Genomic DNA, 62,174 nt, shown 5'->3' on the forward strand with positions numbered 1-62,174 from the left:
ATAATAATCCCCTCTGAGTCCTTTTGAGAATTTATTTACCATATAGTGTGAAAAGGCATTTAGGTTTAAAGGGGAACTCCACACAACACACAACTTAAGCTTTGCAATATACATCAATTAAAAAATATGCAGCCTTTTCATGATTTTAATGTAATAATATGGTTTGGAACAATTACCTAAGCCTGGCCCCCTGTTCTCCTGCTGATCTGGCTGAATACTTTGAGACTCAAATAAAATGTAACAGAAGTCAACTGTTCTCAGGCTACCTTGAAGGTGGCCACACACCTGGCGATTTTCGATCTTTCGTGCCATCGTTCCCACCCTTCACAGACATTCAGGGCTGAATCCTCAGATATGGAGGTAGAAACAATATGATTTCTACCTCCTTGTGCCGATTCAGCCCTGAAGGTAGATTTTGCTCAGGTGCCTTTCAATGGTGTCCGATCAAAATCTTTTAACCCACCCAATCGGCGAGTCCACAGCCTTCTGTGATATCGGTCGCCTTGCTGAGTCGCCATACACGCACCGAATATCGTACGATATCATTGGTGCGTGTATGGCCATCATTCCCGGGCTCTTGAACATTGCAGTGCAATGTATTGTGGGTTATATTGTCTATTAGCTGTGGAGAAGTTGTTACAATTTGTAATATTAATGTTTTAGTCCCTCCTCCTCTGTAAGGATTTCAAATGATGCAGAAAAAGAAAAATGGGTTTACTGCTTGGTAAATGGTATTAATTCATACTTTTTGAAGGAACAAATTGCAGTGATAGGCATAAGGGGTTCTATGTGGGGCTCTTTAAAGTGGAACTCCAGCCACATTTGTTAATGAAATCCAGGACAGGCACATTATCTTCTTTGTGACATGGGGTTGGTTGACATCTCTGAACATCCATTCCATTAATAAGTTCTTAGTTCAGAGTATGGATTAGTGATAGTAATAATGGTGCTGTGCTTTTTCCTACACAGACCCCTCAGTTCCCCCAAGTGTGCCTGTAGCACATTTCACATTGCACTACAGCAGAAGTTGAACCCTACTAGAGTAACCTCACTGCAACACATCAGTCACAATCCTGTTAGCTTTGGGACATGGTGTAGTCTATCCAAAGTCCAGACAGTGATAGAAAATACATTTACCAAAATGCCAGTCTGGCATCCCAGATGCACCAACATCTTCCCAATACAGTAACTCCAGCTGTTGTACAACTACAGTTCTCACTACACCTCTCAGAATCTCCCCATCCATTCAGCCACAGCTGGAAGTCTGCAGGTTGCAAACCCTCAATGTATATGTGAAAATATCTGAAAATCATTAGTTACATATTTTTCCTTACCCCCTAACCTAGGTCAAACGCCAGGCGTGCCCACGGTAGTTTCTACGGGTTAATAGACCTTTGGCCATGAAAAGAAGCCGTGCCTCCCGGCTATGCTGCCAGTATATGTAAGTGCTGACATTTCCATGGGAGAATACATGTAAGTGAAACGGGCGAGTCTTTGGCAATGGGATGAGCCACACGCCCTGCCTCTGGCGGTACCGCTCAGCAACACTAGGAAGCCCATTGCTGTTACAAGAGTAAGGAGGAAGCATGTCATGTGTAATCCCGCCCCATTCCCAGCAATAACAAGCAGTGTGGGAGTGAGGGAGCCACTGGGCGCTATGAGGTAACCCTGCAGCCCGCTCGCCCATTCATAGTAGCGTACGGGCCGCAATGGCCACTGCCGCCAGCAGCAGCAGCAATGGGCTAATGATTGCAGGAGCCATTAAGTCACCGGGTGGCCAAAGTCTGGAACATGGCAGAAGGTATCAGTCTTCGGACCCTCGCAGGAGGCAGGCTGCCCTCTCATTCCTCAATAATATTTCTCTGGACGGACGCCCCCTACAGGAGAATACGTGTGTAGCAGGCAGGACTCTGCAGGGTCAGCAGCAGCCACTTGAGAAGGGGGTAACGCATAGTCCTGCACTTCATGCGGTATCGCCTGCGACTCCTCTGCATCAGCAGCATGTGGCTTCTCCGCACAGCAGGACCAGCCGGGCCTCTCCCCCGCATGCAGTGGCAATGGGCGCTGAGGGCTGCACGTTGGAAGAGCTGCAGCTGGAAGAAGAAGAACTCGGAGTGAGCATTCCTATCGCTATCCCCGCTGTGTGCGCCGTGTCTTTCCCTCCTCTGTGCTCGGGCACCCGGGGCAGGCTCAACTCATTCACCTATGGCAGCATTATACCAGCTGCTTTCTGTAGGAGCGGCTTCTGCAGCCCTGAGCAAGGTGCTTCTGACAATCCCAGGTCACGGTAAGGGACTAGCAAAGCCTAGAGCCGGCATCCCTCTCTGCCTGGCTTGGCACAGGTTCCCCCTCCTTGGGCAACTTTAATTCCATGTCATGCCCACATGCCCCACTGCATTGAAATGTCTATTGTGCGTGGCCCTCCCACTGGGGCTGTTCACATGTTGTTGGGCAAAAGGCTCAGTCCTATTGGTGTAGAAGTGCAGGGTCACGCTTTGGGGTAATGGGACAGAAGTGAACAGTGATCCTCAAATTCCTAGGTTCTGAGCCCTCACAATATGCTACTATGTGTTAAATGAACAGGTAATATAATTGTAGGCTAATAGCACATATGGCATAAATACACTGGTGGAGAAAACACCACTACACTACCATTCGCCTTTCATTGCTTAGGCTGGCTGGATGTCTTTCTGTAAACCGGAAAATATGTATTTTTTCACCGAAATCCACCTCTTCTGATTTGTAAGATTTTGGGGACATCCCTAGCAGTCACAGCCCTTGATTCTTTGTAATGCCCAAAACTGATGCACTTAAAAATGAAATAAATGACCTTGTCTGGTAAGAAAACTAACAAGAAACCCTTACTGTAGTCCTGCACCCATAATACCCTTATGATGCAGCCACAGTCCCTAGTCCTATGTATATCAGGTTGGTGCATAGAGTAGGTAATGCAGCAGGTGAGACATTTTATGGATTGCACACTGGGCAAAATTTAGAATAATGGAGGGCACGCTGAGCTAAGATTACTTGCCCTTTAAATCAATTTAAAAAAATTGAAAATAAATTTAGGTGCTAAGGTTTCCAGGATCCCCCCAATAGAGGAGTATATATACCATAGAAACCCACATATACACCATGCACACTACCAGGGTGGTACTGCTATTAAAGAGTTTTTCTTTTAATATCAGATTATTGTGTAACAACAGTCTTACATTTATATAATATACCCACAATACCCATCAATAAACAAACCAATACATACTACCCAGCAAAAGGCAGGTACTCTGGATGAGAGAATACCCCAACATTCCGGCTCAAACGCCTTTGTCAAGGGAACTCTTGCCGTACCACCCTGGTATGTCTTTTTCTAGTGTGCAGGGTTTATATGTGGGTTTCTATTGTAGACTGGGCAACACAGAGATGGGCCTGCCTCACTCAACCACAAGTCGAGGTACCTGGGACAAACTAGATGACAGGAGAGTTCAGGACAGCTGCAGAATGGTTTAACATGGAAGAATGGCCAGTGGACCCCACAGAGACATGATGGGGTGGGAAGAAGGGTCCCCAGTTAAAGGGTGCCAAAATGTTAGGCACCCCCAAGTGACTTAAATTCCTCCTTCCTGTCTCGCTGCGCGCGCATGCGCAGTAGAGTGAAAAAGCTGAACTTTAACAGAGAAGTCGGCTTTTCACTGTACTCCGCATGCGTCGGTCCCGGGAATTTGCCGGCAAAACGAAGCAGGAAGTGCTCGCTACAGGTACCCCGGGCTGGTGCTGTTTTCTCCTAACAGGGGCACCAGCCCGGGGTACAAGGTAATCGATTAAAGTCACTTGGGGGTGCCTAACATTTTGGCACCTCCAAGTGACTTAGCCTTTCCTTGTCCTTTAAATGCATACTTCTCTAGTCATCATGTTTTTATTGAATATTACTGTGACAGGTCACAGGAGCATCACTGGAGCATTAGGGTGCTGAAAGATGGCCCTGCATTTATGCCAGTGTATAATGAGAGTCAGAGCTTTGGCTTTATTGATGTTATATGACTTTGGATGCTGTAACCGCAGGACAGTAATGCTTATGTACAGACATGGTGATATTAGCATTCATATGCTGGCCACTATAGAATGTCACAGAGAGTGCAACTCCTATAGGACAACCATTTATACTAACTCTTTAGCATATATTCAGTTTAATTGAAAATTATTTAATAACCAGCACTTATTGGCCCAGATTCAAGTCAAATATTGCCACATTTGTAAGCTGTAAATTCTACCATTTCTTTAAAATGTATAGATGATTATGTGTACATCAAATATACAAATATTAAATCAATATAATGATGGCTTTTTATTAGAGCTTAAAATCCCAAGAGGGGGAGTATGAAAGTCAAGGTGTGGGGCTGACCAAGATCAGGAGCCAGCAAAGTGAGAGAGTTGTGACAGTCTCTGGAGCAAAAGGCCAATCATTATCACATCACGGATAGTCAATACATGACATGATGAGAGAGTGAGTTAGCATTTCGTTGGCATCTTGGGTGATGGATGTGTGTGTTGTGTTTTAGAAAAGTTTATTTGGAGGAAGTGACATAATTTAGATATTAATTGTTATTGATTATATATGAGGAGTGAAGGAGAAGACAGAAGCAAAAATAACCTCAAGGGACCAGGTCTAGGTGAATGAGTGATAGTGGAGTTAAAGTGATACTGACACTAAAAAATGACTCCTCAAAATATGAATGTACATAAAAAGTTGCCTATAGGTCATGTGGATTGATTTTCGCTGAGAGATTTGCTTTTGTAAATAATTGTAACTTGAATTTCCCAAACCTGACTGTTTTGCCAACCTGACTGTCCCTTCTCAGCCTGTCAGTTATAGCTTCTAATGCTAACGGCCTCCTGCTGGACAAATATGGCAGCCCCCTTATAGGGGAACATGGGGGATCAGACAGGTAATATAAAAGCATTGGGCAAATACTTTTATGGCAAAAATGAAGGTCATGCAAAGACAATGACAAGACAATGTTATGATAGATGTAAAAAAAGGTTTCATTTCTGGTGTCAGTATCTCTTTAAGGAGCGTTTCTGGGTTGTTGAATGGGCCAAAGATAACCATTTCTTGGATATCCAAGTGGCAGGGACTGATAAACAAGAAAATGTTTGTGTTAAGAGATCTGGGTTGATATTGGGAAACAAGAGATTTTGCATATTTTCACCATAGAGGTGGTATTTGTAACCATATCATTAGATTAGTTGGCCAAAGGTGGAACAACAGAGAGAGAGAGGTGAGAGAGAAAAGGATACTTTATTGTAAAAAAAAACACAAAAAAAACTAATAAGGTAATTTGATAGATATGATAAAAACCTTTGTAAGCTTTAGGGTAAGGCCCCACAAGGTGGATTGTCAGTCTGCATATAAGTGCATATAAGTGCAGGATGACAATTCGCTCATACGCTTAAAAATCCTTTTTGTGCCTGCACCCGGAAGCATTGAATCTGCTCGGGTGCAGGCCCACATAGCTGATATTTGCCAACAAACGCCAAGACTTACTTTAGTTGTCAGATATTGGCTGAGTGTGCCTGCACCTGCAGGCTGAAAATTCGCTTTGTGGGGCCTTACCCTTACTGTTTTAGCTGCTAATTCTTACTGTTAAGAGTTTGCAGTACCACAGTGGTGTAAACATTGCATTTCAAATAAAAGGACTTGTGTATGTCCGCAAGTACAGTTGTGGTCCCTGCAATTTCCCTGTAGTCAGTTGCACATAAAAGCAATTTAATTAAAGGTACTTGCGTCAAAATGCACTCATGTACATCACCTCTCCTTCCTTCCTTTTGTTCGGAATTGGTCGCTGCTGCGCCTATTGATCACTGTTCTTGCGGACGAACATGTGCCCTAATTTCTGCGGCCTCTTTTGTAAAGATGCTCAATTCTGCAGAGCATCACTCTGTTTTGATCAGAGGGTCTTTTTATAGGGCTAGCAATGTAAAGTGGGGCAATTTTTGTGTGGGACCTTGATAGCAATATACATGTGGTAAGCCAGGAGCCTTTTTTTTATTATTTTGGTTTCCCTTATTTCTTTTTTTCTGTCTGGGGAGAAGAAGTGTTTGATATTGTTTCATAGCTTGCAGCTTGTTTATTAGACACTAGAATGCTATTGCTCTTACAAGGAATGTCCTGCAGGGGGCAAAAGTGATCTATGAAGTGGCTGCAGTCACTGTTTGGGGAGAGCCAGCCCATTACTGCACACGTGCTCTAGGCATAAACAGGGGAGGGGAAGAGAGGAAGCATGTCATATATGATCCCTCCCAAGTCCTAGCAATAACAAGCAGTACCTTGCTGCTGCTGTGTGAGACGTGGGCTGCTGTGCACCCGTGTGCCATGAGGTAGTCCTGCAGCCTGCACTCATCTCACCATTCATACACAAACTATGGCCACTGCTACCAGCAGTAAAATCAACAGTAATGGGATCATTCTAGTGGGATCTGTGCAGTCACCAGGCACCCACAGCCTGGATCATGTTAGGAGGCAACAGCGCAGGAGGCAGGCTGCCCTCTTGTTTCTCAACAACATCTCTCTGGATGGGCGACCCCTGCAGGATAAGGGGGCATTGGGACAGGGTGCTGCTTGTGCAACAGGCAGAAGTCGTCCGTGCCAGCAGTCTGCAGAGAAAGGAGCAATTCATAGCCCACCACCTAATGCAGTTATTCATGCAACACCTCTGCATCTGGTGAATGCACAGAACAACAGGACAGCTTGGGCCTCTCCTCCAGAACCACTGCCTTGTGCACTGGCATGCAGACAGGAAAGCATGGACCAAGAGATGCAAATAAAAAAACAGCAATTGAGACAGAATAGTGAGGAAGAGGAGGAGGATGCATTTTTAAGCAGTGTTCCAGTGATGGCACCACCTTTATGTCCAGGGAGCAGGGGACGTCTGAACTCCCTTACATCTGCCATTTTACCTGTTGCTTTTTGTAGGACACCTGTTACTCAAACCTTCTGCTGCCCTGACCAAGTGCAGGGTGGGTCCAGCAGTGCCTTCGATATGCAGAGGTCACGGTAAGCATCAAACAAAGGGGTTACTTTATAGGGCACCCTAGCTGAGGTATATACATTTAGGGCAACTCGATAAAGTAGTGCTCATGTGGCATAAAACTAATGTGTTTGCAAAAGGTACATAATAGCTAAGCCACAAAGGCAAATAAATAATATCAGTGGCAAAAAGAAGCACATGGGGACAAGCACTCCCATGTAAAATGTATAGCCGTGGGTTTTATTAGCTTTACTACAGATGTATAAAGCTTTGTCCTTATTCATGAATGTTACATATTGCACCCCTTTGTACTAGGCACTAGGCAGTTGCTAGGAAACTTTTAACTGCACATTAGGTTAGGAATCGGATTATAGTCTGATTTGTGGGCTGTTTTACAACAGAATATGAAGATATGAATGAAGTCTGTTTTTTATGATGCTTTGGCATATGGGTCTTGTGAGAGAGACAAATATACCCTTAAACATATCGACTTATAGAGCCATGTTCCTTAAAATATATTGGCTTGCACAAAACCTGTGTACTATTGCAATGTAGTACACTGACTTTCAAATAAAGGGATGAAATTGAATGTACAATCCCTTACATTGGCCTGGTTTATCTCCTTTGCCAGTCTATAACTAATAAGGCATTTATTGTGTTAAATGAAAGGATTAGGGTTGTTGACCTTTACATAGAAATCCGTTCACAGCATAGAGGTCCATTCATAAAAATGATTTGGTTTGGTGGGGTTAAGCCCTCTGGAACAGGTACTGATATCTTCAACAAGCCTCCTGTCATTATATCATACAGAGTTATGTCAAGGAGTCAGCTTCATTAATTGTAGTTGTATCTAGGATGTTAGGTTATGTGGGATTTTAATAAAAGCGATAACTTGAGTTGGCTGCTAGCAGGCCTGGAAAAATGTGCTTGTGCAGTACATCCTTCACTTACCTAAATACTACATTAGACTACATGTTGGCTACATCTTGCCCCAAGTTCCTCTACACTACCACCAAAAAATCTGAATGTAAAGGACTCACTGAAGTGGTGCAAAGTGCTCTGGTCACCTGAACAAGGCAACGGATAGAGTCTCTCTTCAACCTAATAACAGTATAAATATCAAACTCTTAATAATATTCTAGGTCATCTCTCAAGACAGTTATATGCCATCTCAGACTAAAAGTGGCAAACTAATTGGGGCTGTTACAGTTCTACCTGATTTACAGGGACAGTTAAATGCTTAAAAGATTTTTCAGTAGGCTTAAGGTATTTATTTTATGTAATTTATATTAACAAAAAACAAAAAGTAGCGCAAAAGTTCTTTTTTTAAAATGTTGGCAGATATATTGTTCATAAAGACAACAGATAAATGAGTAGTTTGCAGGCAGCCATGGGCTCCTTGGTTGTTGTGGAAGTACAGTTGGTTGGAGGAAGTGGTTTGTTTAAGTAAAATGATATTACCGAGTTTGGGCTAAGTAGTATTAAACAACATGCCTGATTACAAGTGTGCATGGCTGTTGGATAAATGGAAATTATTTCATGTTTCCCTTCTTTGTACATTGGATATAGCTGCCTGTAGTCAATTGCTTAAGCTCAAATGACAGGATACTGACCTTGCGTTCACTCAGTGTTGATAACAGCAGCTTCCTCCCAGTTACAGGAGTTCAGATCTGCTGAGGCAAGCGGCTGCCTGTCTGCGTGAATGGCAACAACAAAGAGTAGAGATGTACCTGTAGGCTACAGCTCGGCGTCACCTGTGGAGCCAAAGATCAGTGTTTTCTGCACAAAACTGCACAAAATGTCTGTGCTAGAATTTGTGTATATATATAAGGTTGTATATTAAGAGGTTTACTTGGGGACACACACTTAATAGTGTGTGGTTTGGTGGGGACAGTTGAAGGTTAGAGGATCAAAACGTAGACACCTCAAATTAGACAATGATTCTGAAGATGTACTGACATTAGAGGCCGGCATTTTTGGCAGAACACTCCCCCTTTTAAAAACTGACTTCTGTATTTCTATTTCAAGGTAACATCAAATTTATGTAAATTGGGTGTTTATTGGCAAATGATGAATTTGCACTACTAGCTGACTGATTGGTCCAGTTTTTGTGGTGCCAGCCTGTTTTCCTCAGGCTTTAGAGGTAATTTTGTTTTGTTTGGAGTTTTCCTATGAGCTGAAGGAGTTGGCTTGGGCACCTGGGCCTCTTATACTAAGGATTAAATATACCCTTAAATTAGTTCATCCAGATTTTTTCTTTATTAATTTGTTTATTGGCAAGTGTCAGAATTTTTTTTTTTTATGTAACTTCTTTTTATTAAACATAATCAGTAATGGCAGTTTACATAGTTTCAGTCAAAAAACATGTGTGTCAGAATTTTTTTGATGAGAATATTACTCTTTTTTTTCTGCAGACATAAAAAAGCCAGTTTTTACCAAATTTCCCAGGGCAGGCATTAAGTGCAGGGCACCTTTATGCTTTGTGCGAGGGGTGCAATAACACCAGAAAAGTACGTGTATTTGCTGGAACCCATAGTGCTCAGGCACTTTCATCCCTGTCCACAATAAATGTTGCATATCAACAGGTGCAATCTTTTTTTCACTGACCATGAGTCTATATCAGTAGTTACAATTAGATTTCCACATTGTTCCTAAGGGTAACCATGAACCCCTATCATATGGAGAAATCTCCTTCCTTGCAAGCAGAATAGTGTCTCTAATACTAAGTGCTCCATTCCATGGTGTAAAAGTAACTTGCAGCACAAGCACTGCTGGCTGCTCTTAGATGCCGTAATGATAATTCATATTTATAATGTCAGTTTGAGAGTAGGTCAAAGTATGGGGCTGTTTAAGGTTTTAAAGCTTTTTTCCTTTCTCAAAATATATCTCTAGTTTTCTCTTAGTCTAGCAGGTAACTACTGATTTTTCTTTTTTGCCTTTTACGTGCAGACATTGCCCTTCCCATTTGTGAGCACTTGCACTGCTTATTTATGGCAACTGGAGAAACCTGTTTGCACAGTCACATGAACTGTCAGCAGAAATGGGTGCTGATACAATGCTAGGTACATATAGAATAATGGCACACGTGGCGCTTTTTGTCACTGTCACCTCCTTTAGTTGCCACAACATAATGGTAAATGGCTGACAGGGCCAGTACTGTTGCTGACAGGGCCAGTACTGTTACTGAGCCGCATTTGCCTTAGCCCTTACATAGAATGAAGGTACAGTTTATAATTTAATTATATGGTGCCGACAGATTTAAAGGGGCAACACGCTTAAAATATAATTTTTAAGGACTTCATTGCCTTTTAATAATGTGGAAGTTGTCTTTTTATATAGTGAATAAGGTACCCCCTATTGTAAAATATAGGGATATTATAAGTCACCAAGGAGTGCTTCTATTCGGTTCATGGAACTTTCCGGTGACTTCTAATATCCTCATATTATACAAAAGCGGGTACTTTACTTCATTTCTGTCATGTGACAGAAATTCCATCAATAAGCTCCGATTGTTACTTATGACATCACTAAACACTGTTTATAAGGATATAATTTACCGTTTTGTCCCATAACGAAATGACCAAACTGTATATTCTAACTTTATTATTTCATTATCGAAAATAAATATTCAAAATCCTATCACGTTTTGGATTGTGAGTGTACATGGCACCTACTGCACTTTTTCTTTACCTAATCTCCCTTGCCTTAATTTATACCTATTCATTCTTCCCTTTTTTCCTGAGATATAGAAAAAAACAGCAGAAATGAACTATTCGGCCCATTATATATGCACATCTTGATCCCTGTCTTCTACCAACTGTTTCTTCTTTCCTGCTTTTCTTATTTTTTTACCCCACTTCCCTCCCTCCCTTTCACAAATGATCTGCATTTAGACACGACACAGGGATCTATTTTATAGCTTCTATAGATCTATTAATCTTGCCCCAGTCCTCCCCAAATTCTCTCTGTCTGTCCCTCTTATTCTAAATCCCTGCACAGGATTCCCACTTTTCACTCTGCATTCCCACATACTGTAGCACTGCTGTCCCTCCTTCCGGCATTCCCACATAGCACTGCTGTCCCTCCATCCTGAATCCCACATAGCACTGCTGTCCCTCCTTCCAACATTCCCACATAGCACTGCTGCCCTTCCTTTTTGCATTCCCACATAGCACTGCTGTCCCTCCATCCTGCATTCCCACATAGCACTGCTGTCCCTCTTTCCAGCATTCCCACATAGCACTGATGCCCTTCCTTTCTGCATTCCCACGACACTGCTTGTCGTCCTTTATGCTTTCCTTCATTGCACAGCTTTCCATTCTTCCTGCATTTCCACATGGCACAGCTTTCCATTCTTCCTGCATTTCCACATGGCACAGCTTTCCATCCTTCCTGCATTCCCACATGGCACAGCTTTCCATCCTTCCTGCATTGCCACATGGCACTGCTTTCTATCCTTCCTGTATTCCTAAATGGTACTGCTTTCCATCCTTCCTGCATTCCCACATGGCACAGCTTTCCATCCTTTCTGCATTCCCACATGGCACTGCTTTCTATCCTTCCTGAATTCCTAAATGGCACTGCTTTTCATCCTTCCTGCATTCCCACATGGCACTGCTTTCCATCCTTCCTGCATTCCCACATGGCACTGCTTGCCAACCTTCTTGCAGTACCACATAGCACTGCATTCTAGGGCTATTCCCCCTGTTTCCTGGGCTTAATGTGCTTCCGGTCCTACTTCCACATTCTAGCAGTCTGTCTTTGAATCAAAAATAAATATTGTTCTCCCCTAAAGCAAATCATAAAGATTTCAGAAGTCACCTTGGATTTCTGAGATATATGTAAACTATAATAACCCCTGGCTAACTAACATATTTCACTACGTAGTTGCAAGTCTCTCCTGATCAAGTACAGGTATGGATCTGTTTTATTTAGATCAGTGGTTCTCAAACTGTGGGGCTGGCCCCCCTATGGTGGCCCAGAGAAATGGAAAAAGGGAATTATGGAGAGACTGCCTAATTGCTTTTCTACATACAAAGGAAAGCCCAGCTTGAAGGTCAAATAGTTTGAGATTTCAGTTGAACATTTTTTTGCTGCCCTAGATATTCTTGTTTGCCTACAGTATATCTGTAACATTGTTATGAACTAAAAGGGGCCCTAAACAAAGTTTATACCTCCAAGGGGGGCTTAAGCCACAGAAGTCCAACAAACACTGTGACGTGTTATGTGATTTTAAGGATTCAGATTCGGTTCGGCCAGAGGCATGGATTTGGCCAAATCCCAAACCAAATCCTGGATTCAGTGCATCCCTACTTTAAATCAGGGTTTCTTAACCTATGGGTCTCTATGCTTTTTAGATTAGGTATCCCTAAACCCCTTTCATATAAGTAGCATTTCTTCATTAAGTAGATTTGTTTTTTAATTTTTTTAACAAATGCAGTTCTTGGGTCTCAGGCAGCTTTTCAGACTTAATATGGGTCCCATGATGAAATGAAACCCTAGTTTAAATAAACAATTCTTTTTTTATTGTGTGATTTGCTTTTTCTCTGTAACTAATGCCCTTTATGGAGCAGTTCTTCAGCTTTCAAATAAACTTATATTGATGGTATAAATATGAATAAAGGTGACCATATACGGGCAGATTTCAGCTGCCAATACTTGTCCTTTGGCAGCTTATCTGCCTGAGTATGGGGACCCCCGACAGACCAGGGCAGTTGCACACGGGGATAGGTAAAGGCATTCTGCTAAATTTTTCCCTTGGCCTTCTTTGTTGCAACTGGTGTTGTGTGTAGTTTAGTGAATGTAAACTTTATATGAGTACCCCCTGAAGTAAAAGACATGGGTATCCCATTCACATTTTCATGTTCTAACCCAGACTGGCATGTGAATGGCATTAGTGCTGCCACTGGAACCTTCAGAGTTTTTCGTCCTTTGTGCTTGGAGTCTGTGCTATTTAGCCTTGGCTGTGCTTCATGGAACATGGATGAGCAGTAGTCATTTCGTAAATACATGGCTTTGTATAAATTTAGAGATGAGAATGGAAAGATGAATAGGGAGCAGTGTGGCCAGGAAATAATTCTACAGAGTTCCATGGATTCATTTTACATGTGATTCTTATCTTTCATAATCCTTGTCATAATTAAACCAAACTAAATATGTATTGGAGGAAAATTAGTTCCTGCAGCCATAGATAGGCCAAACATGGTGGCTGCAGTGTGTTAGGCTGGTGCCACACGTGGCGTTTTTACGCTGCGTATTTTCTCAGCCTAAAAACGCCGCACAAGCCACACAGCCCCTAACTATGGCGTTTTTCAGCCTAGTACTGGTGACGTAGCAAATCCCGTTTCCATGGTGCTAATAGTGCGAAAAAGTAAAAAACGCAGTGTATTTCCGCTAGGTCTGGCAGCTGCCTTTGTGTATACATAGGAATAGGTTGCTGTGCAAATAACGGCATATTTCGGCAAACGCTTGAAAAATCCGTGGTAAGGCGTTTTCTAGCGTATTTACGCATTGTGTGGTTTCCTTCGAGTCTTTTTAAGTTATTTCTATGGATGATGATATCGTGCGTTTTTCAGCCGCCGAGAGAATTAGAAAATACGCAGCGTAAAAACGCAACGTGTGGCATCAGCCTTAATCTACATTCCCTAATATAACCTAAATAAACTAAATATCAATTTGGAAAGTGGCATGGGTTAAAATTCATTGGTACACATTGGTGCCCTTTTTTCTCCCATACCCTATTGTTTAACAAAGTAATAATGAGTAGCAGGTAAGTCAAAGTTTGGGTAAATTGTCACTTTCTGGCACACTGCCATTGGTACCCTTATGCCTATTTCATACAGTAAGAATCAATTTTCAGACCAGTGAACATTTCATTAAAACAGGATACTTGCTAAAGTTAAGTGCTTGCTGGTACCCCTGAACAGTATGATGCCAGCATTAGTTTGGCTTTTCAGGAGTCCATCACAGAACCCGACATTAAGGGGCCATTGTTGAATTTTCTTGTGTTAGTCTTACATTGTACATGATAGAAAGCTGTCATGCTTGTGCATTTTAGGGGATGGCCTTAGGGGAACTGGCACCCCTCTATCATTATAAAACCAGCATATAACCTTAATATAGCAACACATTATCTCTTTAATGCTTTCTAACTGCCTTATATTAAGTAATATCCAATTTACCATCACTGGTGCCCTGCTTGTTAAGCGATTTGTGGAGCAGAAATTTCTATTTCAGGCGATATATCGGCAAGGTGAGCTTTTTTGGTTGAGGTCCTCATTCATATGCGAAGCAGATGGAATTCTGGGAACTCATGATCACTCTTAAATTTGAATTATCACTCCCTTCCTGGACTTCTATTCATCCATGATTTTGCAGATTATGTTGTCATAACATTTATACAGATGTGCACAACATATTGTAAAATTTCTTGAGTGTAGGAAGTGCTTCTGCAATCTGCTCGGTGTACAAAGTGATTTGCACTGCACATGAGAAATATAAAAAATAGCTCCTTTAGAACCTTTGGAAAATAGCTTTACTCTAGTTGAGCTAGTCTGTGTTCCATCGTGCTTTTTGGTGGCTAAGCCTCAATGTTAATATAAGGGCATTACGTCAGATTCAGTCATGGATTCTGTCAAAAACCCATTGTTTACATCACTGCATCTTATAGGCTTCTTTTATGTCATACTAAGGGAATTGCCAGCATTCCAGGGAGGAGCAGCAGCAGGCCTAGACTGGCAATCTGCCTGTTTGATCCAATGCCCAGTGGGCCGTATTTAACCCTTTAAAGGAATGCTGTCATGGGAATTTTTTTTTTCAAAACACATCAGTTAATAAGCTTCTCCAGCATAATTAATCAATGAAATCCATTTTTAAAAAAAAAAACAAACAGATTTTTTTTTATATTTAATTTTGAAATTTCACATGGGGCTAGCCATATTCTTAATTTCCCAGGGTGCCACAACCATGTGACCTGTGGTCTGATAAACTTCAGTCACACTTTACTGCTGCGCTGCAAGTTGGAGTGATATCACCCCCCTCCCAGCAGCTGATCAGCAGAACTATGGGAAAGTAGCAAGATAGCAGCTCCCAGTAGATATCAGAATAGCACTCAATATTAAGAAATCCAAGTCCGGCTTGGGACTCCTCCATTTACACTGGAGTAGGAGAAACAATAGGTTACCTGAAAGCAGTTCTAATGTGCAGTGCTGGCTCCTTCTGAAAGCTCAGACTCAGGCACATGGCACTCAGATGGCTGCCTACACACCAATATTACAACTAAACCAAAAAGAATAAAAAATAAAATTTGATATTGTAGAGTGAATTATTTGCTATGGAAACAGTGTAATTAAATCATGACAGTATCCCTTTAAAAGTGGCCATACACGTTACCATTGGTCATAGGAAAGATCACTCGTGCCCTCCACCAAAGTTCAGAGCTGAATCATCAGATATGGAAGTAGAAACAATAGAAATTCTATCCCTATCTGACGATTCAACCCTAAACACTTGCTTTTGTTTGGGAGCCTTCAACGGCACCCAGTCAGAATTTTCTGTCCCACCGATCGACGAGACAACCGTTATGGCCCCTAGGCAGCCCATAGGCTGCAGCAGACACGTGGAAACTACATGTCTGCTGCTGTCTGCACTTTCTCCTCTGCCCAGTGACTCCCCCCCGACCTGAATCACCCAGATGACTGCTTCCTCCAGCGCCTCCAGTCCTCCAGCATTTTTGAAGATGGATCTGCAGTCTGTTTACTTGGGTTAGTGTAGCACACACAAAAAACATAGTCGCTTACTTTTTACACTTAATATTTACACACACACAAATATTTGGAGGATTGGGGGTTTCACACATTCACAGAACTCACACATACTTGCTTACACACACACACACACACACTTGCATGCAACACGCATTTTGCAGAGTGTACACGTGCTCTTACACACACAAAATTTTGTGGCTTTTTTATCGTATAATGGGGATTTTTTTTCCTGAAAAAAATGTTTTCTTACCATTGCAAATTGTGTAATTGCTAAGTGCACTGCACAATACCTTTTGTATGTTATTTCATTTTATTACAGTTTCAGTTTTGCATAGGTGTTTGCTTGTTTCTGTTCATAAAACTTATTTGGCAAAGGCAAAATATTATAACTGTGATTCTGACTGCTGATTACACGAGGCAAAAAAAAAAAAGCATTGATTTCAGTCATTTTATTGGATTTTAGTGATTAATAGCCTTCTGCATTGTTCTTTGTTACTTGTTTTTGGTCATGAAAACTTTGTCTGCTGTATATCCATTTGGGTGCCTCTGTACGCCACATCATTTGGTAAATCTGCATATTGGCCATCAAACTGCTCAGCCATGCAAAGACATATTTGCGATAATGTCATTTTTGGCGATATATACAAGAGTAGGCAACTGTTGTGCATTTGTATATGGACTGCTTTGAGTTTTTTGCCAGTTGCTTGGAGTGCATCAGCGCAGGCTGCCCTAGCACGGTAGAGTTAGGCACAAGTTGTAAAGAGCATCTATAGGCACCTTGGTAATGGCTTTTAAAGGGGATATTCACCTAGACAGCCCATGAAATGAAAACCCTTAAAATGCATGGAAACAGCATGTGGTTCTGCATTTGTGAATTGATCATTTAGGGCCACTTGTTGCTATACTGAGAGCCACATTGGATCAACCTCTGTACTTTTCCTCATATGGAGCTTTTTGTTAAATTTTCTATGTATTTTAATATGCAGGTAATGATTCTTCATTTTTGCAAGTGCTTTTTAACGCAGAAGAAATACCAGTAGTTTGTCTACATTTCATATGGGTAACTGAGGATAAATATTAGTGGGGCAGACAAACCCCATGCATTAAACATTTGTTTCCTGGCTTAGTATTTAATCCAGGACTGTATATGTGATGGGATTTCTTGCTTGTACAATGTTACACCTAGTTAGTTTAATATTTGCACCTTCTTTGTAGGCTACAGTACTTATTGATAGCAAATATATCTCTGTGCATTGCATATATTCAAGCAGGTTGTAGCAGCAACTCTAGGGGCTGCAAAGAAAACCATTCACCTGGCATACTACAGATTCAATTCTATTCTACTCTATTCTATTTGTCTATGGAAACTTTTGCTAATGTATTCGTTTAGGAGCCATGTTCTTCTTTACATGAGACTGTGTGCCATAGCTGTCAAATATTGTTACTTACCAGACTTCACTTATTAAAGGAACAGTACAAATGTATATAGCTCACTGACTTACTGTGTATGTAAAGCTGTCTATAGCATGAGAAAAATCTGATACATCAAATTGACTTATGTTTAAAGCAACTTCAGTATAAGGCAATTTAGCTTCATTTGTTGAAATGAGCAAAATCTGAAAAGCAATATTCTATTAGAGAAAATGTTATAATGTACCAAGGATAAAGGGCTGTGAGTGGATCAGTGCATAATAGTGTGCAGTGAGACTTTTTTTTTTTTCATTGAGGCCCCATTTTACTAGTTAGCAGGATCCATCGCCAGGGATTGACTTGTGGGCTAATAAATGGGGACCCAGAATAGGGAACCTGATGCCTAAGTTCTAGCACTAGCTTTTTGGATGTTGTAATAAAAATGGGTTTCATGTTTACTCTGAAAAGTAAACCGCTTTATATATCTGGATGACAGGTCCCCTTTATATTAAGCTCTGACTAAACTGAAGACATTTCTTATCATAGTTTGTCCCACTATACTGCGGTTTGAGATTCGGCGCTATCCCACATATATTGTGAAGCCTGGGGTTATGTTACATTTCAATTTTACTTCTTATCTCCTGGGGTTCTCTGATCTGAGGTTTTGCAAATGATTCTAGACAGTACATTCTCATTTTAAAGATAAACCAATTTTCACCTGCTTACCAATTTTCTTTCGTTTGTATAGTGATAGAAAATGTCATCCTAAGAAACAATCCAATATACATTCATTACACATTTTCGGTGGTTTTGAAGTTATTTGTAAATGTATTTGCCGATAAAAGAAGCATTTGTTAATTCCATTCTGTTGTCTGGCTCTAAAACTCTGAAACAAAGCAGTAGTAGTCAGGTCTCCTTCAGGGTTAATCAGATGCCTTCTGCCTTGTTTAGTAGTGTAGGGAATAGAAACAGCCGAACGAGTATTGATTAAATACCAGTAACACTTAGAAACATTGTTCAAACCATAGACTTTTTTTTTGTAACTTATATTTTTATTAATTTTGCAATAAAGTACTTGCATACCAGCATATGTTTCTTCACATTGTTTGTATAATATTATCATTTGTGATAAACATATATGGGAAAAAAAGGAATTAAAAGAACAAAGACAAATACTTTTTTTAATTACTTATATTATTAGTAATAAAAAACATAGTATGATGTTATCACCGGGCCTGCCCAAAGGGTGTCCCTTTCCCATCGGGGGGTGTAAAGATAAGGGGTTCCCTGCTTGGATTTATTGGGTGGCTTTCCAGGGTGGCCTGTCTTTCAGGTGGTTCGAATGTTGTTGGTTTTAGTAATCTGAAAGTAATCCCAACTATCCCAGATATTTTTATGTTGCTATAATGTGTTAGATATTTGTGCTGTCATTTCCTCTAATTTTTTGTTGTTTTCAAGTCTGGATATTACTTCTTGGATAGTAGGGATTTATTGCTAGTCTGGCTGCAGTGGCATTTGGTTGACCAAGTTTTGGGTCAGGTTGTTAATTTTTCTATATATATAATTTTCTATATTTAGTGATATTTTTAGAACTATCCTTATTAAGCTGCCCACTTCCAACCAGAAGTTGGAGATTTTAGGGCATGCCCATAGGATATGGTGTAATGTACCTCTATGTTGGCAGCCCCTCCAGCACATGGGACTGCTCTGGGGATACATTTTGGAGAGGCTGTTCGGGGTAAGGTACTTCATTAAAACCTTGTATGCGCTCTTTCTGTTGCGTACACACTACCATTTTGCGCATGTTTTCCCAAATTGCCACCCATTTAGGTAGGGTTAGTTTTGTTTCCATAACAGATTCCCAGTATTGCATATAAGAATGTTTTGGGAAGGGGTCTTCGGGTATAGTGTTCATTAAATAGTATAGCTGGGAGATGAGGCCCCTGTAAGGGGGGGGGGGGGGATTTTCTCAAATGGTGTGAGTTTGATCCGGGTTTATTGCCCAAATAGTGTCTTAATATAATGATTGATTTGGAGGTACTACATTTTTTTTGTCAGAACTCCATATACATTTTCTGAGGAGTTCTTCACATGTATAAAATTTTTGTTTCAGTGGGTTTACAAAGTCTATGACTCTTGTTAGATCATGTGCTGCCCAGTTTGTATGGAATATTCTTTGTTCACCTGGTTGGAAGTCAGGCTTCGCTAAGAGCGAGGTTAAGTGGGAAGGGGATTTACAAATCTGCTATTTCCTGTTGCATTGCTTCCATATATTCAAGGTGAACCTTATGGGTTTTGGGACTAGGTGTAATAATTGTATCTTGGCGTTGTTCGATAGGACCAAATTGCTAATGTGGTGGGGGGGGGGAGTCCAGTAGGCCTCTAATCTGGCTCATTTAGAGGGGTTGTAACCAAGCTAATGTTTGGCGTAGGACCAAAAACCATAAAAAGTTGCTTAGAATTGCTTTCTTTCTTTATGCAAATACAGTCTCTGGGTGGGGATCGCTTTTAAATGTTAAGTTATGTAGGTAAACATGCAGGCCTCATTCCATTCATTTGCTTTGATAATTAGGTATAACATTTTATGCAATGTCTATTTTTAACCATCACTGTTGACATTTTTTGTAGTGATGGGTGTCTGGAGTGGAGGAGTCTTTGGCAATGTAACGAGTGGCTCTGGAAAATAATAATAATAGTTCTTTGTGCCTGTATAATGCAGTCTGAGATGCTGGTTTAACCTTGACTCCCACTTGTAAGTCCTTCAGCAGTTATTCAGTCTGCATTCCAACAACTGGGAAGGTTTTCACAACAGCAAGTAAGAAAAATAAATCTGGTAATTTATTTTTAAAGGGTGATTGGTAAAAAAGGGCAAAGAAAGGGCCTTATATAAAGCATTCTGAATAATATAATCATCATAAATAATTTATATTATTATATATTTATAATAGCAGGCAAGATTTACCTGCAGCCGTGTCTCCGCGTGTGACACTGCTCTAAAAATTAAACTACAAGGGAGGTTTGGTAGGATGGTATTGGTTAAAAAATTGGATCGATTAAATCTCAGCTACTGCAGGCAACTAATCTTCCCGAAATGCCTTCCCACTGGCAAAGTGAACCGCCGGTGTGAAGGCACACATTCATTTCCAATATATCCTGAAGTTTTTTATGCCTTCCCACTGGCACTTCACTTTATTACCAATGGGAAGGCATTTTGGGGAGCTCAGTCGTAGCCTAGATTTAACCACGGGCGACTAATCTCCCTGTGTGACACTGCCCTTAGGGTTCCATTGATATCAGTGGTCACATTTGTTACTGAAATCTCATGACAGCTGTGATTAATACCTTTAACTACTTACCTGCCGTCGATCTAAGAATCTGTGGCACTGGTAGTCACATACCATACCACATACCTTAGCTTCTGAGGAAGTGGCATGTAGCCACAAAACGCATTAAGTCGTGCTCTCTGCTATGATTTTAAAGATTCCAATAAAGAAGATTTTCAACCTGGTGCTTCGCTCCTACTTCTAATTCTGCTTATTGATTTTGCCTGGATCGGGGGTGTAAGGTGGCGTGACAGCACAGTTGCAATATACACTTGCTGCTATCCTGGTGAGTGCTCCCCTGTATTCGTTTTCACATACCATACTGCCAAGAGTCTACTTTATTTTTTTGACATTATTATTTAATACAAAGGAAAGAGGCTCTCAAACTTAAAGATTACAAAGGGTGTTTTTTTTTACCCTGACATATCGTATATACTCGAGTGTAAGCCGATCCAAATATAAGCCGATCCAAATATAAGCCGAGGTACCTAATTTTACCTAAGAAAACTGGAAAAACTTATTGACTCGACTATAAGCCTAGGGACTGCTGGGCCCCCCGCCTCCCTTCCCTACTGGACTGCTGGATCCCCCTGCCTCCCTCTCCACCGGCTGCTGGATCCCCCTGCCGCCCTCCCCACCGGACTTCTGGGCCCCCCGCCTGCCTCCCCACCGGACTGCTGGATCCCCCTGCCGCCCTCCCCACAGGACTGCTGGGCCCCCGCCTCCCTCCCCACTGGACTGCTGGACCCCCCTGCCTCCCTCCCCACAGGGCTGCTGGGCCCCCCGCCTCCCTCCCCACAGGGCTGCTGGGCCCCCCGCCTTCCTCCCCACAGGGCTGCTGGGCCCCCCCGCCTTCCTCCCCACAAGGCTGCTGGGCCCCCCACCACCCTCTCCACAGGGCTACTGGGCCCCCCGCCTCCCTCCCCACCGGACTGCTGGATCCCCCGCATCCCTCCCCACCAGACTGCTGGATCCCCTGATGCCCTCTCTACCATTGTTAGAATCGGTTAACATGTGCTTACACAGTGAAAATAGCTTCTTGCAGCCCCAGGTGCACGCTGTACCCACTGCCCGGGCAGATAAATTCAAGAATGAAGAAAACAGCAGCACTCCGGTTGTTTTGAAAACCATTGTTAAGTACCTGGAAGACGAGTCCATGATTAACTGAAGGGGCTCGTGATGTCACTTCCGCCACAGAAGAGCTCAGCCTCAGCGCTTCCTATCACAGCACCAAGCTGCTGTGGGGGAGAGAGCGGGACTGAAGGAACTTATTGCGAGCACCGGTATGTAGGACTGCAGGAGTTTTTCACTGTCGATGCTGTGCGTGCGGGGCTTTAGCGATGGTTGCTGGTGCAGGAATCACTAGCAGGGGGGTGACTTATTTGAGTACTCGAGTATAAGCCGAGGGTGAATTTTTTAGCACATTTTTTGTGCTGAAAAACTCTGCTTATACTCGAGTATATATGGTAGATTTGCTTGGGTCAAAGAAAAAGGATGTGAGTTGGCCAAAAAATGTAAATAAAATTTATTTTTTTTAGGACAAGGAAAAGCCTACTGTGTCTGTTGTGGCACTTATTTAGAATTGCCTGGATTACTTACCAAATTTTGAATGGAAAAGGGGATTTTGAACTCAAAATGTTTAAAAACCTCTAAAATTGAGCAGAGACTTTAATGTATTAAATATCTGAGTAGGTTAAGTCCCAGTTATCTCAATACTGTTTGCCTTCAGTTGGGTTTTCCTATCCAGTTCTGGGACCTATAAAGTCTGGGAGCTTTGTAATACATTATCTTGTGCTTACGAAGGGTTAAGCCTTAGTAATAAAGATCTGCCTTACTTGGTATAATAACTTAATAACTGGTATGCTAGTAATCCATTTATGTGTTTTCATCTGTTGATAGTATATAATTAAGGTGAAAGGAGGCCATAGGGACTCAGTCTCTAGTGACTAACCATATTTTTTCTATGTTCCTGAATATTATGTTATTGTTTTACTTGGTTGCAGACTGTTGCACTGCCAGATGCTATCACATATGACTTCCAGCCTATGTTTATCTGTTCTGCTGCTGTAACAACTAGCTTGCATTGTAGCATTTTATCCTAAAATGCCATACCAGTTTAACAGAGTATCCATCTTTTGAGGATGTTAAGCTGCTGAGATAAAGCACTATATGGACATTTTGAAAATAATTTTAAGCTTCTAATTAAGGAAGGCCATCTTCCATAGACTCCATTTTAATCCTATAATTTAGATTTTTAAAAATTATTCCCCTTTTTCCCCTTTGTAATAATAAAACAGTACCTAGTAATTGATCCCAACTAAGATATAAGTAATCATTATTGGAGGCAAAACAATCCTATTGGGGTTATTTATTAAAGTAAATTATTTTTTAGTAGATTTAAGGTATGGTGATCCATATTACAGAAAGATCAGTAATGCAGAACACCCCAGGTCCTGAGCATTCTGTATTACATTCCTTCTGGAAAATACACACCATTTTTCTCTTTCTAAAGAAACTATACATTTTTATTTGTATACTATTTACTAAAACAGTGCAAAATTATTTATATAGGTTTTCCTAAATTTTTCTGGCTTTGATGTCTGGTTTCACTTGTTCTGCCCTAAGAAGCCATCATTATCCAGAGTGTGTACGCAAAACTTTTATGTTCCTTTTATGGAGAATCGGGAAAGTTGTTTAAAAGAAAAACATTTGTTACTATAATAAACACATATTTCTAAAACACCAACATCGTTGTACAATAAATGGGTGCAAAGAGGGCCCTGCCCAAAAGAGGTTATAATCTAAATAAGTTAGAGTATATTAGGCGAAAGTAAGGTTCAGCACTGGGGAAAGGAGATGGACTAACAGACTGTACCACTATAAAAAGCAATATGTACAGTATTTGTTAGAAGTGGCAGGAGTATAAATAATATCCCTTAGTGTAATTGATATCCAACATGTGGCCCTAGAGCTGCAAATATCATCCCTGGGCAGCCTGGGCTAGAGGGCTTCAGAGGTGCCATAGCGGGATACTGAGACCACAGGCAATCTACAAACAGGTGATCAATACCAGTGCACATCCAGAGATGCAATCACTGTAGCCTGGGCCTTTATAGGGGTGGTTCACCTTTTTTTTATAATTTTTGAATTATTTGCTTTCCTCTTCTGACTCTTTCCACTATACATTTGGCAGCCATAAAATGATTGCTCTTCGAGGCTATTTATTGTTACTTTTTATTACTTATCTTTCTATTCAGACCGTCTCCTATTCATATTTCAGTTTCCAATTCAAACGACTGCCTGGTTGCTAGGGTAATTTGATCCCTAGCAGCCAGATAGCTGCTAAAATTTCAAACTGGAGAGCTGCCAAACAAAAATAAATTATTTGAAAACCATAAATAATATAAAAAGAAGACCAAATGCTAGTAGTCTCAGAATAGCACTCTCTACAACATACCAAAAGTTTAAAGGGAAACAACCCCTTTAATAATCTCTATGATTATATTCCCTTAGGATATATGTAGAGAAGGACTGGACTCTGATTCAGACACTAAAACTGATCAAGATGTTGTTTTTCTCTGTAATTATGCTGCTGCAAATTTGTGTTATTCCCTGTGTATCTGTACTGGGTCAGGGTTTCTTTTGATATTCACATAAATGCTAAGGGATTGCATCACATGGATTTATTCCTTGTGCGCTGTAGCAAATATTGGGCGTTCCTTCTCTAAGCTCCTAGGCAACTCCACCTTTTAGCAGGTGGTAAGCACTGATAAAACACTTATTCCATTGATCACTGCTGCTTTGCTTTACAGGCTGCGCCAGATTAGACAGTTGTTAAGTGACAGAAGTGTTGCGATATGTAACAATTTAGTAGCACTTTCCCTTACATCCCTTTCAACTTTTATTTACATGTCTTCAATTTTTCCTCTAATTATTTAATTGGTTTTGTTTATTACTTTGCTGGTATAAATGTTATATCTCTGGGTGCAATGGTGTTTGCCCCTGGCAGAAATGTCATTAGCTTTAGACCCTTTTGTATGCATTGGGTTTCCCATTAAAAAGAAAGGGAAGCAGTCGCTATTGGAGACTTTTTAATTATGTTGGTTCTCTGAAAAAGAACTGTAGCAAAGACAGACATCTATGTGTCATTGGGTTAGGGTAGATTCCAAAGCTGTAGGGCTAGCACTCTCAGTGGCAGCTGGGGCTTAACCTGAATGCAAAATATGGTTACAATTTGAGAGAATGGCCATTTTCTCTCTTAAAAATCGGTTTGGGTGATATTTGAGATGAATATGCATTTGCTGCCCTAGATATTCTGATATCTGTATCCTTTTACAAATATAAAGTAGACCCTGATCAAAGGTAGGACCTTTTGAGGGAGGTCTTGGCAAAACGTTGAGACAATATGACAACTACTGACTAAGGACTTAGGTTAATAAATCATTGGCCTGAATAATCTGTGGGCCGTTTCCCATTGACAGTAATGAGAAGCTGTCTGATTGGCACTTTTTAGGTGATGATCTTTGATTTGGTTTTTAGCTGTGCTACTTGACAACTAGTAATAAAGCTAACAATCACCTAATTGCTAAGCAGGGTAGATGCAGGTGAGAATGATAACTTTGCAAATTATATATACTCATTATATGGCCTCTGGCTTCCCAGAGGGTGCTGCATTCTTCCCAGGGCTACCAGTTTCCATGTGGGTGCTATATTGTTCCCATGGTTAGTGGCATCCCAGTGGGTTCTATATTCTCTACCCATAGGTGACACAAAAGAAAACCTGATTTGTATTCTCTTTTTTCATAGCATATGAGTAGAAAGTAGCATATCCACTGTGTTCGCACCTAATGAATCTACAAAAAGTAGTATATACATGTGGTTTTAGTAAAAGCAAAGTATGGTTGAAATTCAATTCTGTATGCAACCAAATCTTTTGCTAAAGGATTTTATATTCAGCCAAATTAAATTGTAGATTCTATTCACCCCTAATTGCTTTTTTCATGTTGATGAAAAGTACTTTGCACATTTTTAACATAATTTAACACATTTTCCATAACCGATTTATCTCTTGTTTAAAAGTGAAGGGACACTCAAAGGGCTAGTGTTTTTTGTTTAGAGCTTCTCACGGCACTTCTAAACTCAAAGTTTGCCAGAACAGAAACAATGACTGTGCAGCAACTTTTGCCAACCTACAGCAAATGCTCTCTGAGCTCATTAATGATTACATTTGATTCTTGTTTTTGGTTGGAGCTTAACTTGTGCTGGTTAGGAAGTCTAGAAAATTGCTTGAGCTTAATCCAGCATTTTGTCTAATCCAAAACTCAGTCACGGTATGGCGTAGTGTTTAATCGTTAGGCAAGTACGTAGCTGTTTTTATTGCATGTGTTGAAAGGACAATGCAAGGGAGAACAAAATAAATAGACATGATGGAAGAACTGGCTGTTAATCAAGTTTTATTCAATTGGATGTGTCATACGCTTCCCATGTGGGGCACATTGCACGCAAACAGCTTTGTTTAACAAGTGCATTGTCTAGAAAGGAAAGAAAACGCTGACAATTGTTGTGTGGGATACTAACAGCGGTAACATGGCTCCAGTTGCTGTTGAATTTCATGTGGGAATAAGGCATGAATAATCGTTGCCTTATTTGGTCACCCATGTGCTGGGCCAAATCAGGCTGATCTCATGATTGGGCCAGGAACCAATGCTCAGATCATACAGAGACCCATAAGAAAAGGACCACATCATTACACCAATGTGGAAATCATCCATAGTTACATAGGGTTGAAAAAGAGTCCATCAAGTTCATCCCGTTCAAGTGAACCCAGCACACACAAACCTATACTGACCTATCTATACACTCACATACATATACCAACATTAATACTTACTGTAGATATTAGTATCACAATAGCCTTAGATATTATGTTTGTTCAAGAAATCACCCAAGCCCCTCTTATAGGCATTAACAGACTCTGCCATTACAACATCACTAGGAAGGGCATTCCCCAACCTCACTGCCCTCACCGTGAAAATCCAGTGATCCCCCAACTAGTGGCTTGCGAGCAACATGTTGTTCACCAACCCCTTTGATGTTGCTCCCAGTGGCAAGTTTCGGAAGCAAAAAGACCACATGTACTGCCAAACAGGGCCTTCTGTATTCTGCCAGTTCAAACGGGGCAAACAAAAAAAATAAATCACAGCTCTTATTGGTCACTTCCTAAGAACTTTTTTCATACTTGTGTTGCTCCCCAACTGTTTATATATTTAAATGTTGCTCATGGTTAAGAAAAGGTTGGGGACCCCTGCTCTAATCTAAAGGGGTGGTCTCTGGTGTGCTGATCTTTTTTATGGGAAAAAAGAACACCCCCTATCTGCCTATAATCCCCTCTAATGTACTTGTACAGAGTAATCATGTCCCCTCGCAAGCGCCTTTTTTTCCAGGGAAAACAACCCCAACCATGACAGTCTAACCTCATATCTTAAATCTTCCATCCCTTTAATCTGATGGGATTCTTAGACCTGCCTGATAGATATCTGATATAAATATAGGTTGGGCACACCCTCCTGAGGGCCTCATACACTAAGTTCTTTACTTAGTATAAAGGGGCCAGGTTGGCTTTATTGAGCTATGTGTAACCATCTTAATGGTCTTATTACAGGGATATACTACTAATAAGGACAGAACAAATATCTTAAACCTGTGGTGGCCCACCATGGGTTTTACCTTTAGAACAGGAGAGATTCCTGCAAGGGCAAGAAAAAGTTATGATTCTGTTTGGATAGAGACAGGTTATAATGATTCATGAATGGGTTTCAGAGATTAGAATTATTCAAGACCGCATTAGAAATTGAACCAGGGATTTATTATGGGGTCAGAGAAGAAATTATTTTTTTCTACTCCAAGGTTAAATTGGAGGCTGGCATGCTGCGGAACGGGATGGAGAGTGTAATGGAAAAACAGATTGATGCGTATTTGTTTGGGCAGTTCCACATAGTTATGCATTTGTGTTTAGTGGGTATATCTCATAGTTGCTTATGAAAGAAAAGCTAAAAAGCGTCTATCAAGTCTTTTACTATTTCAACACACATGCAGTCTTGTAGCTTGTAACTACATATGTGACATGTCTGAAATATAGGACTTAGGATATTTTTCTTGTTACTTTTTAAGCACAAGAAGGGTAATTTACAAACCCAGTGCTGTGTGCAAAGTGCACCGGACACAACTCGCTGCATTGTGGGTAAAATAATAGCAAAATGAAGAACAATGCACCATGTTATTTGTTTGCAAATGTGTTTCACAGTGAGCCAAACCTATTCTATGCCCTTATACTCATTTGGCTCTGGACAACTGAACGTAGCAATTTTGTGTTAACAGATGATGCAGATTTTTCATTTTCTAAAAGTTAAGTATGCTAATAATAGTGAAAATTCCTTTCCATGATCACAGAACACCTGATATTTGGTTGGATCCATAAATTATAGATTCTGTGCATCCCATTTAAATAATACATATTGTTCCATTACAAAGCAAGTAATGGTTTCACAATGACATACTGTAGCCAATGTGAACATAATTCTTTTTTGCTTATTAATATTTAATAAGCAGGGCTGCCGTCTTGCTTCCTTTGGCTGAGCATAACCCGTAGGTCATTTATAGATGATAGTTATTAACATTATTATTAACATGCATTTATAAAGTGCCAACATATTCCACAGCCTGGCCATTTTGTCTAGAGAATTTTCTGTAATTCTCAGCTGTAAATACTGTATTCCATATGGCAACTAATCTAAATTGTCCTTTTTGTTCTTTAAGGCGCCGCCTGATCTCCCAGCGATCTTCTCTCGAAACACTTGAAGACATAGAAGAAAATGCTCCATTACGGAGGTAAATATTTTGCTCTTGTGTTCCTTTTGCTTGGTGTTTGAATTATGTAAATACCTCTTAGTCATGGTTAGAAATAAATGTTTGTTTCCTTCTGATTTCAAGTACGTTTAAAATAAGCATTATGGCAATTATAATGTCATTGGGCCATGGAAAGTCTGTCAACTCTCTGCTCCAACTACTACACTCCATCTACTACACTGCTGGCTTATTATATGTGGTAAAAACCCCTAACAGTTAGTTGACCCAGAAAACCAGATATATTTCTGCACAAAAACTGCAAAGCTTTACCAAACTAAGTGCTTTTATGAAATTTCCTTCTACAAGGATTTATGTTGAGTTAGATAATATCAATCACATGACATGGTCTTATAGCAGAGGAACAGAGAATTCAAAGAACTGGATATTAGATCCTGAATTTTGTATGCCTGGGTGCTGATAATAATACTAATAAACAAAAAAACAGTATTGCACTCAAACAAAACAATTCCCTTGAGAAAGGTCACAAATAGTGACCAAAACGTTGTGAGTTTAATGAAAGCCTTTTATGATTTTTCTAAGCCCTGTTGAGTGCAATACTGTTTTTTGTTTGTTTATATATTTATCAATATACATATATATATAATATACAACTATTACTGCCACTCACCAAGTCAAAGGGCTCTGGCACACGGGGAGATTAGTCGCCCGCGACAAAACTCCCTGTTCGCGGGCGACTAATCTCCCCGAGTTGCCGCCAGTTGCCATCCCACCGTCGACAATGTAAGTCGCCGGTGGGATGGCACACGCGGCGGCGCGATTTCGGCAAATCGCAGAAAAAGCCTCGCGAGGCAAGGGAGTTTCGTCGCGGGCGACTAATCTCCCCGTTTGCCAGAGCCCAAAGGCAAATTCCGGGTGCTTCCAGTTTAATTCTCATAGTCCCACAATCTGGAAGCACTCACGGACAAGGGATGAAAAATTTATTAGGAAACTCACACACACACATATATATGTTTATTTATTTATATTGCTTAGTAGTATTGTTCGCATCACAGTTTTAAAAAGTAGATATTTGTGTAGATGTTACAAACAATGGGAAAAAAATAAATGAACCCTCTGAGTTCCAGACTGGATTTTTCTCTGTAGCCCTGTCGCCTATGACACAGAGGTAGCCAAGGTATTTGTCTTTCCTTCCTGCAATTGTGCTAGGATCTCATGAAAAGTCTCATTCAAATATGTGTGTGTTACTTGCTTTTGTTTTAGATGTCGGACTCTGTCCGGTTCACCCAGACCAAAGAACTTCAAGAAGGTTCATTTTATAAAGAGTATAAGGCAGCATGACACCAAGAATGGCAGGTAATGTGCTCAGATACTGCTGAGATGATTCCACTTGAGGGCTGAGGCTTTAGGGCAATAGGCAAGCTTATTAATATTATATATATATATTTTTTTTATTTTTTGAAAATGCATAGCATGAAAGTAATAGGTTATTATTTTTATTGAAGTGTGCATATTTCTAGCTAAATTCCTTCTCAAAATGAGTGAAATATGGTGAATTGAACAGAGACTCTAGGCCAGTGATCCCCAACCAGTGACTCATGAGCAACATGTTGCCCCCCAGCCCCTTGGATGTTGCTCCCAGTGCCCCCAAACCTGAAGCTATTTTTGAATATATATATATACTCCTCCAAAGTAAAATAAGAGGGGAAAGGGTTGAAATATATAAGCACACATTCATTTAAATTTAATTGTCAGGGGGGAAGGATAAGAGAGAGGAATAGTTAAGAGAAGCAGAAGTAGAATAGTACTATATATAATCTATTTATAATAAATATAAATGGTTAGTGCAGTATGAGAGCCAAGCCACATTTTTTCTCTGTATACACTACATATTTTTAGCACTTGCATTCTATTTCTGTATTGTGGAAGAATACCTTCATCAAGCCAATGGCACCTACCACTTATAAATGCAAATCTGCAGAAAAGGAATGTTGCATACTCGGAGCAACCTACCTCTCTGGTTATCACTGTGATAATCAGTAGGTGATACACCCTACATATAAATAGATTGTATCCTTGTTAAAGGTGCCTTAGAATGTAAATGAATAAACAGAAGGAAAAGGAATGACTAGGCAATTAGAAGTCCAGCAGAAAGGCATTAAGACAATGGGTAAGATTTTATTGTATATTAAGACTCAAGTCAAGTCTATGGTACATTTAGGAAGTACATTTTTGTATGTATGAAATGTGGTGGAAAGTAGGAATAGTATGCATATAATATAGACAACTTAGATGTTATATAAATGCATAGTAATTCATTCTAGCCATTTTCATAGATTCCCAGCCTGAGTACTTAAGACTTTGGAACATATTAACACTTAGCGTGAAACAAGAGTAATATCTAAGTACAAAGTAATTATGTTCATGAGTACAAATACAGAGATACTCTGTCTCTATCATACACTAACTTTGTTTTTATTTTGTATATGTGAGTTTCTATGTTTTATGGTTCGTTCCATAGGATAGTCCTTATTAGTGGAAGGAGGTCGTTCTGCGGTATATTTTCAGTGCTGCCATATCGAGACTGTGCTAATGTTGGGTAAGTAGAAATGCGCACAGAACATAAAGTAAATCTCAGAACAATGCAGATTGAAAGAATAATTGTGTTAGTTTGGCATAGGATAGGATTCGTAGATTTGTTAAAGGAACAGTATAACCAAAAAATGAAAATGTTTTAATAAGTAAGTAATTCAAATAAAATGTACTGTTGCCCTGCACTGGTAAAAGTTGTTTGTTTCAAAAACCCTACTATAGTTTATATAAATACCCTGCTGTGTAGCCCCGGGGGCAGCCGTTCCTGCACTGGTACAGCTGGGGTGTTTGCTACAGAAACCCTACTATAGTTTATATAAATAAGTTGCTGTGTAGCCATGGGGCCAGAAAAGGTGCAGATTACATTGCAGATAACAGAAACTAACAGGAATCTACACAGCTATGTAGCCTTTTCTCCTTTTTTTTAAATTTGAATGGCTGCCCCCATGGCTATAGAGGAGCTTTGTTTGTATAAACTATAGTAGGGTTTTGAAGCAAACACTCACGTTTTACCAGTACAGGGAAATAGAACATAATATATTCATTATTTTAATACACTTTTATTATTTGGTGTTACTGTTCCTTTTAAAAGGCTAATGAAATATGTAGGGACTTGTTTACAAGGCTGCAAATTGCAAGAAATGAGTGCAGAGCAACATGCTTATGCACTTTGCCCCAACTGAATTTGTAGATTGCACCCTGATATACAATTCACTGTGCTCCTAGTTTGGAGAGCAAAGAGCTGTACCTCCCTCTGTATGGGCCACTGCTAACTTTTGGCAATGCTGCATGCAGAAAGGGCAGAAAGAGGTGGATGTTAGATGGACAGCCCTTTTTCTTTTTTCTAACACACAGTTTTCTGAATTCCTTAACAAGTGAACTGGAAACAAATATCAGATAAAACTGCTCATTGCTAGACATGTTCAGTATATATTGTTAGAATGGAACAATAGTCCTACTTCCCATCACAAATCCATCAGATATATCTGACTTCTCTTCCTTAGGGGCTGGGTAGACAATATTGGAATTGCTTACTTTTTTTAAATAAAAAATAAGGCTAGACCACTGAGAGCAATAGTCATGCAACTGCACACTAAGGTCAACTGCGTAGAAGCTATTTATCCTGCTCATTTAATTACATACTAAGGGGGACATTTTAGCCCCCCCCCCTTCCCATGTAGGAAAAACACAGGGCCACATAAAGATTGTTCTAGTCAAAATCAAGACTGCAGTACTTCATTGTGCCACCATGCTGTCTCCTTAACTGCACCCATGAACTAATGACCATGAGAAATGGATGTATATGTTGTTAGTCTGGAAAAACCTGATATTTGCTGAGTTTATTTGAGGCTGAGATCAGTTGTGTTATGTGTGCAATGCATGAATCTTACTGAAACCTGATGTTGTCATTAACATTAACATGCACTGGCACTGGCAGGCCCTTTGACAGGCCTCCCTGACTTATATCTGGCCAGATGTCAGGCAGACTTGATTTTCCCATTGGATCAAGGATCACTCTTTCATGGCGGTCCTCGCTCTGATGACTCCTATCTCCTAGGGGCAGACAATCGAATTAGCCCGATATTGCCCATCTTAGGTGGGCATATTAGGAGAAAGGTCCACTTGTTTGGCAACCTTGTCAGAGGAGCGGATCTTGTAGTGTTTGGCCACCTTAAGTGCCATTGTCAATTACAATCTAATATCTCTATCACATTAACACATACTTCAGAGCAAATTAACCTTCCTGTATGTCCTTCGGGTGTTGGGGGAAACAGGGATACCCACGCGGATAGGGAGAGAACATACAAACTCCTTTCAGATGGTGCTCTGGCTGGAACCAAACATAGGACTTCAGTCCTACTAGCCACTGTGCCACCATGCTTACTTTACTGAGTGCAACAAACAAAACCAGTCAACTGTGCTTATTATTGAGTATTTACACTGAACTTTCTGTATTATTACTTTATTAGGATTCCAACATTATTCACTATTTCTCAGATTAATAATTTGCATCATTGGGGTTCTCTAATTTTATATTCATCTCTTCTCTGCCATGTTCTATTTTTGGAAGCTGTTGCATTTCTGTGCATTAGGCACATTGTTTTGCTGTGGGGCTGCAAATATTTGATGACTGCTGTTTAGATTTTATCTTGCTAGAAGTCCGTGTTACATCAGTAGAGTAAATGAACTTTTGTTTGCTGTGCCTGTTTTTCATTACGGAATTGTGCTCGGTTCCGGCTGAATAGCTGGCTTTAGTGATATTTACATGCTCAACTGGTGCTTTTCACTGCTTTAACCCATTGCCTTTGTATTAGCCAAACATATTATTATTTCCGGGCTGTTAAAACAGCTGCTAGAATGATTTGTATCTCTCCTCATCATCCAAATTATAAAACCATCCAAGTAATAAAGGGTGGTTTAGTGTGTATTAATAAACAAGGATTCTCTACTGTTTCATTGGTGCAGCATCCCAATGCTACTTATTTTGTTCCCCAGTATAGTGCAGTGATTTCATATTTTTTAAGGTTCACTTGAAGGTCCAACATTGCATCCCTTTCTTATGAGAGGATTAGATTTATTGGAAAATATCAGTGTATCAGCCATTCAGTCGTAGTTCTAAGAATATTTAGGACAGCAAATACATATTCACCCCAAGTCTTACCCTAAGTAGCCTCGCGAGTCTTTTTCGGCGATTTGCGCGAAATCGCGCCGCCGCGTCTGCCATCCCGCCGGCGACTTACATGTTCGCCAGTGGGATGGCAGGGGGAAGGCAACTCGGGGAGATTAGTCGCCCGCGAGCAGGGAGTTTTGCCGCGGGCGACTAATCTCCCCGTGTACCAGAGCCCTAAATTGTGCTTTTAGGTGTATCTTGGAGAGTAGATGTCCATTCTTCTCAATTTTCAGCCTAATTGAGCCCCCCATCACTGCTCCAAGCTCCACAATTTGAGAATCGCAGGTCAGTGTGTATTTACTACTAATAATGTTCAGGCCATAAATTCTCTGAATACGTCACCCTAACCTGCCTTCAGTGGACCCACATCCAAGTCTGCATTTCCTTACTTTTTACCCAACCCACTGGTGGAGGAGGGCCTGCCACCATCTTCATCAGATATGGGTAGGTGCAGGGGCTAAAGTTTAAAGGTCTAGCAATACCAGCAGCTGGACCTGCCTGAACCAGCAACCCCCTTTGTGACTTAAATCCGTCTTTAGATATGCCCAAGCATCACCAACAACCCCCCTATCACTTGCCTACATCTGATGGCTGTGTGATCCCAGTCTACATTAATATACAATTAAAGGAGAAGGAAAGGTAAAAACTAAGTAAGCTTTATCAGAAGAAAGGTCTATGTAAATACAGCCATAAGCACTTACAGTAATACTGATTCCTCTATCAAAAGAAACACAGGATTTCTTGTCTCTTGTTTTTGTAAATGTGACTCAGAAACAGCCTTAATTTCCGGGGCCAGAGTCTACGCCTTTCTCTCCCCTCTCCTGCTCCTCCCTCCCACCAGAATGCTAAGAATTCCCTCCCCCCTCCCTTAGGAATGTGTGATCTCAGCTATAATGGCTAGGGCTGCAGAAAGGAGGCTACTTAAAATGGCAGCTGCTTTCTTAAGCAAACGGAAGAAGCTTCTAAAGCTGTTTACTCAGGTATGGTAATGGTTTCTGCAGAATAAATATATTATTCTAGGTGGCACTATTGAGGCAAATCTATTGGCAGTTAAATGCCAATGCGCATCCAGGGAGCAGTTGGGATTGATGTCACAGGTACAGAGCCTGGCAACCACCGAAACCCGGGTACTGCTTGTACATACACACAGGAGGCTATGCTAAATGAAAAGCATTTCTAACCCTTTGAACTTATAGTATATTTTCATTACAGTTGTATCAGAGTCTACGATGTTGGGATACCAGGTTTTATACCAGTTGGCCCTTTGGAGCACATACCATTAACTCTTTTCTACCTTTTTTCAGGTTCTTTATTTATTCCCAGTAGCGAGAAAGTTAGGAAAGGATTTAGGAGTCTGGCATGGGTCAGAAAAATTAGACCAAGGGGCATATTTATTATGCTGTGTAAAAAACGGCGAGAAAATTTGCCACACATCGCCAGGCTTCGCCGTGTAAAACCAGCGTAATTTTTTTACGCATTTTTTCTTCCAACGGAACTTATGGAAAATAACGGCGTAATGTCCGGCGTTCAGACGGCAATCTTTTCCATATATTTTACACAGCATAATAAATACACCCCCAAATGTATTGCCACAGAGAAGCAGGAGAATACAGGGAGGCTCTTAAATACACATGTCTTACAGAGCACAGGGATAGAGAGGTTTAGCCTGCGCCCTGTCTGTCTGTCTGTGTTATCCCCTGAAGCTTGTCTGTATCCACATTGTGTTGCTGTGGGTTCTTACACATCTATTACTAGCAATAACACAGCAAACAGAACACAAAGTATTCACATAGTCTTGATTGCTGTACATTTCTTATCACCAATAGTAACTAACCATGGGCTAGCATTAATTGGTCACCTGTTAAAAAGCAAGCCTCTCATTGGTAGGTATGGGTTACTGCCCCAGGGAACACTTTGTGACTTTTATTATATAGGGGGGCTATGTTTTAAATATTTCAAATTGTTTTGAAAATCAGTACCTTAGCTATATTAATACCTTACACTTTAACAATAATTCCCTCTAACATGTGGATAGCATTCAAGGGTTCCAGTTAGTGGGCCCTTGGTACCGCAGGCCAACACTTTCTACAAATTATATTACCATATGTCTAAACTAATTTTTGGTCTCTGACTAAGCCTGTGCTGAAATGTAAATCCATAAACCTGGTCTGAATGAATTACTGCCTGTGCAGTCTGTCTCCACTGGAGCATTGCTGTCTTCGAGGCAGATATATTATGCAGTGTAAAACAACGGCGACAAAATTCACCACACATTGCCAGGCTTCACAGCGTAAAAAAAGGCGCAGAATTGGTGTAATATTTTCCACGTTTTCTTCTGCCAGAACTTACATAAGTTCAGATGGCAAACTTCTTTATTTTACACAGCTTTTGACACCATTTTTTTTGGTGAATTACATTTTACACAGCTAATAAATAGGCCCCTTAGTGTTGTAATGTGTTTGCTAAGCTGTTTCCTGCCACTTCCTGTCGTCTCTGGTCTTTGCCACGTCCTGACCAGGCAGCAACTTTAGTTCCCTTTGCACCCAGCGTCAATAGGTGCAGCACACTTGTGCCTAAAGGATCGAGGGCAGACGTTACTCACACAACGAAAGCTGGAAATGACGCCAAGCAGATTGCAGCATAATTGCATCTGATTTGCAGTGTAGCGTGCTTGGAATTGTATTGATATTGATAAATCATGGGTAAAAAATATGGCGATTGCACTCAAAATTGCACTTTGCTCACTGCATTTGTGGTGACTACTTTATGATTCACATAAAATATACTGTAGTCGACTGTTCTCAGTCTGCCCTCTGCCTGCATCCTCCCAATCCCTGCACATGTGATATTAATGCAATGCGGGTTATGTAGTTCCTGCATGCTGTCTATAAGCTGTGGAGAAGTCGTTACAATTTGTAAAATCAATGTTTTAGTCCCTCCTCCCCTGCCAGGATTTCAAATGATGCAGAAAGATAAGAACTGTTTTGCAGCTGGATTTCATTCTACAAATTTATACTTTTTAAAGGAACAGATTACAGTGATATATTATATTGGGGTTTCTGTGTTTTGGTTCGGAAGCTAAAGTTCCCCTCTAAGAGCAACCTTGAAATCCTAAAGAGGTGGGCTGCAGAGTCCTGCAACAGGTCTATTACCTACAGTGTCTCACAGTTCTTTTTGTGCAAAAGAGTTTAGGGTTGTAGGTTGAGATTAATGTAGAACTGGTTTACTGTAATCCACAATTAAATTATTACATTATAATTGTAGATTTTTACAGATTATTGTAGCTGGTTTATGCTCACATTCACATGCTGCTGTTCTATTTCCTCTTTAAAAATAACAATAGATGTCAAGTTATGTCTGGTTGCCCATGTAGTTAATAGGGAGAAAATGCCATTCCTTATTTTACAAGCCACAAAGTAGGATACATATATAGATAAATCCCTTATTTAGCTGTTCGACCCAGTCTCTATTTTGGTGTCTAACCAGCCCCACTCCTGCTGTGTGCCAAAGCCCTTATATATTATATTACTGTTTTTCAGTTTTGCTCTGTTCAGAAGCTGTACTATAAGGCTTGAATAGTGCTCTGCAACATTTGGAGCCAACATGCAAACCTAGCGGCCTACAGTTGGCTTGGAAGATTTCTCTCAGCTTTTCCTCAGATTTGTTCTGCATGTAAAGTACTGAATTATTGAATGAAATATCTCCTAGAAATGAGACCCTTCTCATTGACCAGCTGGAAGGCATCTGCAAGATTTTTCCATGAATAAGCTTCTACAGCCTCTTTATGCCCAGTTGAAATATGTTCCATTTATTATATCTATTCATCTAATCGCACAGCCAGTTTTCCACCAAATAGAAGTCCCAACGCTCTGATTTTTATTAACCAGTATCAAAAGCAGTTGCTAAATCGGCTGCCTTGCCAAACCATAGTGACTCTCAGATTGTCTGTATTCCTAAAAAGTATATTTAATTAGCCTGAAAAATGCTATGTACAGCACTGTCTGTAACCTGTTATTCTATCTGTTGTCTAGAATACTTGGGACATCAGGGTTTTTTTTGTAAAAGGAATCCTTACAATATCTTAAGCCTAAGAAAACATTAAACATTACAAAACCAATAGGATGGTTTTTCCATTCTCATTAAATTACACTAGTTTATTTCCCATCTAAGGCGCCGTCTTATTATTAAATAGAGAGAGAACTAATCAGTTTTCCCTTCATAAAGAGCTTTTAAAGTAAATACAGGTATGGTAGCAAAATCAGTTTTGGAATGATTATATTTTAGTTGAGATCAAGCACAAGGTATTGTTTAATTATCACAGAGAAAAAGGAAATATATTTGTAAGAAATTGAATTATTTGGTTAAAATGGAGTCTATGGGAGATGGCTTTCCCATAAATCAGAGCTTTCCAGATAACAGGTTTTTGATAATGGATCCCCTACCTGTTTTATTTAGGTAGAGCTCTCGCTGTCCCAAAACCTTTCTCAGGATATACTAGATGGTTAGATTGTCTAGGCGTTTATTAGATGCTCATGACTTAAAAATAATATGTAAAAAAAAGACTTCAGTATTAGTGAGCCATTTGAACAAATTTCATATTGAACCATCTGGGATATCCCGAGCAAATAGTCTGTTGAGATAAGCAGTCATCCATCTGTGTGTTTGTGCAACAAGAACCTTTGGGCTTACTACATGGGTAACATTATGCCTTGGAAGAAGTCACTGAGACAGAAAACTGGAAAAAGTAGTTTTAAAATGGGGCAGGGTCATTTTGCATTGACATTTAAAAAAAAAAAAGTCAGTTGTGTAACATACAATAGTCAGTTGTGCATTACACATAACTTGTGTACTTCCTGCAGAATTTCTGCTAAAGACAATAAATAGGGAATTCAAAAAGAACATTAATGAGTGATAGTATCCCTGTAAATCTGTTTTATATTGTATATTTGTGTATGTTGTTACATTGTCTTTACCGAGCCCAACTACATAGTGTAGTACATTGCACATATTTGATGGGTGCACCCATTGAACATAATGATGATATATATCTGTGTGAGGATCCATTGTTTATCCTTTGAAATGGTTAGTGGTGCTGGGAACTCGTGTGTTCTGTCCACTGGCCCATGGATATATAAATGAAGTGCCCCTCACTGAGATTCAGACTGAGGCAGTGGATGAGACATTATAAATGATATATAGAGTATTCTGTCACCATTTCAGGCTGATAAATGCTTAGTCCTTTACAGCAGTGCTGTCCAACTCCTGTGGTGCTAAGGGCCGGAATTTATATAGCATACATAGTGGAGGACCACCCCCCTTTTTAAACCACACCCACTTCAAACCACACCCATGTTATCACAATTGTGGTAGCGCAGCAAAAACCCAAATGATTGGTCCTCACTGTGGGGATATCAACTATCATTCATATGTGAAAGAATTAAATTATGTCATATTGCCATACTGCATATATGCCTTCTCCTCCTCCCGTGTGGATAGCACAGCAACCCAGCAAATAATTACACACCTTAGGGACCATTTAATGGCTATTTCCAAATGCTAACAAACTCCCAGAACAAACCCCTTCCAGGTTCACCTCCCACAGGCAGCATAGGGCAGGCAGAGTACTGCCTGTGTGTGCCATACTCTGCCTGCTCTTAGCTGACTGTGTGCCATACTCTGCCTGCCTCTGTGTGCCATACTCTGCCTGCCCTTAGCTGCTTGTGTATGCCATATTCTGCCTGCCCTATGCTGCCTGTGTGTGTCATACTCTGCCTGCCCTATGCTGCCTATGTGCCATACTCTGCCTGCCCTATGCTGCATGTGTGCCACATTCTGCCTGCCCTATGCTGCCTGTGTGTGTGCCATACTCTGCCTGCCCTATGCTGCCTTTGTGTGCCATACTGTGCCTGCCCTTAGCTGCCTATGTATGCCATATTCTGCCTGCCCTATGCTGCCTGTGTGTGTCATACTCTGCCTGCCCTATGCTGCCTGTGTGTGCCATACTCTGCCTGCCCTTAGCTGCCTGTGTATGCCATATTCTGCCTGCCCTATGCTGCCTGTGTGTACCATACTCTGCCTGCCCTTAGCTGCCTGTGTGTGCCATGCTCTGTCTGCCCTGTGCTGCCTGTGTGTGCACACAGACAGCATAGGTCAGGCAGTACATACAATGACACAATGCTGGCACTGCTCCTACAGTCTGTCTGAAATGTGAATAGGTGAACAATGTGGGTGAGCCTGAGGTGTGAACAATGCAGAGGGTGAACAATGCAGAGATTCAAAGGTGTGAACAGTACAGGGGATTACATGTTTAAACAATACATGATGAATCTGAGGTGTGAACCATGCAGGGGGACAGTTAATCTCAGTACTGATACCATTTAAAGCTTACACAAAGGTAAGCCATCAAAGCAGCCAGACAGGTTGGGGGCCACACAGAGGGGGGTTGCCAGTTGGACAGCACTGCTTTACAGGAATAGATCCCAGTGGAAATAGAAAAATATCCATTTTCATGCTAATAAATATTAATGTCTTATTCGTTCCTCTGTAAATACAGCATTGCAGCGTTTTGTAATTGGAGACATAACATTACCAGAAATACACAAGCCAGAGATTATTGCATAACATAGCGGGGAGGAGGGGGGTGGGTTAGATCTGCTGCAACTTTAGCCATTTTATGATGATGAAGTTGTTAGACAAAATACCATAAAATAACACAGTATGGTTATTCAAAAAAGTTATATACAAATATGAATAACCTGTAACATACAGGTATGGGATCCATTATCCAGAAAGCTCCCAAAATATGGGAAGGCCATCTTCCATAGACTTGACTTTAATCAAATAATTCACATTTTTAACATTGATTCCTTTTTCTCTGTAATAATAAAACAGTACCTTGATCCCAACTAAGGTATAATGAAACCTTATTGGAAGCAAAACATTTCTACTGGGTTTATTTAATGTTTAAACGATTTCTATCAGACTTATGTTTTGGAGATCCAAATTATGGGAAGACCCCTTATCCGGAAAACACCAGGTGTGTGTGTGTATGTATATATATATATATATATATATATATATCAGTTTTGGGACAGGCTGGAAAGTTGGAGTTCTGGAGCTGGCTTGCACTGCCTATGATAGTACTGAAACTGACATTTCTCATATAAACAGAATTTCTCATGAGTGTTTCTTTGATAATAAATAGAAGTGTAGCAGGTGAAACGCATTGCCTGACCTGACCTTATGTGTATACTGTCACCCACAGGGACCTGAAACTGGAAAGCACAAGGCAGCGTCATTCCTCAGGAGGCATGGGAACCAGAGAGATGATTCTAGGCCTGGAGGGAGTAGAGCTTGGTGCTGATGGGAAGGTAAGAATGTAAGCATTGTTTGGAAGTTGTCACACTGGCACCTTATGGATGCTAGCTATACATTGCATATGGAGCATTAACAGATAAACAGACCTGCATGGTGCATAGCAGCAGAGCTCTCTAACTGCTAAGCACATAGCCTTAATTACTCATTTACTAGTGCATATGGCCTTGTTCATCTTGACCTTTCCTTCCAAGAATAAGTCAATAATATAAAAAGCACAATAACCACAAGCTGTGGCACCGTTTGTCAGTGAATAAATCATGACTATAGGAAGTTTCCTTCCTATTCCCTGGCCCGTGGGACCTTACATTGAGTGAAGCCTGCTGCGTGCTGTGTGTGAGATAAACAAACATACACATTGCAAGAGCAGAACTTTAGATAGTTCACATTTTGTTTTTTTCTTTTATGCCTTAAAATGTGCAAGTTTTTGGGTGACATCAAGTATAATCTGCTACTTTTTTTCATGCAACTCACAGAGGGGATTTCGCCCTATGGCTGTACAGCTGCTGCTAAACTGCAACGAATGAATATTGCCCACTGTATATTGTACCTTCTAGTTTTCTATTGTCAATATTCAGAAGTGAATGCGGAATAATCTTTCCTCTGCTTATGTGAAGGTGTTACTCACTGTACTTTCAGTCTCGCCTTAGCTCCACTGTTCCCAGCTCATAGGCTTCCTCTAGTATTTGAATCCCTATGCAAGAAGCCAGGGAATGGAACTGTCTTTTATTAGTTGCATTATTAACCTGGGCAGTAATGAGGCTGACAGAAAAAAATCTTTACATTTGCAAGTAAAAATTACTTTCCAGCACTGTAAAATCATTTTGAACTTCAAAGGGGAGAATTCACAAAAGTGGTGAATAAAAATAAAAGTGGAGATAGATTTGTCGGATTTTCCACCTAATTCACAAACCTCTATCTCCACTTTTGTGAATTTGTCTTTTAAACAGACAGTTTTCAGATTTTGTGATTTTGCCAACATTTTTTTATGAATTTGCCTTTAGCTATTATGTGAACTTCCTTTACACAGCTCAGTGTTTTTTTTCCTGTTTGGCTTCTGATCATCTGAACAGGTGAAATATGGGGAGACTTAAGGGCACTATTGAGACAACTGAAGGTATGCCTGCAGCTTGAGATTAACTCTTTACTAGCCTTTCCTTCTCCTGTTGGGCCCAGTCCAACCCTGTACCCCAATATCCCAGTGTGGGTGCCAGTGTGTATGTGCTGTTTGCTGATCACCAAGATGACTTCTGGGAACAGGTGGGGGCCAATGCTGTCAGGCAGCTCTGTAGTTCTGGACATGATATGGGGGCACAGATTAGTTGGGGCAAATGTCAGTGAAGTGATTAATGAGGGGGCACTGCTGCTAAAATTTGCCTGGGAGGCTTTACTTTCCTTTAAATAAAAATGTATACAATATATTCACTGAAAATGTTATTATTGCCTCATTGGTTAAGCTAAAACTGGCATATTCATGCAAATGTGAGGTAAAAACTTTTAATATAAAAGATATAAATTAAACTTTTTTTAATCAGTGTTTTACTTGTTTATAAAATGTTAATGAGGCTTTTTGCACCTATTGTTCTAGGGTTAGACAGAAACTTGTCCCCCTAACAATAGGCTGCTAATCCCCATTAATATGTTAATGATCCCCCAATGGGGCCCCTACCTTAGGTGTGAATTGGAGACTGGGTGAAACAAAACAGAAGCGCTTAGAATTGGTCTGACAGAGTTAAAGAGTTTTTTTCCATTTTGAAAATGTCAGGAAAAAATATCGGGGAAAAATGTCATTAAAACGTCGTATAAATGTCGACAAATTCACAAAAGTGGCTGTAAACTGTCTTTCTTTGACCAAAAACGGAAAAGTGGCGGTTGAGTCGGAATTTAGGCGGATTTCTTTTTGTGAATCTGGAGAAAGTGTTTTCCGCCAGTTTTTCTACCACTTTTACTCCAAAAAAGGGCTCTCTCCACTTTTGTGAATTCCCCCCTAAGTGTCCTTAACAATGATCTATTTCAGAAACCTACGGTGTAATCGCAGGTCTGTAAGGGCTTTCATTTTCTGCAAGAGCCGAGTGGTGACGCTCTGTATAACCTTCCTATGCAAGTGTTGGTCAGATAATAGTGAAAAACTCCTGTGCATGCATTTATACTGGTATTAGGATAAAAACATTATAATTATGACCAGCTTCCTTAATGTTTAATTGTGGGGACAGATAGGCACATATGATACAGTTGAGATAAAGCCAACAGACAACAAAAATATAATCTCCAGGCATGTTCCAAAGGACAATGTTAAAGTTAAAAAGTTCATGGTTACGGTGACATTTTTAGGAAACAGAATGGAGCCCTTCTGTTTATTTCTTAAAGAGGAAGCATGAGCCTTGTTGTTTATAGTCTCATATCATGCACTTCCCATGACTGGCTACTTGACTTGTAGCAAACCACTCCCCTCAAATGATTGGCAGTTTTTCCACTGCATAGAATAGGCTGACGCCGAAATAATAACTGGGCAGGAATTCACAGTACACAGATGTTTGTTGTGCGGGCACCTGGATTTGTCAAAACCAAATGTAAAGGGAAATGTTGTCCTGCTTTTGGGTAGAATGTTGGAATTTGCTTATTATTAATATGTATGGTCCAGTTTAATGTTCCCTTGCCATGTAGAAATGTTCCTGTAATTTAGTGCCTTTGCCAAGTTGAGTAGGTTTCACTGATGGGAAGAAACGAAGAACTGTTTGTAAATCTTTAATGGTAAATGATCAGCACCTGACACTTTCTCTTCTCTCCAGACTGTGTCATATACCCAGTTTCTGTACCCGACCAATGCCTTGGGAGCCCGGAGAAACACTATAGATTCTACCTGCTCCTTCTCTCAGTTTCGAAACACAAGTCACCGCAACTTGACCCTGGGCAGAGCCAACAGTATTCAAGGCAGCATTGATACAGGTGACACTAAATACTATACTATTAATAAGTAATAGTGCTGTTAAATGAGCACTATGCGTTGCGCCCCTTAGTATTCTTGCACTTGAGCCCCCTGGAGCATAGAAACTGAGAATGAAACTTTGTGCTTTTCTGTTGCATGTTGAGTACAGATTTTCTGGTGGGGGTTAAATACTGCTTTTGTAACTTGGGAAATGTGTGTGTGTGAGGGGATATGAGGCCTACTGCCTCCTTGGTGAGGATGGTATTTACTAGGGGTAGAAGAGTTAACTAGTCTTTTGTTTTATTGTAGGAAGTGACATAGGAGAGTTTATTGAATATGATCCTAACCTTCTGGATGATCCGCAGTGGCCATGTGGCAAGCACAAACGGGTTCTAATCTTCCCTTCCTATATGGTAAGTGTAAAGGCATTTCATTCATATTTACTTTAGGCATTGCGGGGTAAGGATATGTTGCCCCTATAGTAAGCATTTGTATAGATTCAGAAGATTTTCGGATGTAGTAACATTTTTCTGCCTTCAGGATACTCATTCTGCAGTATTGTGAAAATTTCATAGAGAGTTAGAAGCAGAGAAAAGTGTAAAATTCCTATCAGTGTCTGCTATTAGTTTTATATGCTAATACATGGGGTGTGATAGAGGTGTTGCGGTGAGCTTTCACTTGGGCACATGAGAGGGAGTATAGAATGAGGAGTTTGTTTTATATATAGTGCAGAAGCGAAGAAGAAAACAGATTAGAAAATAAGGGAAAACCCCAATGGCCGATGGGCGCTGAAATGATGAGTTACATTTATATAAAGAAGGACTGTGTGGGCCAGATAGGGGAGGGCATGTCCTGGTACTGCTGGTTTTATGTTTTGTCTCTGTTACCCAGCACCAGAAAGCCAACTGATTATGACACTAGTCGACCTTTAGAGCACTTAATAGAGTTAATCACCTTGTCAAGTCTTTATGGGAGGTTGAGTTATGGACATAGGTGCTACATTGCTCAATTGCAGTTGCCTATACCAAGCATTCAGCAATTCATTTTGATGTGTTCCAAAATGTAGGGAAAGAACTAAAATATCCTATGAGATGGCACTGACTACCCTATCAGGAAAAAAAACGAAACAATAGACACCGCTAAAATGTCGAAATTATGTGTGAAAAGCATAACTTTCTAAGGGCTTATGTAATAAAAAAAAAACTTAATTTACTGGTAACCAATAGCAACCAGCCAGCAGCCAGCATTTACTGGTCTCCAGTTTAAAAACATCATATTGGTGGCTGTGGGGTACTGCACCTGGGCCTGTATAAACACAGCAGCTAAAGCTTTGTATTGTGAATAGAGTTGATGATGGATTTGTTTGTCTCAGTAGCAACAGTAATGATTAAACACAGGCCGCTCTCTCCACATTGTCCCTATTCAGACCTCTTTTGCAGATGGGCGTATTTTTATTTCCATTTATTACATTTTAAATTATTGATGAGTTTGTGTTCTTTATATTGATCAGACTCCTTTCAATTGCAAGTGAGAGGAAACAGTAATTCAGAGAGAACCTACAGCTTAGGTTAATGGCAGACTGAGGCTGGTGAAATACCCTTGCCTGGCCTACAATGATAATCCCTCTGACCCTGCGGCTGCAGATACCAGACAGGTCTGGCTATTACTGATCAAAAATGCTCAATGTTGAATTTTTAAGTGATGGTCCATTTTAAAAGTCTGGTGCAAAGTGTAAAAATTATCATAAAAGAATTCTTATTCATTTTACATTGTCAAAGCATTGTTATACGTCCCCTTTAATTGATGTGCCCGCTACTACAATGAGTTGAACCAGCAAAAAGAATACATGGTTCCTATCTAACTTAATATTGCTGGGAGTATGTATGACATGTATTGATTGCTCAGCAGAAACCTAAACCTACTGTGTTTATTTTATCTTCGGTTACAGACCACTGTCATAGAGTATGTGAAACCGTCAGACCTCAAAAAAGACATGAATGAAACTTTCAAGGAGAAATTTCCTCATATCAAGCTGACACTCAGCAAAATAAGAAGGTATGGGAACATAGCCAGGCCTGACATAATGCGAGATATCACTGTCACTGCATCCTACGTGTCGGCTTCCATCTTCTTCATGTTTTTTAACATGTTATTGTAGAGTCACGTGTGTAATAAAATTCAGAACAGAGTAGCTTTATACTGTAGATTGAACAAAACCCATCGCAGACCACATCTAATTGTGAAGTGATTCACGAGGATGTCAGCTCACTTTAATGTTATTTGTTTTATGGCTAACCATATAAAAACCAATAAAAACATTGTCTTTCCCCAACATTCACTGTACTGACATTGCCTTCATCCCTTACACCTAAGAAGGGTAGCTGGCACTCACAGACCCCACTGGCAGGCCAAGTAAGAAAAACAGCAAATTTATTAAAAGAACAGTAACACCAAAAAATGAAAGTGTATAAAAGTAACTAAAATATAATGTGCTGCTGCCCTGCACTGGTAAAAGTTGTGTGTTTACTTCAGAAAGTCTACTATAGTTTATATAAATAAGCTGCTGTGTAGCCATGGGGGCAGCCATTCAAAGGAGAAAAGGCACAGGCACATAGCAGGTAACAGATAAAACACTATTGTATTCTACAGAGCTTATCCGTTATCTGCTATGTAACCTGTGCCTTTTCTCCTTTTTTCCAGCTTGAATGGCTGCCCCCGTGGCAACACAGCAGTTTATTATATAACTTATAGTAGTGTTACTGTAGCAAACACACCAGTTTTACCAGTGCAGGGCAACAGTGCATTATATTTTTATTACTTTAAAGCGCTTTTATTTTTTGGTGTTACTGTTCCTTTAAGCAAACATAAGTACCCAAAACAGCCTTGGGCTTAGGATACAGCGTACAGGATATTTACCCTACTACACCAATGAAAAATGACAAAAATATAAAATTTCAAATATATAGAAGATACAAAAAGTACAAAATGTTTTTACATTTCAAAAAGAATAGGGCACCTTCACATAGTTACTCATAATAACACGACACATTGAAATCATAATTTAGACCCATATGTTGTCTAGTCCTCAGTATAAAGATCCATTTCCATTTTATTCAACAGTTAAAAGACTCTCTCCTCTAGGTCACTATATTATTCTCTCTATACAGGTTACAGATAGAAAATTGATGTTACCATCGGAACAAAGGGAAAAACGTTCAGAGACATTAGTCCCCTTGTTCCATGATGTCTAGTGTTCCTGTATGTGTTCTTTTAGTGTTTTTTACATTTTGTACATTAGTAAATAAATCAAATGTTTGTAATTGTAGTTGATGTATAGTTTTATATAATATTCTTTGTTTGTTATTGTAGATACAAAGGTTTTTGTTATTGACACATTTACAAGTTAAATATGTGGCTTAAGCACATTTATACTGTATAAATAATAACTTACCCCGAGCTGTAGGTCTGTGCACCCACACCCCATGTAGTTACTGGTGAGCTTCACACACAAACTGATCATTCATCCACAAACTGCCTGTAAATGACTGCAGCCCCAAACTTATATCCTTCCTTGAGTATCTGACTGGCACTTATGGGTCAGGACCTCGCAAGCTTTACTCACTTCACTTATTACATTCATGTTGTTGCCTGCTAGGGTAGTATAGTTACCAATGTGGCCTTGCTTAGTAACACTGTACCCAACAATTATATTAAATGCATAAAAGCTGTAAATGGTTATATCACTGCAAGTCCCCAATTTGCTGCTTAAAGTGATCCAGGTTGAAGGGGAACATGTCACTCTCCCTACTTAAACCGTAACACTTGTATCCTTGCCTACTGAAAATAGTTACATAGGGTTGAAAAAAGACCAGTGTCCATCAAGTTCAACCCATCCAAGTAAACCCAGCACACCTAACCCACACCTACCAATCTATACACTCACATACATAAACTATATATACAACCACTAGTACTAACTGTAGATATTAGTATCACAATAGCCTTGGATATTCTGATTGTTCAAGAACTCATCCAGGCCCCTCTTAAAGGCATTAACAGAATCTGCCATTACCACATCACTAGGAAGGGCATTCCACAACCTCACTGCCCTCACTGTGAAAAACCACCTACGCTGCTTCAAATGGAAGCTCCGTTCCTCTAATCTATAGGGGTGACCTCTGGTGCATTGATTGTTTTTATGGGAAAAAAGAACATCCCCCAACTGCCTATAATCCCCTCTAATGTACTTGTACAGAGTAATCATGTCCCCTCGCCTCTTTTCCAGAGAAAACAACCCCAACCTCGACAGTCTCACCTCATAGTTTAAATCTTCCATCCCCTTAACCAGTTTAGTTGCAGTCTCTGCACTCTCTCCAGCTCATTAATATCCCTCTTAAGGACTGGAGCCCAATGCTTCCCTTGTCCCAGTTAACCCCTTACTAACCCTTGTTGGAATCCAGCACAGCTTGAAGTGAAGCATCTTCATGGTTATGCTTTGGAGAGGGACAGTGTTTGGACCCTGACTGAAGGACAAATGTAATCAGTGCCCCAGCCTATGAGAACATTGCCCCCACAACACAACGTTGCAGGGGCTAGGATTTATGTAGGCATAATGATATGTTCCTGCTCAAATGGAACGTGTCACTATCCCTTTAACATAGCACTGAGCCTGCCTGTAAAATGCATGATGCTTGAAACAAACACACGGTCAGTCTTGCATTATCTGCTTTCTGCAGTTGTTGGCCTGATCAGTAGTACGTACTATCATAATATTTAAACTAACCGAAAGTGTGTTCCTATGTGTGTCTAGGCCTATATGGGGGAAAGTTTCACCCACGTCCACCCCTGCAACATGAGATTGTCAGGAAGTTCTTTCCCAGCTATAAAAATCTACAGCCAACACAACTTCTTTATATAAGCCCATAAGTGCAATACAGGGCTCTGGGAGACAGTTCTTCATAGGAAATGCTGTAAGAGACACATGCCAACCTGAGCAAAATGGCCAGATGTAAACACGACCTCCTGCCTCTGAATTCCTGCTACTTACAGTCTCTTAGTTTCTTTCTTTCAGCTGTAATTATTCCTCAGTCTGTTATATAAATATATATAAATGTATGTAAAACATCTCTGCTCCCGGGAACTGCCATACAAGTAAAACTATATCTGTGTATACAGCAGCACCATGTTTGTACTCTATGCTTATTTGACTTGTGGAAACAATTTATGGTAAAACTGTCATGGGGGAAGGGAGGATGATTTCATGAAATTACCCTGTATGTATTCAGTCTTCTTTGTTTTCTATCTGCAATGAAACGTCAAAATCTGATTTCTTCCTCAGCCTGAAACGGGACATTCGCAAACTAGCGCAGGATGAGTGTGGGTATGAGGAACCCACAGTTGCCATGGCCTTCGTGTATTTTGAAAAACTTGCTTTAAAGGGCAAATTAAACAAGCAGAACAGAAAGCTTTGTGCTGGAGCCTGCATCCTGTTAGCAGCCAAGATTGGCAGTGACCTCAGAAAACATGAAGTGAAACACCTAATTGATGTAAGTATTATATGGGATGTTCAGTGCTGTACAAAAGTTTGAGGTCCTTGATATCCTTAGGCTAAAGCAAGGTGGTGTTGCCTAAGATAAAAGTATGAACTTAAAACACCGCTAATACATTCTGTTAGGAATGTTTCCGCTAAATTCTTATTTGAAGCTTTGGAAACTGTGCGCACCTACCTGTTCTGTGCTGGCCATAGGGCAAAAGGCAGCAAGCAAATATCACAAGCTTATGAGAGAGAGCCTAATGGAGACATAATCACCCATACCCCAGGCAGCTTGTCTGTCTGTACAACCCCAGCAATATGATAAAAGTTATAAGTGCGTTTTTCAAATCCCTGTACGATTATAGCCTAAAACTATTGCCACATGCAAAATGTAGCAGCTTGGGCACAGCATACTTCATAAATGTACAAGTTAAATATCTTTATACAGAATTGTGTTTGTGCTTAGAGGCTCTTGCCGGCTGACAAAGTTCCACTTTTGGTCTTACACTGTCTTCGGTTTTGTTAAGATTGTGTTCATTGAAAAAGAATTGCTATAAGGGTAACAGGTAGTGAGCATATAGGAAGAGGCAGATAGATGAGAAACAGAACCTCAGAAAGAAGGAAATTCAGGCAGGGGGAATATAAAGACAAAGGTGTCTATGGAGAAAGGGGGTATATAGAGATTGGAAGGTGTGCACTAAGGGTGAATAAGCACAGAAAGCTGTGCAGGAAGGGTGGATAGGGAAAGAATGGGGTTCAGTGGTGAGGAGGGTAAAAGTAAGATATACAATAGGGAATAGATATATATAAAAAAAATAAAGTGGAAAGGGGCATAGGGGAAAAAGTTGTACATAAAGGGGGTATAGAGAAAGGTGTGCAGGAAAGAGTGATAAAGAAATGTGTGTAGAGAGGATAGGGAGAGAAAGTTGTGCATGGAGTGGGGATAGAGACAGGAAGGCATCAAGAGGAAGGTGTAGAGCTTGGGGACTAGGGACAGAAAGGTGCACAAGGTGAAGGGATTGAGTAAGTACAGAAAAGAGAGACTAAGAAAATGAGGGGAGTAGGGAGTCAAACTAGGGACAGAAAGGTTTGGTGTGATGGGGAAAGGAGATAGATTTGCACTGATAGGGGAATAGGAAAATAGAGGTGTGCAGTGAGGGGGAGTAGAAAAACAAAGGGGTGTAGGGAGTAGGGGCAACAAAAGCTGTGCAGGGAGTAGTGGAGAGAGAGAGAGCAACAAAAGTTGTACCAGAAGCATAAGGGAGAAAGATGATGTGCCAAATGGAGTTGAAAGACTAACACTGTAGAGTAGTGATCCCCAACCAGTGGCTTGTGAGCAACATGTTGCTAACCAACTCTGGATGTTGCTCCCAGTGGCCTCAAAGAAGGTGCTTATTTTTGAATTTCTGTTTTGGTTGCATAAAAACCCAGTGTAATTGCCACACAGAGCCTCCTGTAGGATGCAGATCCAAAAAGGGGCTATTTTTTTCATGCTTGTGTTGTTCACCAACTCTTTTTCCATTTGAACGTAGCTCACCGGTATAAAAGGTTGGGGATCCCTGCTGTAGAGGGACATATTGTGTGATGCTGTACAGGGAAAGGAAATTGGGTATGTTGCAAGGATACACACTGGGAGTAGGGAAAGTGAGAAGCTGGGCACTAACATGGGAAGATAGGGCAAATTTACAGTACAAGAGCTCTGATCCAGAGGTGGAATTCCAAATTTTCAGCCCTAAACAGAGTAATGAGACATAGTGCACACTAACTAAAGTCATGGACAGTACTGTCAGAATTATCTAAAATTGGTTCTAGTAACTCTAATGATGAATGTGAAATGATTGATGATGTATTTGTCTAGCTCAGTAACACACTATTGTGCTTGTCTATTAGAAGCTGGAGGAGAAGTTCCGGCTGAACAGGCGAGAGCTGATGGCCTTTGAGTTCCCTGTGCTGGTTGCCTTGGAGTTTGCTCTTCACCTGCCGGAGCATGAAGTGATGCCTCATTATCGGCGCCTGATGCAGAGCTCCTAGCACAGGAGGGTTCCTTGGTGTGTGCCATTAATTGACTGTCATGGACAAATAGCCACTACAGCAAATGCAAAAATAAGTGTTAAGACCACTTCTTTATTGGCGCGGCATTTGTACTTTCCCTATCGGCAACACTATGACTAATAACTGCCCGGAGCAGGCGCTCTATATGTGGATGGCAAATAGCAGACAATGCCTCTAACATCTGAAATGGCCATTTTTACTATAGAATTCACAAGTGGACTTCACCATCTTTGCTTCCCAATCTCACTGTGTCAAAAAGACTGTGCCAATCTATTTCTTACCTGTCAATGGAGATAAGGAGCGCACTTTTTTATTGTTTGTGGTCTGTGACACTGAATCCATTTTGACCTTTTTTTATTTGTTGGAGAAATCACCCAAAGCTTTGTGTCTGGGAGGGAGACATGTCTCCCATGTTTGTGTCCTTACCCTGATACGAATTTTCATTCCATTCCAGAAATATTCCAGTTTTAGCCTAAAACATTGTTTTTCATTATATGGTCCGTCATCGGTGGCAGCAATTTGGTGTAGAGTCACGTTATGCCCAAGTATTGCTCTTTTCCACTGTGGAGGAGATGCTAGTAGTCACACCCTTTGGTGTTATGTTTCCATGCTCTATGTTAGAGTGCATACCAAGCACGATTTACTGTGCTACATGTTAGGCAGTGTTTTGGAGAGATTTAGCAGGGATGTCCAGCTCACAAATGGCCATAGTGACACATCCATGTAAGAATATTCCCAGGACTACTGCTGCAGTCAGTATATCAGAAATGATCCTTCTATGCAAAGCTGTGCAGAATAGTCAGGCGCCTGGAAGCTGAAAGACAACCGCACTACACTAAAGAGAACATATTTGTTTGTGGCAGAAGATGCACTACATATAATGACTGAGTCTTCTCTCCTGTTTACACTTGCATAGCTCAGATATACGGGGACCCGGGTTCCACTCTATTTTTGTAAGATAAAACTATGGCTTTGCCAGTGTGTGCTTCTATAATGCCTAGAGAGCAAGGTTCCATGGTACAGGCGTAGCATTGGCTTAGTGATCTCTCACAGATGCCTTTATGTCTTGGGTACAAAACAATATTGTGTGTTCTTTCACTTATTAGTGTTCCCAGTGAATTCAAAGATTTGTCATATTTTAATGTTTTATGTTCAGAGACCACTTTGCACACAGACAGTATACATTTCTTTTAAAATATATTATTCTCTGTAACTGTAAAGTATAAAGGTGCAGTTATGCCTGCAAAGCATGCCCCTCTTCCCTGTCTTTTAGAATAAGAATTGGAGCTGCCAATTTACCATGATATGTTGTAAATGAAGGGGTCAGAGACTTTAGAATGACCCCAACCAAGGCAAGCCATATGGCAGGTCCTTTTCTTATGTAGAAATGCAAAGATCAATAGCAGGGATGTTTTGTGCACATACATAGCTATGCCATCATACTTTACTGAATGTTTAACCAAAAAGATATGATCATATTATCAAATAATAAATAGGCTATACATTCCCTCGGTTCTCTATTCAAACATGCACTAATCATACAGATCATGCCTCGCTTGCTGTAAATGTTGGAAATCTGTCCGGCACCCCGTGGGCTCAGCTAGTTTCCCAAACCTGTTCATACAGCAGATATCTGTTTAATTGACCACACACAGAGGAACAGGTAAGAACATTTGCTCAAGTTTTTGAAGAACTACCCAACAATTGGGCAATGTGTTCCCAACGTATTGGATCCACTAAAATGAAAAATCCATCTAGTTAAAGATCCCCCCATCTGGCCATTTATGGAGCCTTTGGTCACCAATAAGACAATATGGGGCCCATATTTCTGTAGTAATCTAATTAGTTGTCCCGTGAGCTGATAATCAAATCATTATATATCAGCCATTAAACCCACTACTGTGTGGCCACCTTGAGTGTAGTGTAATCATCTGTGTGGGTATCTGTAACAACTTGCTCTATTGTGGGAGCCCGCTGAGAGATTTAGAAAACCCTAAATTTTAAAGATTTTAAAGAAACAGATGTGATCTTGATGCAAGATGTTATATTTTCATGACCAATCTTCACATTATCATCTCATTATAAAGATCAATAAAAATCAATTTTTTAAGCTTTGTATTGATGTTATTAAATGTGTCCATAAAGTACTTTACATGACCCTGTGACGCGCTCTATTGGGTTATATAGGGAAATGTATCAATACCTTTGGGGGTGGAGGGTGGGTGAAAAGTTACAATTCTAAACTAAAGGGTAGATTTATCTGGGATCCTGCAGGTTGGCTGACCTCTGCTAAATAAAATAGCATGTATTGATTGTGGTACCTGCCGCATCACATTAAGCTCATTTTGTTTCTGCCCCAAACTGCAGTATATTTACAGTGAACAACTGAAAACATAAGTTTGTACACCCCTGGCTAAATAATATACATTGTATTTGGTTAATTTTGTAAATTGGAAACCACTGCTGCAGGAATCAGTGTGTTAAAACATGTTTGCTAATGATACTGTTAATATATAAATATTGTACAAACTTTAAAACAGGCAGAAATAAAATGGCAATTGTGGTATGTGCAAAAGTCTGGCCACCCCAAGTCAGTCAGTGTTTAGTTACATCCCTTTTGGCACAGATGAACGAATGTAAATGCCATCTGTGTCCATCTGTATTTCAGTGATCTGTAAGACAAATCCCTACATCTAATTCTAAGATCTTCTTGGGCCTGTGCCTTGCACAGATTTTTAATGATATTTAAGCTGGGGCTGTGAGGGCCAATCCAAAACCTTCAGCTTGCTTTTCTTCAAGCACTTCATGGTGGCTTTTCAGGTATGTTTAGGATCATTGTCTTTTTGTAGGAGCTGGATCCCCTTTTCAGCTACTTGGATGTTGGCATCTGGAATTTGGTGGAATTTATTCTTTCCCTCTAGATGCAGGTAAAGCTTCCTCCAGACGACTCTTCCATGGAAAGTGCAACACCACTTCTGTGTCGGCCAAACCTTCCTGCAGGATATTTGCAGTCACATATAGGTTTGCCTTTGCTTTTTCTGGCCAGTATACAAGCAGTTTTCTTGCAGTTTTCTTGCTCTTTTCTTGCCAGACCTTGTCTTGACTTCCGGATTTCCCCTTAACTGCCATTTCTTGATGACATTACAGAGAGTGGAAATTGTGAGCTGGAAGCATTTTGCAATCTTTTTATAGCCTCCCCGTGCTTTGTTAGAATCAGCTTGATTTTTAGATCCTCACACAGTTGCTTAGAGGAGCCCATGGTTGTTGAGCAACAGCCCAAAGTTTGGGATGTCGGAGATTTTATTGAACTCTGCGGTTATGTCAGGTACCAACTCCTAGTGATGTGCATTAACATTGCAAATACAGTAGAACATTTTTCAGGAGATCAGAAAAAAATGGTTCCTGATTCCTGCAGTAGTTGTTATTGCTTTTCACTTACAATATGTACCAATATGTACTTTTAAGGCAAAACTACTGATCAGAAATATTTTGCGCAGCATAATGAATGGATTTTTTAAATCTACCTTTTTTACATTCACAGTCATGCCATGTTACATTCTCATATGAATTGCTCTTTTGCGAAATATAAAACTACACACAAATACATGCAACATATATTATCCTGTACTCTAAAAAAAAACCACCACATTGCTTTTGCTACATTTTATTTGTTTATATTTCATAATCTGTGGGGCTGTTGCTACAGGCACAGCACTGCTATCAGGTCACATGGGCATATAAAGGGCAAGTGAGGGCACACTGCTGCTGTAAGCCAGGACACGCTCACTACATGGCAGGGTAAACCAGTGACCAATACTGATGAGATGATACACAGCACAGTTATTTGTAGAATAGTGTGTGTAGCCTAACGCTACATATGCAAGTTCGAATGGAATAACACTGTACAAAAACATTTAACTTTCAGCCCTATGAATGGTGGTAAAGGACCGCAGTCAATGAAAAAATCAATTACATACATTCCCTGGTTGCTGGGTGTTTCCCATTAGATCAATAGGTGGCAGTCACCAGCACTTTTCAGATAATTAAAAAGTGATTTTATCTAACTCTACTCTGATTTCTAAAACCCCTATACATTATATTCAGGCAAAAACAAACACTGCCCCTTTAACTTCTACAAGGAACTGCATTAAATCTCAGCTAGTGAAATGGTTGGCACCAAATCTGCCTTCCATCAGCACAAGGAAAACTCATTGTGTAACTGTCCAGCCAGCTCGTGCTTCAGAGCAATCCTCCAGAATACATAAGTTATTGCTGACTGGACAAATTTCAAGTTGCAGCAATAAAAAAAATGCTAATAAATATGTCTGGTCCGACAGTTACCCCTTACTCTTGTGGTTTATGCCTGGGACTGTTAATTCCACAAATGAAATATGTTAGTAACATTTGGGCAATGTTTTGCTATTGTGCCGTTTATGCCTAATGCTTGAAGCAAAACTGGAATGCAGATAAATAGTAATAAATCAGGGTGGCCAATGCATAGAGATGCCAGCACAGCAGTAGGTGGTGTTGGTACGAGAACTGCATGGAAATGCCGATTGTGGCTTCTTTCATGATGCACATAAAGAAAACATTCTTATTATTCCTATAAGAATAACTATATTTTTTCAAGATAAAGGTGATTTAGTCTCTTATTAGTCTACTATAACTTAGTAGGAAACTGTTATGCTTTGTGTATGGCTTTTCTAACAGAATTCCTGGTATATTTTTTAATACCTGTAATGATAAAAATTATTTTCATTTTGACACAATTCAATAAAAAGCAAACATTAAATATTACTCTGTAATACAGGAGTGCAGTACAGCTGTTCTGGAGTGCAGTATTGATTGGTGGCCTGATAAGGGAGGTTATTAAATCCATATAAAGTATATTAGAAGAGACTCATAAAAAATGAAATGTACAGAAAGTGCTCCCCAAGCAATTTTGCAAAACATCCTTGTAATGAGGAGGTGTTTTTAGGAAAAAAAGGTTTTAAGTAATTTCCCTCTGCCAGCTTTTGCAGCCAAGGGGTTCATTCCCTATGCAGAAGTCTACTGCCCCAGCACTCACACTGAGCTGGGACCTAAGGGCTCTGATATGTTACTGCCCCAGCACTCACACTGAGCTGGGACCTAAGGGCTCTGATATGTTACTGCCCCAGCACTCACACTGAGCCGGGACCGAAGGGCTCTGATATGTTACTGCCCCAGCACTCACTCACACTGAGCCGGGACCTAAGGGCTCTGATTTGTTACTGCCCCAGCACTCACACTGAGCCGGGACCTAAGGGCTCTGATTTGTTACTGCCCCAGCACTCACACTGAGCCGGGACCTAAGGGCTCTGATTTGTTACTGCCCCAGCACTCACACTGAGCCGGGACCTAAGGGCTCTGATTTGTTACTGCCCCAGCACTCACACTGAGCTGGGACCTAAGGGCTCTGATATGTTACTGCCCCAGCACTCACACTGAGCTGGGACCTAAGGGCTCTGATATGTCACTGCCCCAGCACTCACACTGAGCTGGGACCTAAGGGCTCTGATATGTTACTGCCCCAGCACTCACACTGAGCTGGGACCTAAGGGCTCTGATATGTTACTGCCCCCACTACATTCCCTTAGAGTGTCCCTATGTCAGACATGTCACCGGCAGTACAAATCCTAACTGTGCTAAAATGCTGCACTTAACCAACTGGGCAATGCTCAGGGGAGGCTTTCCTTATATTTGTATTTTGGGAACCTAGACTTTGTTTTTTAGTTCTATATAACAGTTACGCTTTATCACCCTTTCGTAATGTCAGCCAAGCCAGCATTTCGCTTTGCAAGCAGAATTGGTTATTGATAGGCAATTACCCATTAAAAACAGCACACAAGGAACATAACAATCTATGGCAGTGAGGTACATTGGTTTTACAAATAATGACAGGAAAGCTGTATACCATGCAAATCTAATGAGCAATGATTTATTTATTCAGTATGTGGACTTGGTGTGTCTGGTTTTAAGGGAATCTGACAGCAATTGTTCCAAATTGTTAAGCATATTTTGTTTCTTTATAAATGTATCATTCTACAATGATGCTCCAAATCTGCAGAGCAGAGGGGTAGGTCACAAAATCTGTAGGGTGATGCTCTGTTTGACCAGTATGTAAAATAACACTGGTTATATAATTTAAATATATATATTGGACTTCACTTATGATTGAAAAAATATTTTTTATTTATTTACTCTAAACCCCTGAGCACAGAACTTTTTATATATATTATATATAATATATATATATATATAACATATATATGCAACGAATCCAGGATTGGTTTGGTATTCAGCCAGGATTTGGCCTTTTTCGGCAGGGTTTGGATTTGGCCGAATCCATGGTCCTGGCCTGGCATATGCTAATTAGGATTTGGAAGGGTTAATGTTGCCACATAAACACGGAAGTGTACAATTATTTGCCGCACACTTCCAAATCCTAAATAGCATATACTAATTAGGATTTGGTATTCGGCCACATCCCTTAACATGGATTCGGGGGCCGAAAAACTGGGTTCAGTGCAATATATATATATATATATATACGCAAAGAGAAGTTGGGTGCCTGTTGCAGGTATCTTCCACTAGCAGCAGCCTATTTGCTTCTGAGATGAGGCTTGTGGTTAGAATGCTTTCCAAAACCATCTAGTTCAGCTATGCTACTCTAACTGGTGGAAATTCCCAGGTTCCAAATCATGCCTGCCAGCAGGATTGAGCAACAAGAATGGTTAACTCTAAGAGTGCTGGCAATCTGTGCACATGCATACTTTGCTAGTATTGCAGAATTAGAGCAACTACATAGCATGGATTCAGAAATATACAATGTACAAAGAAGCAAATAAAGCATGCAAAAAAGCCAGCTCAGCATCAGGCCAGCTAAAATAGAGATGGAAAGTGATATTGCAGCTAGGAGTAAAAAGAATCCAAAATTATTTTTTAATTATGTGAATAGTAAAAAAATGAAGCAAGAAAGGGTGCGAACCTTATTATCACGGGGGGGGGGGGGGGGGGGGGGGGTAAGTTGGTTGAAGGGAACGGGGAAAAGGCAGAAATTTTGAACTCTTATTTCTCATCTGTCTATACATCTGAGGAGCCAGCTAATGAAGGCTTCCCTTTTAATATGCCCAGTGCTAGTAATTTAGCTACTGACGCATGGGTCACTCAGGAGGAAATTCAAAAGAGACTTGAACATGTAAAGGTAAACAAAGGTCCAGGACCAGATGGGATTCATCCCAGGGTATTAAAAAGGGATCCCTTTCTCAGCCTGAAAACTATAGGCCTGTTAGTCTGACATCAGTAGTAGGAAAGATTTTGGAAGGGGTAATAAGGGAAAAGGTACTTGAATACATTGCAGTTCACAATACTATTAGTTTGTGCCAGCATGGTTTTATGCGTAACAGATCTTGCCAGACTAATTTAGTCGCCTTTTATGAGGAGGTGAGTAGGAACCTCGATGCTGGAATGGCAGTTGATGTCATCTACTTGGACTTTGCTAAAGCGTTTGATACAGTACCTCACAGAAGGTTAATGATCAAGTTAAGGAATATTGGCCTAGAACATAATATTTGTAATTGGATAGAGAACTGGCTGAAGGATAGATTACAAAGAGTGGTGGTAAATGGAACATTTTCTAATTGGACCAGTGTGGTTAGTGGAGTACCGCAGGGGTCAGTCCTTGGGCCTTTGCTTTTTAACTTGTTTATTAATGACCTGGAGGTGGGCATAGAGAGTACTGTTTCTATTTTTGCTGATGACACAAAATTGTGCAAAACTATAAGTTCCATGCAGGATGCTGCCGCTTTGCAGAGCGATTTGAAAAAATTGGAAAACTGGGCAGCAAACTGGAAAATGAGGTTCAATGTTGATAAGTGCAAAGTTATGCATTTTGTTAGAAATAATATAACACAAACTATCTCCTGAATGGTAGAGTGTTGGGGGTATCCTTAATGGAGAAGGATCTAGGGGTTTTTTGTAGAAAACAAGTTGTCTAATTCCAGGCAGTGTCATTCTGTGGCTACTACAGCAAATAAAGTGCTGTCTTGTATAAAAAAGGGAATTGACTCAAGGGATGAAAATATAATTTTGCCTCTTTATAGGTCCCTGGTAAGGCCTCACCTTGAGTATGCAGTGCAGTTTTGGGCTCCAGTCCTTAAGAAGGATATTAATGAGCTGGAGAGAGTGCAGAGACTGCAACTAAACTGGTAAAGGGGATGGAAGATTTAAGCTATGAGGTGAGACTGTCGAGGTTGGGGTTGTTTTCTCTGGAAAAGAGGCGCTTGCGAGGGGACATGATTACTCTGTACAAGTACATTAGAGGGGATTATAGGCAGATGGGGGATGTTCTTTTTTTCCCATAAAAACGATCAACGCACCAGAGGCCCCCCTTTCGAGAAACTGAGCTTCCATTTGAAGCAGTGTAGGTGGTTTTTCACGGTGAGGGCAGTGAGGTTGGGGAATGCCCTTCCTAGAGATGTGGTAATGGCAGATTCTGTTAATGCCTATAAGAGGGGCCTGGATAAGTTTTTGAACAAGCAGAATATCCAAGGCTATTGTGATACTAATATCTACAGTTAGTATTAGTGGTTGTATATATAGTTAATGTATGTGAGTGTATAGATTGGTAAGTATAGGTTGTGTGTGCTGGGTTTACTTGGATGGGTTGAACTTGATGGACTCTGGTCTTTTTTTTAACCCTATGTAACTATGTAACTATATGTAACTATTATGCCCCTAACTATACTGAGACCATAAGCTACAGCTCTGGACTTAAGATGATGCCATAGATAATGCCATCTACTTGTCAAGTTTACAAGCCTTTAAATGCTGTTCGTATATGGAGATTTCAATGGAATTTGCAGGGAATTTGCCCCCAAAGATGCCCCAGTAGCTCCCCATCTTCTTTTCTGCTGATTCACTGCACTTGTTCTGTGCTGCTGTCAGTTACTGAGCTTAGGGGCCAACACACATTATACTGGTTATAGAATATAAATATCACAATACAGAGCTGATTAGTAAAATTACTCCAGATTCCTATTACATAGAAGCTACAAAGCCAGTGCAATTAACATCAGAATGTAATAATAAGCCCAGTAGCATCAGCTTATATAACATTGTCTGCTTGATAATTTGAGATGACCCCCAAATCTGGGATCTTTAAACTGTGGTCAGTGATCGTGCTGAAGTAGCCAGACGTAGGAACAGAGACAAGATTGTTGTACTTTTAATTTGAATGCTTTATTCCATAAGTGCAATGACACACAGAGCTACTTTTCGCAGCTACAAAATAGACAATACTGCTAATTATCTTTGTGTGTGTTTTAGCTGAGACAATTCTAAGTATTGTTTATGGCAGGGTATTTTTTGCTGTTTTGCAGCCATGACAAATACCTGGCTACAAGTAGCACTGTGTGTCATAGCTGTAAGGACTGCAGCAATTACCAAGGGATGAGGGTTTGGCTAATGTCCCATGGAGTGAGTTAGTCGCTTGTGATAGATCTCTGTTACCATGGGTGACTAACCAAAGTGATGCATAGGCCTTTCAAGCAGCAGTTCCTATTGTTACCGGTGGAGAGGCATTTTGGAGTGGTTAGTCACCTGTGGTATCCAAGATCTATGTGGGTGACTAACTCGCTCCGTGGGCCATCAGCCTTAAGGATAAAAATCATATGGTGCTTCAGAGAACAACTCCAAAGACTGAGATCCTCACTGTAAGAGCTGCTGTACCACAGCACAGACAAAACAATGTTGGGGAAATTTAGCCCTTCATCGTGCCCAGCAGTACATGGTCAAAGATTCACAATGTATCAGCAGTACAATGCCTAGCCTCACAGTATCTCACTACTGCCAATACACAACCTGGCACACCAGATATAAAAATACAAAGCCCAGTGTTCCACCAACACAAATGTGCACACCACTGTGTCAAGCAGTTCAAAATCCCATTTCACAAGGTCTCAATAGTGGAAATGAACAGCTCACAGTGTATTAGCACAAATGCAGACTTCACAGACACATGCAGAGCTTATGGAATCATCAAGGCAGGTGTTTTTTCCAGTTGTCTTTTATTTCTGAGCACCCTATACCTTGCAGCTTGCACCAAATACCGAATACATACTTTGTATACATGCAAGTAACTTGGTAAATAGCATTTTCATTTTGAGCTTTGAACTACACCTTGAAATCATAAATGAACCTCTTTGTGCTACTGCTACTGAACCGAGTGTATATACTGTAGGTACCCATAATGAGGGTTTAATAGCAAGGGAGTAAAAGAGACCTGAGATACAATAAAATCACATGAAGATGGAATATAGTGCCTGAGGATTTTATTACTCTCAGAATAAAAGAATTCTATTTTTTATTTTTTTGGCAGGGGAAACAAACAGAAGGTACTGGCTGCAATAGCAGCTCCAAGTTAGCATAATACAGTTTCATAACACAAGGCAGGATTAACATTTTTTTCACTCGCATTCAAGGATTAGATTTTCTAAAACACTGCAGTTGAGGTAAATTTCATAGCTTTTTTCATGAACAGCACACAGGCTGTGTCTATATACAGGGTTTATGCCCCACAACTCTATAGTGCTGTGTGCTAAACGAATAGCAACTGAGGG

General features: G+C 40.4%; 1 protein-coding gene across 2 annotated transcripts; it reads left to right on the forward strand.

Moving 5' to 3' along the window:
• The first annotated feature begins 1,476 nt into the window (after positions 1–1,476).
• cables1 (Cdk5 and Abl enzyme substrate 1) lies at positions 1,477–53,650 on the forward strand. Of its 2 annotated transcripts, none has more exons than XM_002934136.5 (10): positions 1,477–2,287; positions 28,339–28,410; positions 29,650–29,742; positions 30,908–30,985; positions 40,914–41,019; positions 43,813–43,969; positions 44,259–44,362; positions 45,898–46,004; positions 49,288–49,495; positions 51,373–53,650. In XM_002934136.5, exons 1-10 carry the CDS (start codon positions 1,710–1,712, stop codon positions 51,511–51,513), a joined length of 1,644 nt encoding a protein of 547 aa, XP_002934182.2. In that variant the 5' UTR covers positions 1,477–1,709; the 3' UTR covers positions 51,514–53,650. The 2 variants fall into 2 exon arrangements, with proteins under 2 accessions (XP_002934182.2, XP_004915270.1); XM_004915213.4 differs by lacking the exon at positions 1,477–2,287 and adding an exon at positions 5,873–7,051.
• Positions 53,651–62,174: the final 8,524 nt, after the last annotated feature.

The sequence above is a fragment of the Xenopus tropicalis genome, chromosome 6 (assembly GCF_000004195.4).
Source record: "Xenopus tropicalis strain Nigerian chromosome 6, UCB_Xtro_10.0, whole genome shotgun sequence".
In the NCBI taxonomy this organism is placed as follows: Eukaryota; Metazoa; Chordata; class Amphibia; order Anura; family Pipidae; genus Xenopus; species Xenopus tropicalis.

What these genes read in the sequence shown, in the direction of transcription:
- cables1 (XM_004915213.4), top strand. Translation starts at nt 6,420, where the DNA reads ATGGCCACTGCTACCAGCAGTAAAATCAACAGTAATGGGATCATTCTA. An exon ending in AGCTTGGTGCTGATGGGAAG is followed by an intron (nt 41,020 to 43,812) that starts GTAAGAATGTAA and finishes TCTTCTCTCCAG; the next exon opens with ACTGTGTCATATACCCAGTT. An exon ending in TAATCTTCCCTTCCTATATG is followed by an intron (nt 44,363 to 45,897) that starts GTAAGTGTAAAG and finishes CTTCGGTTACAG; the next exon opens with ACCACTGTCATAGAGTATGT.